This window comes from Nicotiana tomentosiformis, chromosome 7 (assembly GCF_000390325.3).
Source record: "Nicotiana tomentosiformis chromosome 7, ASM39032v3, whole genome shotgun sequence".
NCBI lineage: Eukaryota > Viridiplantae > Streptophyta > Magnoliopsida > Solanales > Solanaceae > Nicotiana > Nicotiana tomentosiformis.
This window is the reverse complement of record NC_090818.1, coordinates 127914737-127986825: the sequence shown is the minus strand read 5'-3', so window position 1 is coordinate 127986825 and position 72089 is coordinate 127914737. Positions and strand designations below refer to the sequence as shown.

Below are 72089 nucleotides of genomic sequence, written 5' to 3'. Positions count from 1 at the left end.
CTACGCGATCGTGAGCCTCCTCACGCGATCGCGAAGCATTAAGCGCATGGCCCAGCTCCTCCCTAGTTTCCCCTACACGATCGCAAACAACCACACGCGATCGCATAGAACGAATGTCCAGCTGCCCAAAATAATCCTACGCGATCGCAACCCCATTCACGCGATCGCGTAGAACAAATCCATCTCTGTCCAAATTACTCTACACGATCGCAGACCAACTTACGCGATCGCGTATAAGGAAATCAGAAGAAAATGCCAGTAGTTATCAGCATTGTTCCAAAGGCCAAAAGTGATCCGTTAGTTGTCCGAAACTCACCCGAGCCCCTCGGGACCTCACCCAATTATACCAGCAAGTCCTAAAATATCATACGAACTTAGTTGAACCCTCAAATCACACCAAACAATGCTAAAATTACGAATCATCCCCCAATTCAAACTTAACGAAACTTAAGATTTCCAACTTCTACATTAGGTACCGAAACCTATCAAATCAAGTCCGATTGACCTCAAATTTTGCACACAAGTCATAAATGACATAACTAAGCTATGAAAATTTTTAGAACTGGATTCCAACACCGATATCAAAAAGTCAACTCCTCGGTCAAACTTTCAAACTTAAATTCCCATTTTAGCCATTTCAAGCCTAATTTAACTACGGACTTCCAAATAAAATTCCGAACACGCTCCTAAGTCCAAAATACCATACGGAGCTATTGGAATCGTCAAAATTCTATTCCGGGGTTGTTTTCTCAAAATGTTGACCGAAGTTAAACTTAGCACTTTAAGGCCATCTTAAGGAACCAAGTGTTCCGATTTCAACCCAAACACTTCCAAATCCCGAACCAACCATCCCCGCAAGTCATAAATCATTAAAAGCACATACAGGAAGTTTTATTTAGGGAAATGGGGTTCTAATAGTCAAAACGACCGGTTGGGTCGTTACATTCTCTCCCACTTAAATATACGTTCGTTCACGAACGTGCTAAGGACTATTCCGGAGTTGTCCAAAATCACAGTTTAACACCTCGTGCACCTACCCGTGCTACCACACCCAGTTGAGCACATTAGCTCGAGCCAATCTGAAGATTCTCCCCTTTATTTAGGCGATTAAGCCTTAGAGCCCAATTCTAACATCCAGAATTCTCCATCATGCCTGTTTCCAACCTACGAACACTGTATCAATCACTACACGATGCACCAATACAGGGTTTCATACCTTGGTTGAATTTAGACCATGCACCGCACCATTCACATGATCATAATATCATCCTCCGATAACAATAGCCGAAATTCCACGAATCTGATGTTCACAACACACCTCATGATACCTATAATTCCTGTTCCAACTCTTGAACTGCTTCCACGATGGAAGAAATGTGTAGAAATTCATAACCAACTGCTAAGTCAACAAATTATTGAGTTTCTCACCATTGCCTCATTATGGACCAAATAATGGTATTTGCTCTTTATTATACTTCATATAATCCGATCGTACTGATCCTGGATCCAATAACCTCATCTCACTTAGTATAAGCTGCTCAGGCAATAAGCCACCTCAGACATGACAAAAAGTCTCCTATGACACCACAATGAGCTAATAAGCTACGGACTCGATTGCGATACATAAGGAAAATAGACTATGGAAAGGATTACTCAACCCACGTGACTAATTAAACAACTGAAAAGGTGTCATGTACCTTCCTCAGAAAATGGGACACAAAAACACACAAAATAGAATATAGGGAACTGTACTCAACATCACACTGTTGCGGCGTGCAACCCGATCCGCAAAATCTATAAGAAAATACTTAGTGAGCTAGAATGCTCATTATTTACAAAATATCCGAACATCGGACACAAGCACGCTAAGTGCATAATACCATCCTTGGAAGGACCGACAGCGCCATATGCTACAAAACACAAGCACAACTAAGGTGCGATATATGATCTGAATCTCGAGAGCCATCCTACTCACATAACACCATCGCTATGCGGAACTTCAATACATAAGAAAGTTTATCAAGCCGTTTCGCAACTCACGCGGCACAATATAGTATTACATGAAATAACCGATGACGAAACGACATCCAACGTCTGAATATTCCTCCATAGGGAGTAGTTATGCTGAAATGAACACATCCGGCCTGATATAGAGCCCATATTCATATTCAAATCCATCCACAGACCTCAAGTCGATTCTGATCGCATCGTACTAGACTAATAACCTTTCAAGTATCCATAATAAACCTTTTTCCCATAACATACAAGAATAGCCATCATATCCGGAATAATACTTCCACAGTCGACAACCAAATGAACCGAGCGCCCTCTAGGCATAAATTCTCGAATTAGTGATATGACCACAATCTTTATACTTGGTTTCAATATTCACTCAATCAAGTGACTATATGTCACTCTTACATAATCTTTCCGTGAGACACGCTCCCACGACCTTCCGCACCAGGTAACAAGTCTGCATATCCATGCTACCGGTTATACTAATGTTGTAAAGCATATCAAGAATCCACAAATCAATACACAAGGCCTCTTACACCTGACATCGACCTTAGATGATGCTAAAAACAATACCATCTTACTTTAAACATCTAAATCCCTTTCCTGCTCACCCGAGCTCATGATATCCTTGTCAACATCGAACCGAAATCTTAAATCCTCGACTTTCGAATCCCATGCTTCTTAGTGTACTTAACCACGCCAATGCGCAGGAGTACACGAATTCCATCATAACTCCCAAACCACTAATATGGTAAACACTTCATCATATAGAAACCTTCTACTTAACATATTTCAAGAGAACCAGTACAACACCTGACTGAATTCCCATATCCGCAGAATATACCGGCCTCAAATAGTGGTCTAAACCACCATAACTCTTCTGGGATCCCTCTACACATAACATGTCATAACACTTGAATTTCTCCAAATAAAATCAATTACGGTGGCCTTCAAGGCTCGCATGTACTGCCACAAATCACACACATAATTCAATGCGCTGAAGGAACTGATCATTTCCACCATCGCGCCGATTCAACCATTGTTAGCCGATCCATTTTTTTTACTTTATTCTCAACTTGCCTTATAAATAATAATAGCACCATTCATTACATCATGAATTCAAATCCGCACTCATCCCAAGGGACTTTATTTCATGAGACCACACTATTTCAAAACCCACTAATTATCTCATATCCCTCCTTGTGCGCACTTTCACATCTTCAATTGGTACGCCCATTCTGATACTTCTTTTATGAATTCGAAGTTATTTTCTTCCGTTTATCTATTGATACACCACAACCTGAAGATAACGTAGAGTACTCCAAGCCTCGTTTCATAATCTGCTGCAAAAGCTCGATACTCAACCATACTATAAACTCGAGATCCTTAGACACCACACTTTAAATTTTTGAATCCACTAGGACCATTATTGAGAGTCACTTGCTCTGACTTGTTCCCAAACATGATCAATTCCAAGGCCCTGCTAGCACATGGACACTTTATCAAGGAAACATCCGACTGTTTCACTTTCATGTGCATTACATCTACACAAAGCATAAACTCTGAGTCTTCCAAAAACCTGAATATGAATTGATAAGGACAAATATGGCACACATTCCCCAAATACTTTGCTCAAATTACCACTGATATTTTCTTTCCTTAGTTGCAATGACCCACCAATACACCAATAATCAGAAACCGCACAAGTTGACACTACGCAATCCAATCATAGACGGTGGGGCTCTCCCACTTAGCTTGAAGCTACAATTACAAAATTTTGGAATCCACTGAGATTCCTTCTTCATTGTTGAGATGATCCTGCACACGCAACTCGCCAAATTTTCTTGAAATCATTCTATTAACCTTTAATAAACACTCCGAACCACTAGCCACATTTACATATTAAATCTCTTACCGGATAGCCAGTAGAATTCTTCGCAGAAGCTTCATCAACACCACGCGACCGCTAACCCGCTTACAGGAGATAACCCACCTATGGAAATTACATGCTACCATATTCCAACGTCGCTGCACTGGGTGCAAATACTACAAAATCAGTAGATCGTCCTGAGTCCGAGCTCATTCACCAACTGGTGCGACAATACCTTCCAATCCAAAGTCATGTTGTATCATTCTTCATATCAAGCAAATCCCTCCTGTTGTATCCAATCTTTCTCAATATAGCAGCTAATATCACAACTTAAGTCCGTAGACCTAGTCATTGTCCATTCTACATCCCAAATCACTCCAAATGTTCCTCAAGACGTGTAATCATCCTACCACGTAACCCATGTGCTACCTTGGCACTCTCCCACTTTGGTCAACTATCTCCTTTAAGCAACTACTCTGCTTCTGTTTTCTTACACTTGGCCTTTTCGGAGCCTAACCACCGCAAGGCACCTACCACATGTCCTTCCTCATCCTTCGTTGCCCAGTTGTTGTTTTAACTCAAAATTCGTCTCTATAGCTCGTTACCAGTTTTAAACCTTTCTAACGATCATCCTTTTTGAGACATCAACACTAGAAACGCTGCTTCGATCCTGAATCACTGCACACCGCGATCTCTAATGATTGTTTCCCCTATACAAATTCCTAACACCCCGTCGTGAAGGCGAGTTGAAGAAAACCATAACACTGGCAAACCTTAACGCATTTTACAAGGCGATGACACCACATCAAAATTGAGAACTCTACCACACTCGAAAATATCAAGCTTCGTTACTCCATCAACCCCAAACCTGAACATTCATAGTCCGATTGCCTTTTCTCCGCTGGAATTAAAACATGGAGCCTCTGAATCATGTACTGAGAAAACCTTCTTTCAAGTCGTTTACTGCCCTAACACATAGATTGGCATTTTACCATTTCATAAACACTGTGCGATAACAATGCACGAATCTCCATAACAATCAATGCCAAATCTCAAAACCTTAGGTAGCACTGATACTTAATTTGAAATGACAGAGCGGCCATTCGCAAAGCGACGACAATAGCCCAATTAATTACACAGGGAGAAGCATCATGTACTACATCTGTAGTACCATTAAAAATTTCCTTGATCCCCAATTTATAACAAGCACTTCACGTCGCATAAGATTGAGTAGGAAGTGAATGAAGGCATAAGCCTCAAAGGAATCAAATCGCATGATGAGAAATCAAAAAGAGAAGTATTCCTAGCACCCCTATAGCCTCTCGAAGATAAGTACAGATGTCTCCGTACCGATCCGCAAGACTCTACTAGACTTGCTCATGACTCGTGAGACCTAAGTGAACTTAGTGCTCTGCTACCATGTGGTCACGACCCAAAATCCAATTAAAGGTTGTGATGGTGCCGGACACCACTGTTAGGCAAGCCAACCATAATCAATTAACTTAATTACCCATTTTAGTATATTTTTGAAATAAAAATTTCTTCAATGAAATTGTAAAGATAAAACTCATAGAGTAAATTATAAATATTTTTAGCAACTAAATTTCTAAACAATTCATAACTATTCCCAAAACCCGGTGTCACAAGTGCATGCGCATTTACTAGGGAATTAAAAATAAAATACAACATCTGTCCAGAATACAAATTAGACAGAAAAATATAATAACTCTGAAGGAGACTCTGTTGATGCGGATCGTAATATAGAATGCAGCTCACAAATGTCCCCACAATTATTAATCACACCTCTACGCCCACAAGGCCGCTCTACATATATGTACCTGCACAATAAAATGTGCAGCAAGTGCAGTATGAGTACGAAAATAACGTGTACCCAGTAAGTATCAAGCCTAATCTCGAAGTGGTAGAGACGAGATAGCTGACTTTGACACTCACTATGGGTCAATAATAATAATTAGAATAAATTGTAATTATTCAAATCAACATGGTTCAGAGAGTTAACAATAATTTTATTCAATTAGCAGAAATAATAAAAATCTTTCAAATGCAACAATTTTCTAATTTATTTATTTAAATCATGCAATTTCAATAAAAACTTCCAATTTATCAAATAGCTTTACAAGCTGCAATTCAATTTCAATAAATTTTTAATTTACCAATTAAATCTCATTTACAGGAATAACAATTAATTCCTTAACAAGCAAGAATAATAATTCATTAAATTTCAAGGATTTTTCAATTTATCAATTAGCTTCGCAAGCTAAAATAAATTATTAAAGTATCGTGTAATTATTATTATTAAGCACGATTTCTGCCGAGGACGTACGACCCGATCCAGAGTGTCGCGTACACTGCCGAGGGACATGCGGCGCAATCCATAGATGCATCTATCCTGCCGAGGCGTTCGGCCCGCTCCACAAGAAAGGGGGACATTTTCTTATATACCTCCGGAAGGAGAGTATATTTATTATGAGATAAATTCGGGAAGAGAACAATTTCTTTTAACAATTAATTGATTTAAACGGAAAATCAAGCATATCAGATTTCCATCCTTTAATATCTTTATCTAACAATTCACAATATATTCATATATATCAATGAATATTAATTAATCAAGGAATACAATTTACACAAGTAATTCATGCTTTGAGTCTTAAACTACTCGGACTTTGGCATTAATAGTAGCTACGCACGGACTCTCGTCACCTCGTGCGTACGTAGCCCCTCACAATTAGCAATAATTATTTAATTTTAATCACCTATGAGGTAATTTCTACCTCACAAGATTAGACAAGAGACTTACCTCGTCTTGCTCCAATTTAATCCACTAGAAGGCCTTTTCCACGATTATCTAACTTTGTCTGGCTCGAATCTAGCCAAAACTAATTCGATACAATCACTAAAAATTATAGGAATCAATTCTATAAGAAAATACTACATTTTCAATAAAAATTTCAAAATTAATTAAAAGATTTGTCTGTGGGACCCACATTTCGGAATCCGGCGAAAGTTACTAAATATGAACACCTACTCAACTACGAGTCTACCCATACCAAAATCACTAAATTCCGATAACATAACAATTTGGCCCTCAAATCATCAAGTCTATCCAAGAGGGTTTTCAAACTTTTCCAACTCAATTCACCAATTAAATGATAAAAATAGTGATGGATTCGGGTAATTTAACCAATATTGAGTTAAGAACACTTACCCCGTTGTTTTCTCTGAAAATTTCCCAAATATTGCCTAAATCCGAGCTCCAAATTGTTAAAAAATGAAAAATGGGACGAAATCCCATTTTCAGAACTTAAACTCTCTGCCGAGTGATTTTTTCTACGCGATCGTGAACTTCCTCACGCGATCGCGTAGCACAAATTCTACTGCCCAAACATTAACCCTACGTGATCGCGGAAAGTCACACGTGATCGCGAAGCACAGTCTCCACAAGCCTACGCGATCGTGAGCCTCCTCACGCGATCGCGAAGCACTAAGCGCGTGGCCCAGCTCCTCCCCAGTTTCCCCTACGCGATCGCAAACAACCACACGCGATCGCATAGAATGAATTTCCAGCTGCTCAAAATAATCCTACGCGATCGCAACCCCATTCACACGATCGCGTAGAACAAATCCATCTCTGTCCAAATTACTCTACGTGATCGCAGACCAACTTACGTGATCGCGTATAAGGAAATCAGCAGAAAATACCAGTAGTTATCAACAGTGTTCCAAAGGCCAAAAGTGATCCGTTAGTCGTCCGAAACTCACCCGAGCCCCTCAGGACCTCACCCAATTATACCAACAAGTCCTAAAACATCATACAAACTTAGTTGAACCCTCAAATCACACCAAACAACGCTAAAACCATGAATCATCCCCCAATTCAAACTTAACGAAACTTAAGATTTCCAACTTCTACATTAGGTATCGAAACCTATCAAATCAAGTCCGATTGACCTCAAATTTTGCACAAGTCATAAATGACCTAACGGAGCTATAAAATATTTTAGAAATGGCTTCTGACTCCGATATCAAAAAGTCAACTCCCCGGTCAAACTTCCAAACTTAAATTTCTATTTTAGCCATTCGAAGCCTAATTTAACTACGGACTTCCAAATAAAATTCTGAGCACGCTCCTAAGTCCAAAATCACCATACGGAGCTGTTGGAATCGTCAAAATTCTATTCTGGGGTCGTTTTCTCAAAATGTTGACCGAAGTCAAACTTAGCACTTTAAGGCCAACTTAAAAAACCAAGTGTTCCGGTTTCAACCCAAACACTTTCAAATCCCGAACCAACCATCCCCGCAAGTCATAAATCATTAAAAGCACATACGAGAAGTTTTATTTAGAGGAACGGGGTTCTAACAGTCAAAACGATCGGTTGTGTCGTTACAGTCATAGGTCACAACGTCCGATGATCCATAATAATAACCTTCACAGCTCGTATAAATCAACTAGACGCCAATGTCCGTTGAACCCCGCACATGATTCACTAGGTGATCTCTCAATACGCCCGTATGTTTAGTCGGAACCACACATTAAGGCAATGTTTGAGCATCTCTGGCTCCCTCGTAGTCCATCTGCAGCATCACGAACCGTCGACGCACAACTGAACCGAGTGCATAATGTCATACACGAGTGGATACAAAGGAATATGAGATATATGTTTCAAGCTAAATCAATGTCGCACGATAAGGAATCAAAGAAGTGAATATATTCCTAACAGTTCCATAGCCTCCCGAAGATAAGTACAGACATCTCCGTACCAATCCACAAGACTCTACTAAACCTGCTTGTGACTCATAACACCTATGAAGCTAGAGCTCTGATACCAACTTGTCACGACCCCAAATTCCCTTCGTAGGATGTCGTGATGGCACCTAATCTCTAAGACTAGGTAAGCCTATCAATGCGGAATAATATTAAATATCTGAAATAAATAAACTACAATTCAAACAATTTTAACTCCCAAAACCCGGTAGAAATAAGTCACAAGCTTCTAAGAATTTATTCTCTATGTCTCTATACTTCAGAGTCTAAAGCAAATAAGGAAGACAACATAGTAAGATAGAAGGGGACTCCGGAGTCTGTGGACGCTGACAGATATACCTCAAAGTCTCCTTGTACAGCTAGTTTACTGATGCCTGGTCTGATAAGATGTACCTGGATCTGCACAAAAAGATGTGCAGAAGTGTAGTATAAGTACACCACAGCGGTACCCAGTAAGTGCCAAGCCTAACCTCGGTAGAGTAGTGACGAGGTCAGGTCAGGCCTTACTGGAGAATAAATAATGGCATGGAAAAATATTTAAACAATATTATAAGATCAAAATGATAATGGAAATGAATCAAGTAGTATGTCACATTTAATTACACCAAATAATGGCAAATAAATACCTCGTGGAAACAAAACAGAATTCTGTTCAACTTTAAGAAAATCACAACAATAATCAAAGGCAACTGCGGTCATAAATCAATATCAACAAGGGCACTCCCGAGGTACCGCCTCGTAGTCCCAAATCATAAACAAATTCACAATATCTCTTTTCCTTATCTCACCGCGGGAGCCTCCACAATTTATTTTAAAGAAAATATTTTTTCCGAAATAGCATCCCGCGTTTTAGCCATCCTTATCACACTGCATGACTTCTAGTAGTTCCCCCTACTAGCCACGCGTATCAAGCCACCCTTATCTCACCGCATGCGTTTCAATACCCAGACCTTATACCACCGCATGCGTATCAATATCACAATATATCACAATTTGCACCTCAGGTGCTCAAATAATTTAACTTGCCAAAATAATTCAACAACAATATTTTTTCACAATAAAGAGCTCACGGCTCATGTCAAAATAATTCAACAATAATATTTTTTCACAATAAAGAGCTCACGCAACAGTGATCTACACAATTTAAAAATATAATCTTTCATATTTAGCCCGTGTACATACTCGTCACCTCGTGCACACGACTTTCAACATATTTCAATAATCACATCAATACCAATCTTAGGGGAAATTCCCCCCACACAAGGTTAGACAAGTCACTTACCTCGACTTGCTCCAATTTAACCAAGTATTATGCTTTTTCCTTAATTTTTTCGACTCCGATCGACTCATATCTAGTCATAATTAATTCGATACAGTCAACAAAAATTATAGAAATCAATTTCATAAGAAAATACTATATTTTTCAATAAAATTCGAAATTAGCTCAAAATCGCCCGTGGGGCCCACGTCTCGGAATCCGGCGAAACTCACAAAATCAGACAACTCATTTAATTACGAGTCCAACCATACCAGTTTCACTCAAATTCGATTCCGTATCGACACCGAAATATCAAAAATTCATTTCTATGAGATTTCTAAAATTTTTCCAAATTTCTATCTCAAAACACTAATTAAATGGTGAAAATAATGATATATTCGTGTATATTGACCAATTTAGAATCACTTACCCCAAATGTTTTTCCTTGAAAATATATCAAAATCGCCTCTTCTCAAGCTCCAATTCGTCAAAAATGGAAAATGGGACGAAGTCCCCTATTTTTATAACTTACAGATCTGTCAGGGAGCCTGATTTGCCAAGGAGTCCGATTTGTCAGGGAGCTCGATTTGTCAGGGAGCTCGATTTTGTCTGGGAGCTCGATTTTGTCAGGGAGCTCAATTTGTCAGGGAGCCCGATTTGTCAGGGAGCTCGATTTTGTCAGGGAGCCCGATTTTTCTGGGAGCCCGATTTTGACAGGCAACCCGATTTTGACACCATTTCCAGCAGAAAAATTGCAGCAGCTAAGTCCCACTTTTGATCCGTTAACTATCCGAAACTCACCCGAGGCCCTCGGGACCTCAACCCAATATACCAACAAGTCCTAAAACATCATACAAACTTATTTGAAACCTCAAATCAAGTCAAACAATGCTAAAATCACAAATCACACCCCAATTCAAGCTTAATGAAACTCAAGAATTTCAAACTTTTACATTCGATGTCGAAACCTATCAAATCAAATCCGATTGACCTCAAATTTTGCACACAAGTCATAAATGACATAACAGAGCTGTAAAAATTTTCAGAACTGGATTGCGACCCCGATATCAAAAAGTCAACTCCCCGGTCAAACTTCCAAACTTAAATTCCTATTTTAGGCATTTCAAGCCTAATTTCACTACGGATTTCCAAATAAAATTCCGATCACGCTCCTAAGTCCGAAATCACCATACAGAGCTATTGGAATCATCAAAATTCTATTCCGGGGTCGTTTGCACATAATTCGATATCCGATCACTATTTGAACTTAAACTTGCAAAATTCTATATCTCGGGCTAGGGACCTCGGAATTAAATTCCGGGAATATGTCCCAAGTCTCAAATCACGATACGGACCTACCGGAACTGTCAGAACACTGATCCGAGTCCGTTTGCTCAAAATATTGACCAAAGTCAACTCAGTTGAGTTTTAAAGCTCTAATTCATATTTTAATCTATATTTCACATAAAAACTTTCCGAAAAATTTTACGGACTGCGCACGCAAGTTGAGGAATAATAAATAGTGCTTTTCGAGGTCTTAGAATATATAATTAATTATTAAATTTAAAAATGACATTTTAGGTCATCACAGAAAGGTTACAAACCATTTCTAGATTAGAGGTGCACCATCTTAGAAAATAATGGTGGATTTCTAACGGTTATATATGAGAAAGTAAGCTCCCGTTTGGCCATAGATTTTGACTATTTATTTCCAAAAAAACTTTAAAAATATTATTTGTTCATGGGATATGATCAATTTTCTGAAAAATTTTGATTTTTTTTTCAAGTTCATTTTTTGGGTGAATTCTTTTTTCCACTCATAAAATTTCAACTTTTTTTCAAATAAAATGTATGTCCAAAAACAATTTCAACTTTAAAAATTATTTTTCAACATAACTTCAAAAACTCTTTTTTCAAGTTTCAACCAAATCTATATTCAAACACTAGCTAAATCTTTTAGCAGTATTTTCCTCGTGATATCTTAGAAAATATTTCTTTAAATAAATTTATTTTACTCATAGTACCAACATTTGTTTAGGTGGTGTGCCTAAAGTGCGTGCATGTTTCCGAGAGCCAAAGTACATTGCCACTATGACTTTAATTGTTGTATAGTTAAATTTCTCTATAATAGATATTCTCTTAAAATAACACTTCAACTATAACAATTATATTTTTTTTAGAACTTATTATTCATGTTATGTTATAAGATTTGGAAACAATTTCGTAAATTGCAAAAACATATGTTATTTTATTTTTATAAGTAATGAACATCCATTTTTGTTTGTATTTAAATATAATTTTTTTTAATTTAAAATTACTCCTAAGTACCTGTATCGCACCCTTATGATTAGTAGGGTATCAGTAAAGGAACCCTTATCACGTACCTTTAAATCCCCGTAACAAAAGTACCCTTAAGGAACCCTCCCTTTACCCATACCTCCTCGTACCCTTATGTTACGATCCAAAATTTAATTATTCGTGATGACACCTAACCTCATCCGCTAGGTAAGCCAAATAACAACAATCCTATTCAATTAATATTTAACTGACTCTAATGCACTCCCTAATGACTGGTAGTACAACTCTTGAGCTTCAAAGATTTAGAATTTGCAAAGCTGATATGAAATAAAATACATCATTTGTTTGAAATATACATGAATTGATTAATGATTCTAAATCTACCAAGAACAAGAGACAGATATGACCGTATTGCGGAAACATCTTCAATGTCAGCTCCCGCCATACACCGCAACATCAGCATCCAAAATCTGCACACAACGTGTAGAAGTGTAGTATGAGTACAACCGACCCCAATTACTCAGTAAGTATTTTGTCTAACCTCGTTGAAGTAGTAAAGAGGATTTTTTTATTAAAAACATACTCATTGTTATAACCTGTGTAGCATACTAACAATAGAAACAATTATAGAACATAACAGATAAGGGTATAATAAAACAACCATGTGAGGCAGAAAAAAAAGATTACTAGGAGAAATCACAATTGCAAATTCATAACTTTCCTGGTGTGAGAAATGTATTCAAGATATCACATCAAATGGCACGGTAACACCTTCGTGCACTTGTCTTATTCTCACCCATTATATATATGTAGATCAAATCAATTGGTATGGCAACACCCTTCGTACATTTATCTCTTTCTCACCGAGCATACTTATAACTGTACCAACTAGGTGGGAGAAATGCCAATAATAATAAAAAGAAATAAAGTGGGAGGCACACATCAACACTTGGGGTAGAGGACACAGAAAGAACAACGACTACAAATCACATAAAAAATATAGGTGCAAAATAACAGTTCAAGATAAAGGCATGAATGTATACACAACGAAAAGATATCACAATATAATGTATGTCTCTTGTCCTTGCCTGCACGGAAATACCCATTGTGCCATGGACATATGATAATATAAAAAATAATGGCACGACATCACCCTTCGTGCTTTTACTCTCATTCTCGCATGATAATGTAAATAAAATGGTACGGTATTATCTTCGTGCATAATAATGTGCATGACTGGCATGGCATCACCCTTCGTACTTTACACTCTCCCTCACATGATAATGTATATGAAATGGCTCGGCATCACCCTTCGTGCTTTACACTCTCCCTCACATGATAATGTATATGAGATGGCACGATATCACCCTTCGTGCTTTACACTCTTCCTTACCAAGCATATGTATATCATTAACAAGCAAGGTAGAAAACATAAATAAAAACAAGGAGAGTGTTTAAACGAATGTTCCAATTGAACAACAATCACGAATTTTAGGTCAATAACAATTCAATAAACTTCAAGTACTTTATTATCCTAGTATTTCAACAAGTCTCAAAAAGGATCTTCAACTCATGTATAGAATTCAAAATCTCAAGAATAACGGTCGTATAGTCGTATTTGTGATTAAGTATAATAGCGACCGGATTTAGCACATCAATAATTTTCACAAAAGTCCATCAAAATTTTAATCAAATTATAATAAGCCAAATCAGAGTTTCTAGCATTTAATGTCATATTCATAGAAATCTAGAAGTCAAAGAAGACATGAAACAAGAGTGTCACATAATTCTACAAAGCACAATAGATCGTATAATTTACCCTCGAGCATGATTAACCCTAGCACGTGCATATATGATCGTCACCTCATATATGTATCACTCCCGTATGTAACAAACAATGGAAATTAGTAGAAAAAATTTCCTCAATAAAATTAGGCAAAACACTTACCTCAAACAAGTCAATCCAATGTCGAGCAAGATAAACAATGCCTAGAAATTTCAAGTTCGTGCGTATCAACCTCCAAACGCCTTCTTATCTCCTCAATTCAAGTCAAATGATATGTATCTATTCAAACCACGTGCAAATTAATCACAATATACTCCAATGCTTATAATTTAACGATTTATAAAAACTCTCAACTCCGCTCGAAAAGTCGACAGTGGGGCCTACATCTCAAAATCTAACGAAACTCACAAAATCCAACAACCCATTCAATTACGAGTCCAACCATACTAATTTTACTCAAATACGACTCCGAATCGATGTTCAAAACTCGAAAATTCCTCCGATTTCTCTTGGAAAAATCAATAATCTAACGCCGAAAACGAAGATTAATTCATGAAATATATTCACAAGTGAGTCACGAACACTTACCCTAAGTTGTGTGGTGAAATTCCTCTCAGAGGTCGCCCAAACCGAGTTCCAAATCCGAAAAATGGGCAAAAATGTTGAACCCTCGAATATAAGGCATTCTTCCTAGCGTTTCCGCATTTGCGAACAGTAGGTCGCATGACGTTTCTGCATTGTCCAGCAGTGATCGCTTCTGTGACCAAGCTTCCGCAGAAGCGGTTACACCAGCAACTCAAAAATTCCAGCAGCTTCAACAAGGCTTCAATCGATCTGAACCCCGTCCGAAACTCACCCGAGCCACTCGGGACCTTGTCCGAACATACATATAAGTATCCTAACATAACACAGACTTACTCGAGGTCTCAAACTACATCAAGCAACGTCGAAATTACCAATTGCACCCCTAATCGAACTTACAAATTTTTAAATTCTATATCTTGTGCCGAGACCTATGAAATCAAGTCCGATTGACCTAAACAAATAATTCAACAACAATATTTTTTTTACAATAAAGAGCTCACGGCTCATGCCAAAATAAATCATCAATAATAGTTTGCCACAATAAAGAGCTCACGGCTCATGTCCAAATAATTCAACAATAATATTTTTTCACAATAAAGAGCTCACGGCTCATGTCAAAATAATTCAACAATAATATTCTTCCACAATAAAGAGCTCACGGCTCCCTCACAATAAGTATAAAAATATTCAGGATTAAATAAATTAGGAAAATAATATTTCAAAATCTTTACTACGTTGCTTCAATATCAAGTTTTAAAATGTCAAATACTTCATATTAATAATATTTAATTTAAAGAAAATCAACCTTCAAATAATGCACAGAATAAAAGAAACCAAGTTTCAACTAAACAGGTAAAACAATTAGTAAGAAAAGATCAAACAAATTTGAAGTATATATCTCAGATCAATGATGAAGAATATAACAAGATAAAATAATTTAATAAATGCGCAATAGTAATCTACACAATTTAAAAAAATAATCTTTCACAATTTAGCCCGTGTACACACTCGTGCACACGACTTTCAACACATTTCAATAATCACATCAATACCAATCCTAGAGAAAATTTCCTCCACATAAGGTTAGACAAGTCACTTTCAACACATTTCAATAACCAAGTATAATGCTTTTTCCTCAATTTTTCGACTCCGATCGACTCGTATATAATCATAATTAATTCGATACAGTCAACAAAAATTATAGCAATCAATTTCATAAGAAAATATTACATTTTCATTAAAATCCGAAATTAGCTCAAAATTTGCCCGTGGGGCCCACATTTCGGAATCCGGCGAAACTTATAAAATCCGATAACCCATTCAATTACGAGTCCACCCATATCAATTTTACCAAAATCCGATAACAACTCGACCTCCAAATCTTAAATTTTTGTTTTTGGAAGATTTTGCAAAAATCTTGATTTTTCTTCCATAAATTCACGGATTCATGATGTAAATGAGTATGGAATCATGAAATATAATCAATATAGGATAAGGAACACTTACCCCAATATTTTTCCTTGAAAATCGCCCAAGAACCGTGCTCTAAAAATCCAAAACGAAATGAATGAAATGACCATTTTTGGTACTTAAGTTTTTGCCAATCCGTCACTAAAAGTCCATTTTTCGTCACTAAAAGTCCACCAGAAACTGCTCTACCAGCCTTCCTTCAATTGATCATAACTTCATATATAAATATCCAAATGATAAATGGTTTAACTTTCTGGAAACCATAATCCAATGCCTACAACCTTCATGTTTTGAAAATGTTCTGATTCCTTATGAATTGCTAGATATAAGCTTCCAAAATCGGCTCCACGCATCAGAAATTTCTGGCAAAATTTCTGGCGAAACTACTCTATCAGCCTTCATTCAATCCGTCATAACTTTCGGTACAAATGTCCAAATAATGAATTCTCTAACTTTATGAAAACTATAATCCAACGACTACAACGTTTATGTTTTGAAATTGTTCTGATTCCATATGAATTGGGAGATATAAGCTTCCAAAGTCGGCTCCACGTATCAGAAATTTCTGGCGAAACTGCTCTACCAGCCTTCATTCAATCCGTCATAACTTTCTGTACAAATGTCCAAATAATGAATGGTTTAACTTTCTGGAAACTATAATCAAACTACTACAACTTTAATGTTTTGAAAATATTCTGATTCCTTATGAATTGCGAGATATAAGTTTCCAAAATTGGCTCCACGCATGAAATTTCTGCAACAGAAATTTCCAGCACTCTTTGTCCGAAATCCATTCCGTTTACCTTCCGAAATCCACCCGAGACCCTCGGGACCTTAACCAATTATTCCAACATGTCCCAAAATACCATATGAACTTAGTCGAGGCTTCAAACTACATCAAACAACATCAAAACGATGAATCACACCTCAAATAAAAATCAATGAACTTTGAACTTTCAAATTCTATATCTTGTGTCGAAAAACATCAAATCAATTCGGAATGACTTTAAATTTTGTACACAAGTCATAAATGATATAACTGAGCTATAAAAATATTCAGAATTAGATTTTGACCCCGATATCAAAAAGTCAACCCCTCGGTCAAACTTCCCAAAAATTCAACTTTCGGCATTTCAAGCCTAATTCCACTACGGACTTCCAAATAAAATTCCGATCACACTCCTAAGTACAAAATCACCATACGGAGCTGTTGGAATCATCAAAATTCTATTCTGGGGTCGTTTGCACATAATTTGACATCCGATCACTATTTGAACTTAAACTTTTAATTTTTTTATCAAAATTCCATATCTCGGGCTAGGGCCTTGGAATTTGATTTCGGGCATACGCCCAAGTCCCAATTCACGATACGGACCTACCGGAACTGTCAAAATACTGATCTGAGTCCATTTGCTCAAAATGTTGACCAAAGTCAACTCAGTTATGTTTTAAACATCTAATTCACATTTTAATCCATTTTTCAACTGAAAACTTTCCGAAAAATTTTTACGGACTGCACACGCAAGTCGAGTAATGGTAAATAGTGCTTATATCACATAATTAATCATTAAATTTAAAGATAATATTTTGGGTCATCACACTATGCCACGGGAACCGTACCCATAGTCACGGTGATTTATTATTAATCGCGCCTAAAGCAAGCTACGATGTTCGAATATTATTCAATTACTAATTTTGAGATTATTGTAAGGTCATGAGGTATGGATATTGTTGTGGAGGAAATAAAGTAAATTAACTATGGAAAAAGTTGGCTAGCTTGTGAATGTTTATTTGTTTTTGGTCCTGACAACAATTAGCTCATAAATACGCCAGGAAAGTCCAATTAAAGTCTTACACCAATCATGACCCAACTTAATCTCTTATAATTTTACTGCTAACCAATATTTGAAACTAAACTAAATTTATGGTAGGAATAGATAGATACAGGCAAAACCAATTTAGTCACTAAGATAGGAGATACAAATGAAACTAAAGCATGCTAAAATGGAAAGCCATTACTTCATTGAATAAACAAGAAAAGTTACAAATTAATACATATTCATCAATAATATTAACCATATGAACTACCAAAAAGAGCAATAAATTAATCTTAACAAATACTCAACATGAGAACAAATTAATCTTAGCACACTCAGATGCAAACTCGACCATATCATACTCAAAGTTAAATTAAAACAGAGTGACCCAGAACATTAATGGAAAAAAATAGAAAGAGAAGTGAACCTTTGTATTGATGACTGTGAATTACAACCACTCAATGATCGGATAGTTCTCAACTAGACCCTTCGGACCGTGGAAAACTCGAGCGGAAAATCTCAACTTGCAACCTCAATCGACCTTGCAAAATCGACGATTTAGTGGCTATTTTTGGAGTTTTTCTTTTCTTTTTTTGAGTTAATGATGGCTCAAAAGTGGTCAAGGGTTGGTTGCTTTGGAGTGGTGAAGCTTCTGGGGTTTTTTTCGAAAGAAAAACAAAGAAAGAATGACACAAATAAAATTTTCCTTAGTGTAGAAGAAGCAAAAACATTTCTCTCCAAATCCCTCTCCTCTTTTGTTTTTCTTCTTTTCTCTTTTTCCTCACATTTCTCTTCTATTTATAGAAATATTTTCGTAATTCTCAGATTTGTTTTTAATTTTTTTATTTTTTAATTAAAAAAAATTCTCATTTCCCATTTTTCTTCTTTTTTTAAAAAAAAAATCGTTAGTTTCCTTTACTTTTATTTTTTAATTTCTCACTTTTTTACTTTTATTATATTTACATTCCCACTTTTTTTTACTTTTCTTTTTTTTCCACTTATTTTACTTTCTTTTTTTAATTTTCACTTACTTTTACTTTCTTTTTTAAAATTTTCAGCTACCTTTACTTTTATTTTTTAATTCCAACTTTCTTTTACTTTTTATTTTTTAAAATTTTCACATTCTTTTAGATTTATTTTTTTTAATTTTCCACTTTCTTTTACTTTTTTATTAAACAATTTTCACCTTTTTTTACTTTTACTTTTTAATTCTATATTTCTACTTTTCCTTTTTTTTTTCCCATCTGAAAATTTTTAAAAAATATATATTTTTTCTTTTTCGGTTTTTTAATTTATTGTATTTTAAAATAAAGATAAAAATAAAAATAATACTAATAGTAATAATTGACCTTTTAAATTATTATTAATTTTTATCCTAATTTTTAAATTATATATATATATATATATATATATATATATTGACCTTTTAAATTATATATATATATATATATATATATATATATATATATATATATATAGTAAAAAATATTAGGTGCTCACAATCTAACATCGAAAATGAAGATTAATTTATGAAATATAATCACAAGGAAGTCAAGAACACTTACCCCAAGTTGTGTTGTGAAATTTCTCAACAAGGGCGCCCAAACCGAGCTCCAAAATTCGAAAAATGGGCAAAGATGTTGAACCCTCGAATATAAGGCATTCTGCCTAGCGTTTATGCATTTGCGGACAGTAGTCACATCTGTGACTATCGCTTTTGCGGAATAAGCTCACATCTGCGAGACAGCCTTGGCCAGCAGTGATCGCTTCTACGATACCTAGGACCGCATCTGCGGTCGCGCTTCTGCGCAGGTTCCTCTGCATCTGTGGCACCTTTCCAATCCGCTTCTGCGACCTAACTTCCGCATAAGCGGTTGCAGCATCAACTCACAAATTCCAACAACTTCAACAAGTCTTCAATCGATCCGAACTCCGTCCGAAACTCACCCGAATCACTCGGGACCTTATTCGAATATACCAATAAGTCCTGTAACATAACACGGACTTACTCGAGGTCACAAACTACATCAAGCAACGCCAAAATTACCAATTTCACCCGAATCGAACTTACAAATTTCCAAATTCTATATCTTGTGCCGAGAACTATCAAGTCAAGTCAAATTGACCTGAAATTTTGCACACAAGTCATAAATGACATAACAGACCTAACAAAATTTCCAGATCTGGATTCCGAGCCTGTTATCGATAAAGTCAACTCCTGGTCAAACTTTTAAACCTTCCATTTCCTATTTTCGTCATTTCAAGCCAAATTTAACTACACACTTCAAAATAATTATCCGGACACACTTCTAAGTCTGAAATCACCATACAGAGCTATTGGGACCATCAAAACTCTATTTCGGAGTCGTTTGCACAAAAGTCAAACTCCGGTCAACCCTTTTCATTTAAACTTCTAACATGAAATTCATTCTTCCGAACTAATTCTGAAACACCTGAAAATCAAAATTGACGATTCACACACGTCATAATACATCATATGAAGTTGCTTGAGAGCTTAAGCCACCGAACGGGACGCTAATTCTCAAAATGACAAGTCGGGTCGTTATACCTTAGCCTTTAAAAACCAGTACCCTCCCCTTAGACAACCGTAGTTGGCACCTATGCTCCCAAAAAATTGATGCACTTGATTGAATGTTAGGGTATTTACCTTAAGAAATAGGGATCGATTCCGCTTAATACTACTTTGTTTTTAATTTTTTTAATGGTGCACCTAGGGGTGTGCATAGTTTGGAAAAATCCGAAATCCAAACCGAAATCCGATTTTTTTGGCTTTTTGGTTTGAATTTTCGGATTATGGATTGGATTTTGGATTTATCTTTTAAATTTTTTGACTTCGGATTGGATTTTGGATTTGGTACTTCGGATTTTTGTATATCCGAAAATTCAAAATATTTATACTTTATATTTAGTGCATTATCCATATGTCAATAGTAATAAGTTCAATATCCTACCCATTAGATATTATCTCATATATTCAATATTAATGACTAAGTGTGAAAATACTTTCTATTTGGATATGATTTTACTATTGCTACTTCTTATCGGCCGTATTAATATCTCTGTTATATTTTTTAATAATAATTTTATTATTTGAATACTTTATTTGGATAATTGCGGCAAGAATGATGAACTTTTTAGGCACTTTAACATGAGTAATTCATTTGGATATTCATTTTTTGTAAAAAGTAAAAATATCTCAACTTATATGTTCAAAACCAAAAATTCATAATATCCAAACCGATTGATCCGAAACCGAACTTAAAAAATTCGATCTAATTCGAACTTAGTTAGATTGGATTTGAATTGTCATTTCTTTGATCCGAAAGGCGAAAATCCAAATTGAAATTCTCATATCCAATCCGAACTGTCCGAACGCCCAACCCTAGCTGCACCCATGTTCCACATTTGTTTAGGTGGTGTGCCTAAAGTGCGTGCTTGTTTCTGAGAGCCAAAGTACATAGCCACTACGACTTTAATTGTTGTACAGTTAAAGTTTTCCATAACAGTCATCCGTCTTTACTATAACAGTTATAACAGGTATCTGCACAAGAAGTGCAGAGTGTAGTATGAGTACAACCGACCCCATGTACTTTGTAAGTGCCGAGCCTAACCTAGACGAGGTAGTGACAAGGCTAAGGCAGGTTGCTTACATTAACATTAACATGTACGGAATAATAATAATAATAATAATAATAATAATAATAATAATAATAATAATAATAATAATAATAATAATAATAATAATAATAATAATAATAATAATAAAAATAATAGAAATAGAAGTAAGACCGCTAAATCATATCAATAATTGAAGTCCATTCAGCAGTCATAAACCTTCAATTAATTTCTGTTGCGGCGTGCAACCCGCTCCAACAATATAAACTTAGAATAAAATCCGTTCCGGCGTGCAACCCGATCCAACAATATAATCTTTCAATTAAATTTCGTTGCGGCGTGCAACCCGCTCCAACAATATAAACTTTCAATAATTCCATTGCGGCGTGCAACCCGCTCCCATAAACTTTAAAATAAATCTGTTGTGGCGTGCAACCCGTTCCAACAATATAACTAACAATTCTTAAATGTAAAAATAATATTCCAATAAATATCACATTAAATAAGAAATTATTAGGCAACAAGGCTTACAATGATTATGATTTATTTGGAAAATAAGTAATGACAAGTAGCAATTAATTGTGGAAATCAGGAAGAAAATAGACAATTTAATATTTAATGTGCTAAATGTCAAGTAGCAATTAAAACACATAATTCAAATAAGCATGTAGTAATTATAGCAAGAATTCAAGACATAATATTAGACAAGGAATATGAGAGAAATAATTAATATAACAATCAATTTGATGACGTATAGGCACTCGGCACCTCGCCTATACGTCATTACACATGAATTTACTTAACAAATAATTCAAGAGTTTTATTCCCTCAAGTCAAGGTTAACCACGAAACTTACCTTGTTTTGCAATTTCAAGTGATCACTCGACCACAACTTTTCCTTTCGAATTAGTCTCCACACCAATCAAACCTATCAAATTATTGGTCAACAATTCAATTGAAGCTTTAGAAATTATTCAAAATTCAAAAGAGACTTAATTTAAGCCATTTTCGAAAAAGTTAACCAAAGGTCAACATGGGTCCCACTTTGCTGAACCCGACGAAAAATCACGGAATCCGGACACCCGTTCCGATACGAGTTCAACCATACGAAAATTATCGAATTCCAAAATCGGATTGTCTTTCAAATCCTAAATTTTTGTTTTTGAAAAGTTTCACAAAAACTCCAATTTCTTCCATCTAAATCCAAAATAAATGATGAATATAGACATGAATTTATGAAATATAATCACTTTCGGATATACAACACTTATCCAAGTCGAAGTCGTAAAAATCCCTTTGAAATAGCCCAAATCCGAGACTTAAAACTAAAAAATGAGTAAAAATGGCGACTTCCGAATTTATGGACTCTGCGGATACAAGTTCCGCATTTGTGGACTCGCACTTGCGAGACAAAGCTCGCATTTGCGATGCCAGGCTGCCAGGTGAAGTTCCGCATCTGCGGACATTCCTGTCGCATTTGCGACTGCGCAGAAGTGCTGATGGAGCCGCAGAAGCGAGAGGTTCCGCATTGCGGTCCTCCGTTCGCAGAAGCGGTCATGCACCTGCGCGATTCATCTCCGCAGAAGCGAAGCCCAAGGCCAAAGTCACAGAAGCGTCCAGCTTCCCACAGAACCGGCTGCGCCACTGCGGTCACCATTTCTCATGTGCGATTAAACCAGGTTCTGCCAAAAACCACTTACTTTCAACATACTCTAAACGATCCGAATTTTGTCCGAAACTCACCCGAGCCTCTCGGGACCTCGTCCGAATATTTCAACAAGTCTCATAACATAATACAGACCTACTAGAGGTCTCAAATCATGTCAAATAACGTCAAAATTACAATTGACACCTTGATTCAGACTTATGTGTTTCAAACTTTTCACTTTACAAAACTTGTGCCGAAACGTATTAAATTTTTCTGGAATGATTTCAAATTTGGTGTATAAGTCATAAATGAAGTAACGGAGCTATTCCAACTCTCGAAATCTCAATCCGAGTCCGATATCGATAAAGTCAAATTCGCGGTCAAACTTTGGAATCATTAAGCTTTCAAACTTTAGATTTTCAATAAATGGCGATAACTCAAGCTAGGGACCTCCAAATTAAATTTCGGGCATACACCCAAGACCCAAATCACGATACAGACCTATCGGAACTGTCAAAATACTGATCCGGGTCCGTTTGCTCAAAACGTTGACCGAAGTCAACTCAAATGAGTTTTGAAGCTCTATTTCACATTTTAATCAATATTTCACATAAAAACGTTTCCGAAAAAATTTACGGATTGTGCACGTAAGTCGAGGAATGCTGAAAGGTATTGTTTGAGGTCTCAGAATACATAAATGAATGTTTAAAATTAAAAATGACATATTAGGTCATGATATTTTCCACCTCTAAAATAAACGTTCGTCCTCGAACGGAATTAGAAAATTACCCGAGCTGGTTAAAAGGTGTGGATATCTATTCCACATGTATGACTCGGACTCCCAGGTAGATGCCTCAATCTACTGACCTCTCTATTGCACCCAAATTGAAGGATAACTTTTTGATCTCAAATGCCGGACCTGTCGGGCTAGAATAGATATCTGCTCCTCTTCATAAGTCAAATCTTTGTCCAATTGGACTGAGCTGAAATCTAAAACATGGGACGGATCACCATGGTATTTCCGGAGCATAGACACATAGAATACCGGATGAACTGCTGATAAACTAGGTGGTAGTGCAAGCATGTAGGCTACTTCACCTACCCTTTCAAGAATTTCAAAGGGTCTGATATACCTAGGGCTCAACTTGCCCTTCTTTCTGAATCTCATTACACCTTTCATAAGTGAAACCTGGAGCAACACTATTTCTCATGCCATGAATGCAACGTCATGAACTTTATGGTCGACATAACTCTTTTGCCTAGACTGAGCTGTACGAAGTTGTCACGACCCAAAATTTTACCACAGGTATTGTGATAGCACCTAGTCTCTAAGACTAGGTAAGCCGATTACAATTACCTTTTGAAGCCATTTTGTTTTTGAATTGAATAAGTAATCAAAACTAACAGCGGAACAAATATGATATACAACCTCCCAAGACTGGTAGTACTGAGTCACGAACTCTAACTGAATACATGGAATGATCACGAAGACCGAATATACAATACTGTTTGATTACAAATTAACAGTACAATGAAATGAAAAGACTCCAAGGGACTGCGACGACCAAGCAGCTCTACCTTGAATCTTTACGATCGCGTTTTAACTCTGCTCAAGTCCGATATCTCCAATACCTAGCTCTGCACAAAAATATGTAGAAGTGTAGAGTGAGCACACCACAGCAGTGCCCAGTAAGTATCAAGACTAACCTCAATGGAGTAGAGACGAGGTACAGTCAAGACACTCACTAGTCTAATACCCTGTGTAATATAGCAGTATACAATAGTACTGGAAAATAACTAGCAATTATAACAACAACTCAACCAGTGATATAACAACAAGGCAACAAGAGCATCAGAATTATTGCTCAGGCGAATAAGGAACACAAGTACAATCAATAAGTCAAGTCCTTCAAATATTAATCCTTCACATATTATTCTTTAAGATAAATATCTTTCGAATATACTTCTTTCAAATAAATATATTTTCAAGTAAAAGTCACCATGTGACAATTCATTTCAAATCATAAAAATTACGGGTCTCAACCCACTTTCATATTTTCCATGGCACCTCGTGCCCATATCTCTATCACCATCACACGGACAACTCACGTGTCAATAATAAAATTATCATATTTTTTTCCGGCACCTCATGCCGAGAGTCCTTCAGTAGGCACTCCCAAAATACTCCCTAGAACAGCCTCGTCCATCACAAAATCTACTCCATTGACCGCCAAGCAAATGTTATCATCTTCCGCTGTAAATATATCTGCGTAGAAACTACAAAACTCCCCGTCATAAACCTTGGGACTATTGGTAAACAAATGAGCCCTCTTCTGAAATTCGCAGATGTCAAACATCTGTCTCATGCCTGACATTTCAAGAATGTCAGCGTCAAATGTTATTTTCATAATTGTACGGACAACTCACATACCAAAATATCAATATATATAAGATTGGCAAGATCAATTTATTTTCAATAAATTAAGGTTAAAATATTTAAATCAAGTAAGAAATCAACAAAAGGATAAGTTTATTTTAGAATTAGTTTGAGAGAGGAAAAATGACATTTCCTTTAAAATAAAGCATCAGATAAACTACTGATTTGGATATAAAATTTATTAAATTAAACATACTGAAATTTTCTTTTATTTAAAACAACTCAATCATCAAAGAGAAGTACAACCCAAAAATACAAATCCTCAAAGTCTCGTACGAAAATGTCAAGGTCAACATAATACATCAAGAAATACAAAACACTTAATATTAAGTCAAATAATACATCACGAAAAATACAAGAATTTACAAATTACGGAAAAATAAAATAACCAAAGGCAAGTGCAAACATAGTCCCGAAGTAAAGGCTCAACAGGGGATCTCCCGAGGTACCGCATCGTACTCCCAAAATAAATATGCAACAGCAATAATGTCCTCAGGACATCACAAATCAATCCCCGACATAGTCCCCCTTGTCTCGTCACATGTGCAATAGTAAAGTAAATGCCCACCTTGTCTCGCCACACGTGCATAATAATGTTCCCACCTTGTCTCGTCACATGTACAAACTCTCCCCCCCCCCCACACACACACACACACACACACACATATATATATATATATATATATATATATATATATATATATTAAAATAAATAGCCCGCCTTGTCACGCCACATGTGCATAAATCAATAGTAATAATAGCACGACAGAAACATCATGCAAACACCCGAACATAACTCCCACAATATAATATGCCAATATCACATCTCATAAACTGCACCTCAAGTGTTCAGATATTACAACATAGCATAGATTGCACATCAAATGCTCAATTATTATAACTTATCACAGATTGCACATCAAGTGCTCAAATATTACAAATTATCATAGATTGCACATCAAGTGCTCAAATATTATAACTTATCACAGATTGCACATCAAGTTCTCAAATATTACAACTTATCACAGATTGCACATCAAGTGCTCAAATATTACAACTTGCCACAAAAATCAACAATACCTTATTTTTCACAATAAGGAGCCCATGGCTCGACCATAATGTGCATAAAGAATCTTAACAAAATATCCGGAAGTGAACAACTCAACAAAATAATATATCACATAAAAATCAAGGTGGCAATCACACCAAATCATCATGTAAAAACAATTTCAACAAACAAGGATCTAGGCATGACAAATAGAGGATTTAATGAGTGCCAAAATTTTCTAATTTAATACATAAGGACGTCTAAGGATTTTTAATCAATGAAATTTGCACATATAAACCAAGTACGTACTCGTCACCTCGCGTACATGGTTTTCAATTACATAAATTGCACATATGACTCAATGCCTAAGGGGTAATTCTCCCACTCGAGGTTAAGCAAGACATTTACCTCTTTGAAGTTATGCCGATATTCTAAAATCGCCTTCTTGCTTGAATTGACCTCCGGACCACACAAATCTATCCAAATTAATTGTATAACTCCATTAAAATTCGTCGAAAATAATTCCGGATAATAATATGTCGACTTAAAAATTTATTCCAAAAAGTCAACAAAAGTCAACGCGGGACCCGCCCCTCGGAACCCAACATAATTTTCATGAAATCCGAACACTCATTCCGATACGAGTTCAACCATACCAATTCTATCAAATTCCGATAACAACTCGACCTCCAAATCTTAAATTTTTGTTTTTGGAAGATTTTGCAAAAATCTTGATTTCTTCCATTTAAATCCGAAATAAATGATGAATATAACCATATAATCATGCAGTATAATTACTTTAGGATATAGAACACTTACCCCCAATCCATATGGTGAAAATCGCCTCAAAAATCGCTTCAATCCGAGCTCCATAGCTCCAAATATGTCAAAAATGGCTGAAACCTCGAAATATAGCTACTGTCCAGGTATTTACTTTTCGCGATCGCGAAGCACAAAAACTTTCAGCCCCAAAATTGCTCTTCGCGATCGCGAAGAACAAACTCCCCCAACTCTTCCAAACAGCCTCTAGTATAATGGTCATAACCTTTTGTACAAAGCTCTAAATTGCAAATGGTTTAACTTTAAGAAAACTAGACACCAAGGTCTATAACTTTCATTTGTTGCTCATCTCCCAATTCCTTATATATTTCTAGATATAAGCTTCCAAAGTTAGCCATGTGCAACAGAGATTTCCAAACTATTCCCAGATAGCCTATAGTTTATCCACCATAACTTTTTGTACACAACTCGAAATGACAAATAGTTTACTTTTCTGAAAACTAGACATCAAGGGCTACAACTTTCGTTTTTGGATTATCTCCAAATTCCGTATAGATTGCGAGATATAAGCTTCCAAAATCGGGTTAGTGCAACAGAAAATTTCCTCTACGCGATCGCGAAAGGCCTTCCGCGATCGCGATTCATTAGCCATTTCCCTCCATTTTGTGCTTCGCGATCGCAGCCAATTCCACGCGATCGCATAGCACACTGCTGTAGCCAAAAACCAAGAGCTATAAATGGACTAGAAATGTTCCGAAACCACCCCGAAACTCACCCGAGCCCCTCGGGACCCCGTCCAATCACATCATCCAGTCCCATAACATAACACGGACCTGCTCGAGGTCTCAAATCACATCAAACAACATCAAAACGACGAATCACACCTCAAATCAAAATCTATGAACTTTGAACTTTCAAATGTTATATCTTGTGCCGAAACACATCAAATCAATCCGGAATGACTTCAAATTTTGCACACAAGTCATAATTGACATAACGAAGCTATTCAAATTTCCAGAATCGGATTCCGACCCTGATATCAAAAAGTCAACCCCCCGGTCAAACTTTCCAAAAATTTGACTTTTGCCATTTCAAGCTTAATTCCACTTCGGACCTCCAACTAATTTTTCGGACACCCTCCTAAGTCCAAAATCACCCAACAGAGCTAATGGAACCGACAGAACTCCATTTCGGAGTCGTCTTCACACATTTCCGACTATGGTCAAAATCCTAAGACTTAAGCTTATATTTTTGGGACCGAGTATACCAAATCACTCCGAATCATCTGGTAACTGAATTCAACCACGCACGCAAAGTCAATACACATAATACGAAGCTGCTCAAGACCTTAAGTCGTTGAACGGTGCGTTAATTCTTAAAACGACAAGTCGGGTCGTTACATTCTCCACCTCTTAAACAAATGTTCATCCTCGAACGTGCTAAGAATCTTTCTGAGGACTTTAAATTACTGAGTGTATTCTTACACACATACTTGTGGGTGATTCTACGTTCCCGCAATTTAACACGGGTCCGACAACACCATCTCAATTGAGATTATTACTTTTCTCCATTCTTATAAGCTTTAAAGCAAAAATCCCTAACTCTCTAATCATTTCCAAAATGCATGATTTTTACTTCGACGCACGATATTAATCTCAACTGGCTATAGCAACTCATGCCTACGCACACATCAACTTTCTTGATAGTGTTGAAGTACTCCGGGGTGTTACATTCTCCCTCGCTTAAGATCATTCGCCCTTGAATGAGAAATAGAGCCCGCCCTCAAACACATAACATAACTTTTCTCTTCTTTCGCACATAACAATCTCCCAAATTTCTTTTTTTCTAACTCCCTAATTTGTTTTTATTTTATTTTTCTCCAGAAATTTTGGCAGAGTCTCCCATGTAAATGGGCCTATCCACCTGCCAGAGTAACATCAAACAACTCCTAGCAACACATCCACAACCCAACAAAACACCACAAGGTATATATCAATAACACTAATCTTAGCATTACAAGCATTGCATTATTATAATGATATCAGGACAAGAAGTACATCATACGTATGCCCATCATCACATCTCTGGTCTTAATAATTGTTCATAATCGATTACAACATCGCCAATTAACCTCATATTAACCAAAACCTCGTTTTGAAGTTTCACAACACTGCCAACAGAATGTGAGGCATGAGTACTTCATAATTATTTACTCGAATTAACGAGTCACATTTAATGCCACCTGGGCACTCACCTCGTAGGCTAAAACCTAATAATTACGGCACAATTATGACACAGAAACACATAAAAGAATTATCACATAAGCCTATCTGGCATGACTCCCTATTAATACTATAGTACAATTTAAACTTCACAAAAGGGAGAATTTGAACTCATAAATATTTTACCACAAGGACCTCGTCCTTATATACTCCTACCGTGGCTTGTAGCCCGGTTTAAATATTTTACATCATATAAAAATGCGAGGATCTCGTCCTCAAATCCGTATCACAAGTATTTTGCACATTGTGCCAACTGAAATTTTCAATTTCCTTTCTTTATTCTTTTCAATAAATTTCTTAAACAGTTTTCACAACACATAATGAACCCTCCTACCGGTAGGGCATATAATTTATAAAAATAAATTGGAATTAATTATTCCGAAACTCATTAAACCCATTGTGATGAATAATAAAAATTACTTTTGGACTTATAGCCCTCAATGGTGCACAAAAATAAAAATGACGGACACGGGCTCACATCCTCAGTTCTCCCAATAGGGATAAACATATAAGTGGGTCACAAAATTACAAAACTCACCCATAAGCGGAGCATAATAGGAGGACTCGCCTCAATATTCATAATTGAATCAAAACAAGAATAGTGCTCCTTTTATTATAAATTAAATCATGCATGTACGACACCATCTGATGTATTGGCCTCAACCAAGTCAAAACAATTATATCAACGGGTCGGGCCTTCCCCTCTTGGGCGCCCTCTACCTGCCTGTCCTCCACCCCTAACTGGATGTACACGTAGAGTATTAATTGGAATAAAGCTTGTAACCTAAATATTCTGATGAAATCCATCTCTCCCAAGTTTGGGACATTCTCTCATGAATTGCCTAGTACAATCACACTGATAACAACCCCTCTGCGGGTTCGGCTGCTCATACTGAGTCTTTGACAGATAACTGGAATAACCATTATAGGAACCCAGTGCCGGTGGTGTATTGTAAGAACTTACTGTAGCACCCCGAATATTATGAAATTGTTTTTTTTTACACCGCTGGTACTAATATGTAGAATTATTAAGGACGCGGGAATACCGCAAGCCCCAGTATCATCCCATACAAATCTTACCTCTTAATCATATACAAGTTTCGGAGTACCTTTCAATACCACATAAATACATCTCAGGTCCAAACAGATATAGCACATGACCCCGCAATCTGATCGTTGATAGTGGACATCCCCTCACTTGGCGAAGCCATAGGACACATTCTGATGATCCATAATACTAACCTTCATCGCTCATACGACACCGGTCATAAGACACCTCAAGCCATTTATTTGGCGCATGTCATCCTCGTGACAGTTAAACTCGCTTCCTCCAGTGTCTTGGCTACTAGTATGTACCCTTCGCTAAATAGAAATCTCATACGAATCACATAGTGTCTAATACAACCAACTATCTTCAGATCTACATCCATGTCGTGACCCTACCACGATTGTGATGGTTAGGCATCTAATTAAACCTTCTTAAGATCGTACTTATCAACCAGGTATCAGAACCTGTTGCACCTCAATGTACACAACCGAATGATCGCTCAATACTTCCGCATCCTCGATCTGGATGACACGTTGTAATAATGGTTGAGCAACCCTGGCTCCCTTATAACCCCTCTATTGTATCACGAACTGTTGGCGTATAGTTGATACCGAGTGCGTAATTTCATATACGAGTGGATGCAAAAGGACATAAGATATATGCTTCAAGATGAATAAATGTTGCACGATAAAAAATGAAAGAAATGAAATTTTCTAATAGTTCTGTAGCCTCTTGAAGATAAGTACAGACGTCTCCGTACCGATCCGCAAGACTCTACTAGACTCATTCGTGACTTGTAGAACCTATGAACCTGGCTCTGATACCAACTTGTCACGACCCAAAATCCCACCACAGGCGTCGTGATGGCACCTAGTCTCTAAGACTAGGTAAGCCGATTACAATTACCTTTTGAAGCCATTTGTTTTTTTTTAATTGAATAAGTAATCAAAACTAACAGCGAAAAAAATATGATATACAACCTCAAAAGTCTGGTAGTACTGAGTCATGAACTCTAACTGAATACATGGAATGATTACGAAGACCGAATATACAATACTGTTTGATTACAAATTAACAGTACAATGAAATGAAATGACTCCAAGGGACTGCGACGGCCAAGCAGCTCTACCTTGAATCTTTACGATCGCGCTTTAAATCTGCTCAAGTCTGATATCTCCAATACCTGGCTCTACACAAAAATATGCAGAAGTGTAGAGTGAGCACACCACAGCGGTGCCAAGTAAGTATAAAGACTAACCTCAATGGAGTAGAGACGAGGTACAATCAAGACACTCATTAGTCTAATATCCTGTGCAATACAGCAGTATACAATAGTATTGGAAAATAACTAGCAATGATAACAACAACTCAACCTGTGATATAACAACAAGGCAACAAGAGCATCAGAATTATTGCTCAGGCGAATAAGGAACACAAGTACAATCAATAAGTCAAGTCCTTCAAATATAAATCCTTCACATATTATTCTTTAAGATAAATATCTTTCGAATATACTTCTTTCAAATAAATATATTTTCAAGTAAAAGTCACCATGTGACAACTCATTTCAAATCAAAAAAATTAGGGGTCTCAGCCCACTTTCATATTTTCCACGGTACCTCGTGCCCATATATCTATTACTATCACACGGACAACTCACGTGTCAATACAAAAATCATCATATTTTTTTCCAGCACCTCATGCCCATATTATTTTTATAATTGTACGGACAACTCACGTTCCAAAATATCAATGTATATAAGATCGGCAAGATCAATTTATTTTCAATAAAGTAAGGTTAAATTATTTAATTCAAGTAAGAAATCAACAAAAGGATAAGTTTATTTTAGAATAAGTTTGAGAGAGGAAAAATGACATTTTCTTTAAAATAAAGCATTAGATAAACTACTGATTTGGATATAAAATTTATTAAATTAAACATACTGGAAATTTTCTTTTATTTAAAATAACTCAATCATCAAAGACAAGTACAACCCAAAAATATAAATCATCAAAGTCTCGTACAAAAATGTCAAAGTCAACACAATACATCAAGAAATACAAAACACTTAATATTAAGTCAAATAATACATCACGAAAAATACAAGAATTTACAAATTACGAAAAAACAAAATAACCAAAGGCAAGTGCAAACATAGTCCTGAAGTAAAGGCTCAACAGGGGATATCCCTAGGTACCGCCTCGTAGTCCCAAAATAAATATGCAACAACAATAATGCCCCCAGGTCATCACAAATCAATCCCCGACATAGCCCTCCTTGTCTCACCACGTGTGCAATAGTAAAGTAAATGCCTGCCTTGTCTTGCCACACATGCATAATAATGTTCCCACCTTGTCTCGACACATGCGCTAACCCCCCCCCCCCCCCCCCACACACACACACATATATATATATATATATATCCCGCCTTGTCACGCCACATGTGCATAAATCAATAGTAATAATAGCATGGCAGAAACCTCGTGCAAACACCCGAACATAACTCCCACAATATAATGTGCCAATATCACATCTCATAAACTACACCTCAAGTGTTCAAATATTACAACATAACATAGATTGCACATCAAATGCTCAATTATTACAACTTATCACATATTGCACATCAAGTGCTCAAATATTACAAATTATCACAGATTGCACATCAAGTGCTCAAATATTATAACTTATCACAGATTGCACATCAAGTGCTCAAATATTATAACTTGCCACAAAAGTTAACAATACATTATTTTTTACAATAAGGAGCCCATGGCTCAACCATAATGTGCACAAAGAATCTTAACTAAATATCCGGAAGTGAACAACTCAACAAAATAATATTTCACATAAAAATCAAGGTGGCAATCACACCAAATCATCATGTAAAAATAATTTCAACAAACAAGGATCTAAGCATGACAAATAGAGGATTTAATGAGTGCAAAAAATTTCCAATTTAATACATAAGGGCGTCTAAGGATTTTTAATCAATGAAATTTGCACATATAAACCAAGTACGTACTCGTCACCTCGCGTACATGGTTTTCAATTACACAAATTGCACATATGACTCAATGCCTAAGGGGTAATTCTCCCACTCGAGGTTAAGCAAGACACTTACCTCTTTGAGGTTATGCCGATATTCTAAAATCACCTACTTGCTTGAATTGACCTCCGGACCGCAAGAATCTATCCAAATTAATTGTATAACTCCATTAAAATTTGTCGGAAACAATTCCGGATAATAATATGTCGATTTAAAAATTTATTTCAAAAAGTCAACAAAAGTCAACACGGGACCCGCTCCTCGGAACCCGAAATAGTTTTCATGAAATCCGAATACCCATTCCGATACGAGTTCATCCATACTAATTTTTATCAAATTCCGATAACAACTCGACCTCCAAATCTTAAATTTTTGTTTTTGGAAGATTTTACAAAAATCTTGATTTCTTCCATTTAAATCAGAAATAAATGATAAATATAGCCATATAATCATGAAGTATAATCACTTTAGGATATAGAACACTTACCCCAATCCATATGGTGAAAATCATCTCAAAAATCGCTTCAATCCGAGCTCCATAGCTCCAAATATGTCAAAAATGGCTGAAATCTCGAAATATAGCTACTGCCCAGGTATTTACTCTTCGCGATCACAGAAATGCTTCACGATCACGAAGCACAAAAATTTTCAGCTCCAAAATTGCTCTTCGCGATCGCGGAAAACCAATCGCTATTGCGAAGAACAAACTCCCCCAACTCTTCCAGACAACCTCTAGTATAATGGTCATAACCTTTTGTACAAAATTCTAAATTGAAAATGGTTTAACTTTATGAAAACTAGACACCAAGGGATATAACTTACATTTGTTGCTCATCTCCCAATTAGTTATATATTTCTAGATATAAGCTTCCAAAGTCAGCCCTATGCAACAGAGATTTCAAAACTCTTCCCAGATAGCCTATAGTGTATCTACCATAACTTTTTGCACACAACTATAAATGACAAATGGTTTACTTTTATGAAAACTAGACATCAAGGGCTACAACTTTAATTTTTGGATCATCTCCAAATTCCTTATAGATTGCGAGATATAAGCCTCCAAAGTCGGGTCAGTGCAGCAGAAAATTTCCTCTACGCGATCGCGAAAGGCCTTCCGCGATCGCGATTCACTGGCCATTTTCCCCCATTTTGTGCTTCGCGATCGCAGCCAATTCCATGCGATCGCATAGCACACTGCTATAGCCAAAAACCAACAGCTATAAATAGCCTAGAAATGGTCCAAAACCACCCCAAAACTCACCCAAACCCCTCGGGACCCCGTCCAATCACATCATCCAGTCCCATAACATAATACGGACCTGCTCGAGGCCTCAAATCACATCGAATAACATCAAAACGACGAATCACACCTCAAATCAATATCTATGAACTTTGAACTTTCAAATGCTAGATCTTGTGCTGAAATACATCAAATCAATCCGGAATGACTTCAAATTTTGCACACAAGTCATAATGACATAACGAAGCTATTCAAATTTTCAGAATCGGATTCCGACCCCGATATCAAAAAGTCAACCCCCAGTCAAACTTTTCAAAAATTTGACTTTTGCCATTTCAAGCTTAATTCCACTACGGACATCCAAATAATTTTCCGGACATGCTCCTAAGTCCAAAATCACCCAACAGAGCTAACGGAACTGACAGAACTCCATTTCGGAGTCGTCTTCACACATTTCCGACTATGGGCAAAATCCTAAGACTTAAGCTTCCGTTTTTGGGACCGAGTATCCCAAATCAACCCGAATCATCTGGTAACTGAATTCAACCACGCACACAAGTCAATACACATAATACGAAGCTGCTCAAGACCTTAAATCGTTGAACGGTGCGTTAATTCTTAAATGACAAGTCGGGTCGTTACAGAAGTTGATCCTGAATAATTTTGACCTTATCCAAGGCATCCTGTACCAAATCGGTACCCAACAACCGAGTCTCTCCCGGTTCAGACCAGCCAACTGGCGAACGACATCGCCTCTTGTATAATGCTTCATACAGAGCTAACTGGTAGCTGTTATTATAGGCAAACTCTGCTAGTGGCAAGAACTGATCCCAAGAACCTCCAAAGTCTACAACACAAGCGTGAAGCATATCCTCCAATATTTGAATAGTGCGCTCTGATTATTCGTCTGTCTGTGGATAAAATGTTGTACTCAACTCAACTTGCGTGCCTAACTCACACTGTATAACCCTCCAAAAGTGCGAGGTGAACTGCGTACCTCGATCTGAAATAATAGACACGGGCACACCGTAAAGGCGGACAATCTCGCCGATGTAAATCTCCGCTAAACGCTCTGAAGAATAGGTAACTGCTACTAAAATGAAATGTGCTGAGTTGGTAAACCTTTCCACAATGACCCACACTGCGTCGAACTTTCTCTGAGTCCGTGGAAGCCCAACAACAAAATCCATAGTGATACACTCCCATTTCCACTCAGGAATTTCTATCTTATGAAGCAAACCACCAGGTCTCTGATGCTCGTACTTGACTTACTGACAATTTAAACATCGAGCTACATATGCAACTATATCCTTCTTCATTCTCCTCCACCAATAATGTTGCCGCAAATTTTGATACATTTTGGCGGCGCCCGGATGAATAGAGTACCGGGAACTGTGGGCCTCTTCAAGAATTAATTCACGAAGCCCATCCACATTAGGCACACAAATACGACCCTGCATCCGCAGAACTCCATCTTCCCACACGGTAACCTGCTCGGCACCACCGTGCCGCACTATGTCCTTAAGGACAAGCAAATGAAGATCATGCCAAATGACATCACTAGGAATTCGTAATGCCCATACCGAGTCCAAAAAGCTGTTTTAGGGACATCAGATGCCCTAATCCTCAACTGATAGTAACCAGACCTCAAATCGATCTTTGAAAATACATTGGCACCCTGAAGCTAATCGAATAAGTCATCACTTCTTGGCAACAAATACTTGTTCTTGATAGTAACCTTGTTCAACTGTCGATAATCTCTACACATCCGCATTGAATCATTTTCTTCTTTACAAATAACACTGGTGCACCCCAGGGCGAGATGCTAGGTCTAATGAATCCCTGGTCAAGCAAATCTTGTAACTGCTCCTTCAATTCCTTTAGCTCCGGCGGGGCCATATGGTATGATGGAATAGAAATGGGCTGGGTTCCCGGAGCCAAATCAATACAAAAGTCAATATCTCTATCGGGTGGCATCCCCGACAAATCCGCAGGAAATACATCTGGAAACTCACGGACAACTGAGACTGAATCCATAGAAAGAACTTTCGCACTGGGATCGCGAATAAAATTCAAATAAGCTAAACATCCCTTCTCGACCATACACCAAGCTTTCACATAAGAGATAACCTTGGTGGTAGAATTGCCAGGAGTCCCTTTCCACTCTATTAGAGGTAATCCCGGCATGGCTAAGGTCACCGTTTTGGCGTGGCAATCTAATATAGCATGATAGGGTGAAAGCCAATCCATACCCAAGATGACATCAAAATCTATCATATCAAGAAGTAGAAGATCTATGCTAGTCTCAAGACTCCCAATAGTAACCACACACGAATGATAGACATGATCTACCATAACAGAATCTTCAACCGGTGTGGACACACACACAGAAGCACTCAGAGAATCACGAGGCACAACCAAATATGAAGCAAAGTAGGAGGACATATAGGAATAAGTAGATCCTGGATCAAATAGGGCTGAAACATCTCTATGGAAAACTGGAACAATACCTATGATCATGACATTGGATGACTCGGCCTCAGTCCTAGCTGGAAAAGCATAAAATCGGGGTTGGTCCCCATTACTCAGAGTTGTATCTCTTTGATGGCCCCTAACTGGATGGCCTCCACCTCTAACAACCTGACCTTCACCTCTAAATATCTGACCCCTGCCCCTAGTTGGCCGGGCGGGCGGTGGAGCAATCGGTGCCGGTATGATGGCACGAGAATCCTGTTGAGATCTGTTGCTCGACAACCTAGGGAAATAATTCATGATGTGACCAATGTTCCCACACTCATAACATCCATCATACTGTTGTGGCTACTAAAGATGAAGCAAACCCGAACGGTCCAGATAACACTGTAGTGACTCTGGAGAGGTGGTGCACTGATAGAAGCTGGATGCGCACTAAATGCTGGCTGCCCAGAGTAAGGCATAATAGGACCATGACTCCCTGAAGCACCGTGAGATGCCTAAAGTGCTGAATAAAATGGCTTGGGAGGATGAACCCTACCATAAGTACCCCTGCTTCCAGATGAAGTGCCTCTGAAATTACCGGAATGAAGGGGGCTCTTATTTGACACTGGCCCTCTTTCCTGAGCACGAACTAACTTGATCCGCCTAGCAATATTCACAGTTGTATGGAAGGAAATATCACTCCCTATCTCCTTGGCCATCTGAAGCCTGATAGTATAAGTGAGTCCATCAATGAATCTCCTCACTCTCTTTTTAGTAGGAAGCAAGACGATGGCATGACGTGCTAAGTCCACAAATCGAGTCTCATACTGGGTAACAGTCATACTACCCTGCCGGAGACACTCAAACTGCTTTCGGTATTCCTCTCTCAGTGTAATAGGAACAAACTTCTCCAAAAATAGTTGTGAGAACTGCTCCCAGGTAAGTACAGGCGAATCAACTAGTCTAGTAAATACATAATCTCTCCACCACCTCTTGGCGGAACCAGTCATCTGAAACACGGTAAAATCAACCCCGTTGCTTTCAACTATTCCCATGTTCCGCAGCACCTCATGGCAGTGGTCAAGATAATCCTGTGGGTCCTCAGTAGGTGTACCACTGAAGTGAACTGGAAAGAGCTTAGTAAACTTGTCTAATCTCATTAGGGACCCAAAAGGCATGGCGGGCCTATCAGCGGCCTATGACGTAACAACTGGCTGAACTATTCCAACTGGCAGGACTGCTGGAGCATGGTACTGGGGAGCCATCTGCTCTGGAGCGGGAGTAGTGGGAGTTTGTGCTCCTCCCCTAGCCTGTGAGACGGCTAGAGCCACTGGAAATGTACCATTCTAGGCCACACCCTCCATTAGGCTCACCAAACGGACTAGAGCATCATGAAGTACTGGAGTAGCTATGAATTCTTCCGGGACCTGGACTGGTCCAACAGGTACTGTCTGAGTTGGAACCTCTACTTCCAAATCCACCTGAGGCTACACAACAGGTGTTGCTGCTCGAGCTCGAGGCTGGGCTCTGCTTCTACCTCGGCCTCTACCCTTGTACATAGTTGCCATCGGGGGCTTTGGTCCCTGTCCTTCGGTAGATGTATTACGTGTTCTCGCCATCTGCGAGAGAATAAGAATAGAATAGTTCAATCATCGATGATAGAATAAAATCGCACGATAGAATAAGAAAGAAGTGATATTGCTCCTAAACTCCATAGCCTCTGCAAGATAAGTACAGACGTCTCTGTACCGATCCTTCAGACTCTACTAAGTTTGCCCGTGACTCGTGAGACCTAAGTAACCTAGTGCTTTGATACCAACTTGTCACGACCCGAAATTCCCACCTTCGGGACCGTGATGGCACCTAACATTTCATTTGCTAGGCAAGCCAACGTTAGAATAATTTAAACCATTTTTAACAATTCATTTTAATTAAATAATAAAGAAACTAACAACCGAAATAATATCTGAATTTAAATGTGCAAACCAAAAATAATACGATGTCTAAATACCATCCCAGAACAGAAGTCACAAGTACATGAGCTTCTAGAATAATACACATAAGGGTCTAAATAAAATAAAGTTGTCTGAAAGAAAGCACACAGCTAAGATAAAGTAGAAGGGGACTTCAGAGCCGCGAACGTTGTACAGCTATAACTCAAGTCTCCTATAATAGCTGAATCCGAGCAAATCTACAGCACGATGTTGGGACCAACTCCGGTATCTGCACAAGAAGTGGAGAGTGTAGTATGAGTACAACCGACCCCATGTACTTTGCAAGTGTCGAGCCTACGACGAAGTAGTGACGAGGCTAAGGCATGTTGCTTACAATAACAATAATAATAATAATAATAATAATAATAATAATAATAATAATAATAATAATAATAATAATAATAATAATAATAATAATAATAATAATAATAATAATAATAATAATAATAATAATAATAATAATAATAATAATAATAATAATAATAATAATAATAATAATAATAATAATAATAATAATAATAATAATAATAATAATAATAATAATAATAATAATAATAATAATAATAATAATAATAATAATAATAATAATAATAATAATAATAATAATAATAATAATAATAATAATAATAATAATAATAATAATAATAATAATAATAATAATAATAATAATAATAATAATAATAATAATAATAACAGGAATAGAAGTGAGACCGGTAAATCATATCAATAATTGAAGTCAATTCAACAGTCATAAACCTTCAATTAATTTCCGTTGCGGCGTGCAATCCGATCCAACAATATAATCTTTCAATTAAATTCTGTTGCAGCGTGAAACCCGCTCCAACAATATAAACTTTCAATAATTTTGTTGCGGCGTGCAACCCGTTCCAACAATATAGACTTTAAAATAAATCTGTTGCGACTTGCAACCCGTTCCAACAATATAATTTAACAATTCTTAAATGTAAAAAAAATATTCCAATAAATATCATATTAAATAAAAACTTATTAGGCAACAAGGCATACAATGATTATGATTTATTTGGGAAATAAGTAATGACAAGTAGCAATTAATATTTAATGTGCTAAATGTCAAGTAGCAATTAAGACACATAATTCAAATAAGCATGTAGCAATTATAGCATGAATTCAAGACATAATATTGGACAAGGAATATGAGAGAAATAATTAATATAATAATTAATTCATGATTTAAAATAATTTATGATTTTTAGATAAATATGCAAACAATCAATTTTACGACATATAGGCACTCGTCGCCTCGCCTATACGTCATTACACATGAAATTCACTTAACAAATAATTCAAGGGTTTTATTCCCTCAAGTCAAGGTTAACCACGACACTTACCTTATTTTGCAATTTCAAGTGATCCCTCGACCACAGATTTTCCTTTCGAATTAGTCTCCAAACCAATCAAACCTATCAAATTATTGGCCAACCATTCAATTGAAGATTTAGAAATTATTCAAAATTCGAAAAAGACTTAATTTAAGTCATTTTTGGAAAAGTCAACGAAAATTCAACGTGGTGCCCACTTTTCGTAACCCGATGAAAAATTACGGGATCCGGACACCCGTTCCGATACGAGTTCAACCATATCAAAATTATCGAATTCCGACATCGGATTGTCTTTCAAATCCTAAATTTTTGTTTTTGGAAAATTTTACAAAAACTCTAATTTCTTCCATCTAAATCCGAAATAAACGATGAATATAGACATGGGTTTATGAAATATAATCACTTTTGGATATAGAATACTTACCCAAGTCGAAGTGGTGAAAATCCCCTTTGAATTCGCCCAAATCCGAGACTTAAAACACAAAAATGAGTAAAAATGACGAGTTCAGAATTTATGGACTCTATCTAGTCTTTTTCGCATATGTGGATACAAGTTCCGCATTTGCGGACTCGCATTTGCGAGACAAAGCTTGCATTTGCGATGTCAGGCTGCCAGGTGAAGTTCCGCATCTGAGGACATTCCTGTCGCATTTGCGACTGTGCAGAAGCGCTGATGGAGCCGCAAAAGCGAGAGGTTCCACATTTGCAGTCCTCCGTTCGTAGAAGCGGTCGCGCACCTGCACGATTCATCTCCGCAGAAGCAAAGCCACAACCCAAGGCCAAAGTCGCAGAAGCGACCAGCTTCCCGCAGAAGCGGCTGCGCACCTGTGGTCACCATTTTGCAGGTGCGATTACACCAGGTTCTGCCAAAAACCAGCTACTTTCAACATGCTCTAAACGATCCGAATTTCGTCTGAAACTCACCCGAGCTAAACTCAAATGAGTTTTGAAGCTCCATTTCACATTTTAATCAATGTTTCACATAAAAACTTTTCCGAAAAACTTTACGGATTGCGTACGCAAGTCGAGAAATGCTGAAAGGTGTTGTTCGGGTCTCATAACACAAAAATAAATTTTTAAAATTAAAGATGACATATTGGGTCATCACACCTAATATTTTACACTTTTAAATCAACTAAAGTATTGCTTATTAATGTTTTCCTTATTTAAACTACTACATAGGAAATCCTAATATCTAGGACATCAAAATAAATCAAATTGAACAAATTGTTTATAGATTTTTCTATATTAGGAAAAACATTAGCAATAATTTTTGTAAGATATTCTTATTGTTCTTTGAAGACTTTCATTTACAGGATTTCATCCTTTATTGAGCCGACTAAATGGGATCAACATTCCTAATTTTAAAAAGTTATCTAATTTATTTTTATTTTATAATTTTATTATATTATTTAATACTATTTAATTTATGTAATTTTTTAAAAAATATTTATTTATTAATATAAAAAATACGCGCAAAACGCGTGCCCTAAGACTAGTTAATTAAATAACTCAATAACAAGTTTCGAAATTAGAATTTACCTCTTGATGGAAAAGAACTAAAAAAGACTTTGTTTTTTGTAGTTGTCTTCTTCCTAAGGTTGAAAGTTTGAAACTATGAAGACAAATATGAACTCTGTATCAAACTCTAGGTTTTCTTTCCTTTTATTTATTTCTTTATTTCGTTTATTCCTTCTTCTTTGATGCCCCCTCTATAACTTCGAAGAGGTGAATTGATGGCAGCCTTCGTTGGGATTGTTACACAATTAGCGGATTAAATTTATTATTTATTTTTTCTAATCGATATATATATATATATATATATATATATATATATATATATATATATATATATATATATATATATATATACCAGCTATTTTTGGTTTAAAAGATTAGGGAGCGGTTATTTGGATTAGGAATTTTTACCTACCTATACTACATATGAAACTTATTTACCCTCCCTAATCAAGTTTTAACTTAATCACATGGTCATATACAATTTACCAATTATATACAAATTAATTTTAAATGAGTATCCCTTGATTGTAGCCTTTTAATTTAGTAAATCCCGAAAAATCCTCACAATTCATTACTTACTAAGACAAACCCAATCTTTCTAAAGGATTTTCCTTTTTCTCTCTTTGAAATCATTCCTCTTTCTACATCGATTATACAAGATTTTTTCTTCTGAAGATCATAATTTTCTAACAATGGCGAAGAAAGGGATTAATTTTTTATCGATTTGAATTTTGCAATGGCTGGAGTTTGGAGCTTTTCCGTACTTCCCCCTATCTTATTGGTGTTCCGATGGCGGGCTAGCAGTAGATGTATATTAATTATTTGGCTGGATTGTTCGAATTAATATTGTCAGTCAATAAATTTTGAAGGTGTTTGACTCTCCACCATTGACAGCCATTAAAAAGTTTCACAGCTTTGAATTCGAATTCGTATTTTCAAAAAAAAAAAATTGATTGGAATAGGTGTTATTGCAAACGATTGAAAATATTCTATGGAGTTTATATCTCGATTTTGAGAGTATTTGGTGAAGATTAGATTTGATTTGGTTAGATTTTCAGATTGAATTTCGAAGATGAAGTAGAAGAACATACCACATACAAAACATATATAAATTATATACAAAATACTTATAAAAAACATATTGTATGAAAATAGTATTTAAGTTGTATGATATTGTAGTTGTATTTAACTGGGTAAGAATGATGTATGAAAGTTGTAGATAAATTATAAATAAGTTGTATACTGTATAATTAGTTGTTGAAATATATTTTTTTAGTATGTATGTTATTGTAGATATATTAGATTTTATATTGAATTTGTATGAAATTTGTTTTAATTTGTGCGTTGTTGTACCATACATTATTCTTTTCTTAAAATAGGTAATTATGGAAAAGAGAGAGAGATGAGTTCCGCTAACTACGACTTAAAATAGGTAACACACAAACTGGAAGGAGTCTTATTTGGATGGAATGACATTTTGAACTTCGTTCCCTTCAATTATGCCCTTTTTCAAGCAAAGAATCCCCTAATTTAAGGCACTAATAATAGATTGTATGTAAATTATAAGAAAAACTTATTTAGGGAGGGTAATATACAAAACTTGGACAATTTTAGTAAATAAGTTTTAAATATTGTATACGAAGAAATCCATTTGGATTAATTCTTTTTCTCCTTTTTGTTTTGCTTGGGAGATAAGTGGGCCGAAAGGCCTTTTCAATCTGCGATCTGTTGGGCCGAAAACCCTTTGGATTTGGGTTATGAATTAGCGGATGAATCATGGCTGTAATTAGAGGAGGAAAAAATATTTATAAAAATACAAAATTGACCTGTGGTTGAAATTAATTATATTTGTTAGTATAACAATATATAACATATACTCCCTCCGTTTCAATTTATGTGAACCTATTTGACTGGACACGGAGTTTAAGAAAAAAAGATAAGACTTTTGAACTTGTGGTGTAAAATGAGGCACATATATTTTGTGTGGCTATAAATCATTGTATAAAGGTAAATTGTTTCCAAATAAGAAAAGATGTCATTCTTTTTAACACGAACTAAAAAGAAAATATATTCACATAAATTGAAAAGGTTGGAGTATATTTTTTTGTATATATACACGTGAATGGTAAAAAAAACATGAGTACAAATTGAGGGTTTTTAACAATTGTTAGCATTTTGAATGTGATAGTTGATATATATTATTTAGCGAATATAAATATTTTTTATCTAGCGTCCAAATGTGTAACTTTTATATTAGCAACCTCTAACAGAATCCCACCACTTAAGAGAGAACACCCAACTTGCTTGCTTGTTATAGTACTTCTTCAGTTTCATTTTATGTGTCTTTATTTGACTAGACACAAAATTTTATAGTCTTAAATTAAATATTAGCATAACGTACCAAAAATATCGTGTGCAGTTAAAAATGTCAAAGTCATTTAGGGAGTGTTATTAAAGGTCAAATAAGAATGAAAAAGTTTTTAAATAGCAAATATAATATTTTTTTTAAAAAAAATAAACGACAACAACAACAACAACCCAGTAAAATCTCATAGGTGAGAGGTCTGGGGAGGGTAGTATGTACGCAGACCTTACCCCTACCCCGATGGAATAGAGGTTGTTTCCGATAGATTCTCGTCTCAAGAAAACGATTTTTTAAAAATAGACTAATAAGAGAAATAAGATACATAAATTGAAAAGAACGGCATAATGCGAAAGTTTTCTGATAATATTTGAAATACAGGAGAACACCCACTGATATTAAATTCAAAGTGAGCATTAGAGGAAAAAAATAAGGCTAGACAAATACATATTTGGAATTGATTTTCTGATCTCTTTGCCTTAACACTTATTCTTTTCTTATTAATGGCTCAATTCGAGGGCGAAGTCAGATAATTGTGAAGTAAAATAACTAAAACATCAATCTTTAGCGTCTTCGCGCGGCGGTTTCTCGCTGTGCATTGAAGAAAACAGCAGCAACAGGTTGGCTAAGATCATTTTCTTCGGCAAAATTTCTAGTGTTGAAGTTATCCCTTGAAGTAGGAGGGCTAACTGATTGTCTTCGTCTTTGCTTGAAAAGTACAAATACAAACCTATGGATTCCAATATTTGGCCTTGGAATCTCATAGCTAACCAATTCTCTTCCTATTTTTAGTATAAAGATTAAGCATATTATAAGTTAATCATCAACCTAAGAATGAGTAATAACAAAGGGGTATAACTCTAGCAGGAAATATTAATTAATAAATAATATTAAAAGGGGCGCGGTGCATAAGGCATCATACGTTCATGCAGGGTCCGGTGAGGGCAACACACAATAAGTGTGATATAGACAACATATCCTAATGCAAACATTAGTAGCTGTTTCTACAGCTCGAAGACAATATATATGAAGAATTATCAATTATATTGTTCTAGCAAGTTCTCTAAATTTTTGGTAAGTAAATTTCTAATAAGATTAAAAAACTCCAAGAAAATATTAGATTAAAGTAAATATACTGGCATAACTAAAACGTAATCCCAACTAACTTGTATCACCATTATAAACCTTTGATCATATTTCATTGTGCCCTACTTTTCGATTCGTCTACATGGATTTCAAAAATTTGAAGACTTTTCAAGACAATTTCGTTTCACGTAATTTAGGTCCATTATGTCTCTTTTTAATACCTTTACTTACCAATCACGTATACGGAATGGTACCTCTGAAGATCGACGTAGGACATGATCAAAACATCTCAAGGGACTTCTCATTTTATCATTTACATATGCTACTTACATCTTTTACAAATGTGATAAATTCTTAATTTTGAATAATCTTATATGACTAGACACATTTATCTTGGGACCCGTTTCTCCATAGATTTATTTTTATTTTCGATGTTTTTATCAAAATAATGTTTGGTTATACGATTGGACTGAAGTTTTGGAAAAATTCTTGAAGATGAGTTTCCAAAAACCACTTTTTCATCTAAAAGTTCATTTTTCTCATAAAACTCTAATAATTTTCAAGTGAAATGCATGTCTAAATACAATTTCAAATTTTATATATTCTTTTTTGACTTAACTCAAAAGAACTACTTTTTTCAAAAATGACATATTTTTTTTATGTCCAAATGCTTAGTTAGAGGGTGTTTGGATTTACTTTTAAGCTGGTCAAATCAGCTTTTAAGTTTCTTTTAGCTTTTTTCGGTGTTTGGCTAAGTCAAAAATTGCTTAAAATAAATTTTAAAATGCTTAAATTAAGCCAAAAGCAAAAAGGTGGACAACCCTAACTTATTGTTTTTTGGCTTAAAAGTTATTTTTGCTGAAAAACCACATTTTTTAAGTCAATCCAAACGAGCTCGTATCTGCATTTTTGTGACGCTCATCATGTGGACATGTTCGACTTTAGAAGTCCAACATTCACTATTATATAACGCTGTTGATCTTACAATTGTTCTATATAATTATTAGCAAGACAAAATAAGTGAGTAATGGAAAAACATCTTGTATCTTCTTCACATGTGCTTGTAATCTTGCAGAAGAAACTAATAAAACTTACCAAAAGTAGCATCAGTGGTACCTGGAATGTCAGTTACTATCCTGTCAAACAATCAGTAAAACACTGTCAATTTTATTTGCCAGCTAAATATTCAGTAGTATATAAGGATAGTTTCAACTAAAAATGATCTTCTCATATTTGTAGATTTTACATATTTTTTCTCATTTTCTATTTTTTTTTCATTGAGTTTAGGGCATATAGACAGACCTCTCTATAACAATATCAATATATAACAATTATTCACTATAAAAATTAAGTTTTTATGGAACTAATTTTCATGCTATGTTATAATATATTTTCTATATAACAGCCAAGAAAATTCAGAACAAATGAAACTATTATAGAGAATGTACCAGTGGAGATGCTCTCGTAGATAAGGATCACTAGGGCCGGGAACATCAGGGTCTGTCATGACCTACATATTAAAAAATAATAGTATAAATTTTATGCACTGATAATGTGAAAAAATAACAATCAAGTCACTTCAAAGAAAATTACATAATATACTATTGACCGGAAAACTAATAATTGTAACAAGTAACATATGTTATAACAGGTTGAAAACTCTTTTGGTTTGTCATCTAGTATTTGGCACGAGTTTTGAGGTTTACTAATCCGGGATTTTGGGGGTTAAAGCGCTTCCTACGAAAAACGATTGTAATCCCAGGGCTAGCTCGAATCCGAAACATCTGATTAACGATGGAAGGTTACTTAGCAACCCACGCCAGCCTTTGGTGATTATAAAGGGTTAAATTAATATAACTTGTAAAGAAATAAATGGAACTTGATGATCTTGGAATTAAGGAAAAAATCAAGAAAAATTACCAGTGTGAAGAAAGTTCTCAAATCTCCTCCTTGAACTTCAACCTTAGGTCTAGAAGTGACAATAGAAGGAAAGAATTCATGACCATTGCACACTAATTTGTTGTTATAAGTAATTGTCATTTTCACTATAGGACTAAATGAATCAAGAACATCTCCTACTACTCTCCCAACTATTAGAGGCTCCAAACTTCTTGCCATAATAGAGAGAATTAGACAGAGATAGAGATAAAGAAAAAAAGAGAGAAATTTCAAAAGATCTTAAGAATGGTTTGCATTTTACATTGGATTAGAGGGCCACCATATATATATGTACTAAGTTATAGCTATAATGGTGAAGGAGAATAAAAGAAAGTATAAAACATGGGACCTTAGGAAACTCCAAAGTATTAAAATTCTTTGCTGTTTCAGGTCCTACCCCCCCCCCCCCCCCCACACACACACACACACACAACCCATCCCCCAAATCAGCCCACCCCACCTAGAAAAAATTACAACAAATATTTCTTCAGCACTAAAACACTATTAAAAACACGCTTATTTCTGATAGAATTTTCGACCTTATTTGTCGAAATTATACCCGTCGGAAATCATTGCGGTAGCCTATTTAGGGTTTCAGACGAGTATCCGACAGAGTTGTAATTCGCTTGTTATTAGGAGTGTTTTTTATTTTTAGTATTGATGATGTAAATTGAGAAGTCGATCATTGTTAGCTACTTAATGTCTTACTCATAAAATATACTTCTACTAGGAATATGAGATATTCGTACTGTTTTATATTATGTGACAATATTTGATAGGATACAAATTTAGGTATTAATTTGACTTAATGAATGTATTAGTGATGATGAAAGAAAATGTTAAAGTTGTGATTAGAAAGAGAACAAGCATAACCTCAAAATTGAAGGGAGAATAAGCTAATGTATTCAAATTCTTGAAGTTTATGAATTGTATCAAAATAAAATGGTGTCAACATAGGATCAATAAATGCTTTTGGTTAATGTTGGTTACGAATGCATCCACTATCCTTAGATTAAATTAATATGGCACTCTTTTTTTGTATGTTGTAAAAATTAAATTATTTTTATATATTTAAAAATAATTTAATTTAAAATTCTTTCATTCTACCCTTAGGGGTCGTTTGGTTGGAAAACAAGTTATCCCATAATTAATTATCCTGAGATTAGTTATCCTAGGATTAGTTATCCCACCCACCCATAGGGATAAAAAAAAATATTACAATTTCGGGATAACTAATCCCAGAATTAGTTATACCACAATTTTATCCCAACTAAATATGAAATAAACTCATCTCAAATTTAATCTCGGGATTAATTATCATTTATCCCTAGTATCAAACGAGACTAAAACGAAACTAGGAAATCACAGTAGAGGATTTGTTTTCTTGAACCTCATCATTGGGTTTTTCTTTCTTTCTTTTTATGTCAAATTGGGTGCTTTCCCATCCCTTCTAGCTCATCCTCTTGAGGGGCACATGTACCAAATGACTTGTAAATTTGACAATTGTATGTACCTAAAAACCCAACTTTTATTAGTTCCTTAAAAAGTTTTGGGAGCTTATGTTGTGTCACAAAAGTAGTAAATCCTTGAATTCTCTGAGTACCATAAAAATCCAAAAAAAGCAAATAGTGATGTGTATTTTATTATATCATGTTAGTATTCTTTGACACCTGAATGGATCTAGGAATTGATTCTTGATTGCTTGTAGAGCTTAAAATAATAATACTAGGCAATAGTTTTTCTTCTCTCCCATATATAAATGTCAAATAAAATCCCTTAAATTAGCTTTTGGCATGTTGTCCCAACCATTAAATACCTTATGGGAAGCAGTAGGTATGAATAATACACCCAGCCGTCTCAAATCTCACTTGTAAAATCACACTATATATATATATATATATATATATATATATTATTATTGTTATTGTTTCTTTTAAATATCCTCGGCTCAATGGTGGAGTTGTATAGAAGATGTTTCAACTAACCAAGAATCACTAATTTATGAAAAGAAAAAAGAGATGGCCGATTAATTCAGAGCAAAACTTAAGGACAGAAATTCTAGATTATCTAATTCTGTAGTTAGAGAGATTTTCAAATGAGACTTCAAGTTGATCTGACCAATTCACATCCGCATGATCCAGTAATGAAGATGCTACTAGAAGGATTTCTGCGTGAAATGCCCTCTTCCTTCTCTCCGACACGGTTGTTAAGACACACTAAATAGTCATGGGAAAAATAAATGTCATATGTGAACTACAACGACAAGAAGAATAGTCTTGTCCATACTGCATTTATCTGCTAATCTTATTCAATCTTAGATGGGAATCAGGGCGAAACTTAGGGCAATCTCTACCTTCTTGATATGTGGTATACCAACTTGAAGTCTGATTTGAAAATCTCTCTCTATCTTCACATATTTAACTGATGTAATCATATTTCAATCTGTTCCCAGAACGATGCTTCATTTCTATATATGAAAACAATTTAACTTCAAATTATCATCTTATCCTTAATAATAAATTTTTATAGCCACATGAATATTAGTACGTGTTTATGACCACAATCACAAAAGTATTCTTTTCTTTCTTAAATTTGATAAGAACACTTCAAGATAGGGTTTCTACTTAAGGACATTAGGAATCCGTTGCCTTTTCATTTAGCGTAATGAGGCTTGTCTTATTAGTGTAGAATCTTTCCCAAATTACTTGTAAAATTAACATAAAAATTGTCACTAATTTGGAAACGATTGATTTTTTAAGATTCTGATTATTAAAGTATGGGCACACTGCTCAGAGTATAAAGGGAACTCCACCATATATATAAATGAGATGACAAGTCATTTCGAAATGTAAAGATGATTTGCCCATAATTCTTGTTTTGGAAATTGCTTAGGTAGTGGTATTACCATAATTAGAAATCAAAGTACACTGTTAATTATCCTAGTCAGTCGTGCAGATCATGTCAATGCACTTCAAAAGCCTTTCTTCACCTTTTATTCCCCCTTTAAACAACATATAATTTAAAACCATCTGTATTAAGAAAGGCCTCTAATTTATTATATTCTAGCACCTAGAACAGTTTTCATTATCAAGCTTTCTTAAATTAATGTAATGTCATTTCAATAAGAATCTGCTTAAAGGTTTTAAGAGAAAAAGAAGGCGCTAAGAGGCGGATCTGAGATTTCTAATACATGACACACAATAGTAAAGGAGCGAAAATTAGTATTTAGTGGGAATCGATTTGTATTTCTTCGCATAAATAACTCTGTATTCAACCAAGTGCATCATTCAATATTTTTGAAGCACAGGAGCCAACAGATATTATTAGACTAATTCTAAAAAATACATACACAAAATATCTAGTTTGGCAGAGAGACCACGGGTTCACGTACCTCAGACTATAAATCCATTATTTATACACTCCTTTTTCTTCTTCATTCTAGAAAGACAAGACGTTATGCTCATGCCAAATGGAGAACCAAAATTTTAATTTCTAATCTCCCAAAATGAAGCATACTAAGCAGTGGCGGAGCCAGGATTTTCATTGGAAGTCAAAACATAAAGAAATAAACTCATCCAGAAGTCAAGGGGTGTCATTATATAGTATATATACATATTTTAAAAAATATTACTTAATTATATAATGTAATTTTCCGACGAAGGGTGTCAGTTGACACCCCTTTGGTGTATGTGGCTCCGCCACTAAATTTCTAAGGTCATAATATGTTGGAGTAAACATTACTTGAAGAGGTTTGCAACAATGGAGTGCTTAGTTATTGGGGGTGAAGGGATTAGAGTTAATCTTTTAGGTTACAAATTTGTCATTTGTATTTTGCTCTCTTTGTTATAGTTGAGTTGGATTAAATCTTACAGAGGTAAGTCGTGATTTTTTTACACCTTCTATGTAGGTTATTTTCCAATTAAATCTCATGTGTTTTTTTTACTTAATTCCGTTATTTCATTTGCTTGATTTTTTTTATTACAGTTACATGGAATCACAACTTGGATCATAGTCAAAATGATATATCAGACTGATTGATTCTCCGGTGAGCTTGAACTTTTTTAGATTATTTTTTACTTCATTTAGTAAAGAGTTTATCGATTGCTTGACAGATTCAAAATTTAAAAATAAGACTTTTTTTTTTTTTGTTTCAATCGCTTCGATATTATCGTTAATATTTATTTGAAATTAACACTCATACCGTTAACATATGAGTGCAAGTCTATGCCAACTTCAGACTCGTATGTTTCAGACAAGTGATTTTCAACTTCAGTCTCACAAGTTTGAATTTGATTCTGGATGAGTAAATTTTAAATACTTTTTGAACTTCGGCTACTCTTTAAACAGTAGTCATCTAAGTGGCTATTTATGCACTTACCCCAAGAGAGTTAACACCCAAATTCTTCAAACAAACATTTTTGGACTTCACTCACTTGGGCCAACCCAACATAACTTACATGAAGAGAACCGAAAAATCCCTTTAACTTAAATAGTTGCCTATCCAAGCACTTAAACTTAAAATAGTCAGCGGATATATTATATATGTATAATTGATATATAATATATGCATAATCGTGTATAATCATTGTATAATCTATATATACTGACTAGAAAAAGTAAATAGTAAAATCGATCGATTATTTGTGTAATGCTCCGAAGAAAATAATAAGTAAGAAAAGATAATTATTTGATTGGACCACTAAAAGACTAGCAGACCTTAGAACAGAATTTATGCCCTTTTTATTTTTTTTTATAGAGAGCTTTTTTCACTTTTAGCTCGCGCTAGAAACTATTTACATTTGGTAGTCGAAAAAGTGTATAATATTTGTATGTAACATACATAATGTATATATGTACAAAACATATATATTTTTTCGACTATTATTTTGAGAGTGGCTATACAGTGTCATTCCCCCTTTTTTATAACCATATGATATTTATAACCCAATGATCCAACTAATATAGATTCACGCCACAAAGGAATGTGTGTAACCAATCTTATTCCTAGAGAAGTACAGAGGATTAGATTATTCGATCAACGCCCCAAGGATAATGGAGAATAAAGTTCTTAAGCCATTTACTCTTTGTTACAACATTGTAGTTATATTTCAAGAGTATCGACGTTCTATTAAGATAAATGTACTTGTACTATTATAAAAGTGATGAATAAATTCAAACACGCATTTCGAACGATTAATGCATTTTCACTAGTCAAATAATAGAATAAAACTTTCTGATGGAAGTGTCACGATCTCAATTTCCCTCCGTAGGATATCGCGATGGTACCTAATCTTTACGACTAGGTAAGCCTAATATTTGCTGATTAAGTAATAGATTTTTAACTAAATAACTATTAAGCATGAAACAGAAGTTTCCATAATAAGCCAACAATCTCAATATGATACAATATCCCAAAACCGGTAGTACAAGTCATAAGCTTTTCCAAGAGTCACTAGAAATAACAATACATCACTTTCCCATAATAATAGGAAACATTGAAAATAAAATACAATAGAAGGTGACTTCGAAGCCAGCGGACGTCCAGCAGGTGTACCTTGAAGTCTCCGGCCGCACAGGCATAAGTCTCAAACCCAACTCAATCCGAAGTACCTGAATCTGCACAAAAATATGCAGAAGCGTAGCATGAGTACGCCACAGTGGTACATGGTAAGTATCAAGCCTAATCTCAGTAGAGTAGTAACGAGGCCAGATCAAGACACCTACCGGACATGTAAACCTGTGCAGAATATGACATAAAGCTAATAAGGAAGGAATATCAATGTGAGGCCAATAGCAGAAAGAATTCAAATTACAATCAATAGTGAAGATAAGGGGAACACGAATGGCAACGAGAAATAACCAAGCAATTAAGCAACAATATAGTCGGAGTACGGATGAAGTATGAATGTGTTCAAGTGGGGAAAACGATGACAACTCAACCAATCAAATCATTCCTAATACACGAATTTCAACAATCCCACTTCTCGTAATCTCATATCATAAATCACAACTTCCAAACGTTACACATATAGCACCTTGTGCCCACATTTTTCATATCACTTTCGCACGATAAAATCCACGTGCTACCAGGTACTTAGTATCTGTGTTAAATACTAATAAATAATATTCGAGAGATCTATTCATATATAATAAAGTAAAATTGCAGTTTCTAAACAAAACAGAAAATCAATGAGAAAATGAGTTTATTTTGGAAAATATTTGGGTAAAGAGAATAACATTTTCAAATAAAATATGGCATCGGATAAGCTACTGATTTGAATATAGAATTTAATAAATTAAAATATATAGCAATTCCTTTTTAAGTAAAGTAGAAATATCAGATAGGGTAAAGAGATTAAGTTGAGAAATCGATTAAAGTGAAATATGATGACTATTAAAATAGTAAGGTATCGAATGAAACTGCGAGTTTTAACTTAAGAGTCACATAAGGTAAGCATGTTATTAATTTTTTTATTTAAAATCGTTATGTTACTAACAACTCAACAGGGTATGAGATAATGACTCGGCATAGTAAATTCATCTTGATCAATTTGCCAAAATAATAGTAATAGGAAAGAAAAACAGGAAATGACGGCAAAGCAGTAAACTAATGAAAATAACTCAATCCTCGAAAATCAGTAAAAGCCAAAAATACCAATCCTTAATGTCTCGTACTAAAGAACTGAAGCCAACACAATACAACAAGGAATACAAAATACATAAACTGTTGCAGCACACAACCCGATCCCACTATAGAAACACGATCCTCCCTTATTCCACCATGTAAATATCAATAATAATAAGTAAATATATGTTGCGGTGCGCAACCCGATCCCATCATATAATCAGAGTCAATATCATAATCCTCCCTTATTTCACGATATCAATCCTCTCTTATTTCACCTATTGCTGCGCGCAACCCGTTCCCACCATATCAATATAAATCCTCCCTTATTCCTCCCGTTGTGGCATGCAACCCGATCCACAAGCAATTCAAATTAACATCAACAATCCAATACTCAATTTACAAGAATTTATACAATCATAGGGTATGAGTACACGGCAATGAAGGAATCACGTAAAAATCAAGGAACGCAACAAATATTACAAAAGCAACAAGACGAGTGAAACACGTGATAACTAAGGTATGCTATTACAACCATTAAGGCAAGTAGCAAATAAGTACGGAGTCATGGAAGGAACTCAATAATTAAGAGGTCACAAGATAATAAGGAAGGCAACAACTTCAACTAAAGCATATAAGTACAAAATATCAAGTAAGAAGTACAATGAGTGCTAACAATGTCAACTAAAGTATATAAGAGTATATTAGCGATGAGAGACATAACACGTCATGACAATTCACTTAAAGGTATGGAAAGAGTCTAGATAACCTAAACTGCTCAAATACCATATATAGCCCGTGTACCCACTCCTCACCTTGTGTACACGGCTACTCATGACCTCAAACTGCTGAACTGGACACAATTGCTCAAAACGACCGGTCGGGTCGTTACATCCTCCCCCACTTAAACATGCGTTCGTCCTCGAACGTGCCAGGAGTCGTTCCAAAGCTATCAAATCACTGCATGAGCTCACCATACATACACCCGGGGATGATTCCATATCACCCAAATCCATGTAGGCCTGACAACACAACTTAACTGAAGATCCCACTTCATCCTTAGTCAATAACCTTAGGACAAAACCCCAATCCTCAATATCTCAAACTCATCATAGGGTCCGAATCTCGCATCAATACACTGTATAAGACTGAACAAGATGATTCCAGTAACAATCCCAACCCATGGTACAATCACATGATGTTCCACACAACTCAAATGCCCACAGCAATAACTTTCGACCACCATAGTTGTCCAATAACAATTTTGGTACCGGTAATACACTTCATATCTAATAAAATTTGTTTTGGACCTCCGCAACACTGCCCGTGATAAAAGAACATGCAGAAACCCATAATCGCCCATGAAATCAACAAGCCAAATAAGCTATCTCGTCCGTCAAGGGCCATTGCCCAATTCTTAGCGGAAATAGCATCATCCTTCCAAACACTCCTCATCCTGATACGATAGTGTAACTCTTAGGTCTGGAAACCTCATCTCAGCTAATACAAGCAGCCCAACTGACAACTCACCCCAAGACCACACAGATTCTCACACAACAGGTCCGTACACCAAACCAACAATAACTCAGATATGCAACAAAAATAGAAGGAACATATAACAGGAAAAGTACAACATATATAACAAGTACAACATATATAACAGGAAAAGTACAGTTTCATTAACTCATCCCACAGGGAAAACAAAACACCAAATAAACACAAGGAATGGGTATCCCACATAACATCCGCAGCGGCGTGCAGCCCAATACCAAATATATCAATCCACATAGGGATACCCATCGAGCCAAAGTGCTCGGGTTCACTGATCACATGAATGCTGATATCAAGCACGATAGAGTGCATAAGTATAACTGTGGGAAAATGATTAGAAATACTACAACATGGAGGAAAGCAAGCACAACTAAGGTGCAATGAGCAAATCAACATCATGAGGGCCATCTTGCCCACATCGTCATAAGGCCTGAACAGGGATTACAACATGCATGAGAATAATCATACAACCTCACAGCCCATTATAGCATAACAGAGGAGCACATAACATAGACCGGGGCACAAATAATATCCATTATGTCTGGTAACATAACTGTGATATCAACTTCACAAGAGTACCCAAACCTGATCCGATATAAAATACACATTCTCGTTGGGATTTCAAATAGCACCCAAACCAATTACGATCATTCCCAAGCAGGTAAATAACCTTCCAAAAGTCTATAACAATCTATCCATAACATATGCCATTAGTTATCCCATTCTCAATATTTCTTCACAATCCGCAACCAAGGAATAGTCCGCCTACAAGAGATCCAGTCCTGAAAACTGACGAATACCAGAACTTTCATACCCGATCTAAACTACGCTACTCAAATGGCTAATACATCACTCACACTCCACCATCCTACGAAAATACCACACCGCGTAGCAAATCCCGAACCTCAAAAGCCCCAAAACCCGGCAATCACTGTACCACTAGTCAAGCATCTGAAAGTCAAAGTACAAGGTGCCTTCCTAAAATGCACATTCTTCACATGCGATATCCAATAATGTCAGCATTCTATTAACTTTTGATATCCATCTAGGAGGAAACCATAATGCACAACATTTTTCTTATTCTTGTAGCAGACAGTCGACTCAAGCCATGGCCGACACCATCGAGAACTCTCTGAGACCCGCATGCATGTAACTAAGCCATCAGGGCCGCATCTTCCCAACTCAACCGAGTCACACAAACCGTCTAACCCAAGAGTACTGCCACAAACGCCGGTAGAGAATTACCACCCAAAAAGGACCAATTACTTCCATTGCTATGCTGACCCAATACTACCGAACTAACCCATTCTTCGAATACTCCTCGACTTTCTTCTGGGGTAACACTTCTTCCTGTCGAAACACAACGATCCCAACCAAAGCTCAATACAGAAAATCCTATCACGAACCACATAGCCCAGAAGCTCATAAACCATCGTATTTCCTCTGAAGCACCCCATAATGTCACAGCTGAGATGCCCACGCTAAAGAGACCTTCTGTGAATCTTAAATTGCTTCTCTGACTTCTCTGATACTGAAATGTAGATCCATTAATGACACAGAAATACCGCAAGTCCCAGCATTATCCCATGAATATCTCAGATCTTAAACATATACAAATTTTGGGGAACCCTTTAATACCATATATATACATCTCAGGCCAAAACTGATATAACAGAAGACCCTGCAATCTATCGTCGATAGTGGACTCCCCCACTTGGCGCGAAGCCATAGGACATAACATCCGATGATCCACAAAACTAACCTTCACGGCTCGTACAACACCACTCAGAAGATACCCCAAGTCATCTACTAAGCGCATGTCCATCCTCGTGACAGTCAAACTCGCTTTCTCCAGTGCCGTGAATGATAATATGTACCTTCCACTGAGTAAAAATCCCATACGAACCACATAGTCTCTAATACCACCAACTATCCTCAAATCAACATCCACCTCGTGACCCTAGCATGATCGCGGCGATGTCACGACCCAAAATCCCACCACAGGCGTCGTGATGGCACTTAGTCTCTAAGACTAGGTAAGCCGATTGCAATTATAATTCAAGCCTTTTTTTTTATAAAGATATAATTTAATACACGTGTCGAAACCAACAACGGAAATAATTTTAAAAACCTCCCAAGACTGGTAATACTGAGTCACGAACTCTAACTGAATTTATGAAATGATCTCAAGGATCGAATATACAATACTGTTTGAATAATAATTAACGGTACAATAAAATGGAAAGACTCCAAGGGACTGCGACAACCAAGCAGCTCTACCTTGAATCCTTGCGATCAACACACTAACTCTGCGCGAGTCTGATATCTCTAATATCTGGCTCTGCACAAAAATATGTAGAAGTGTAGTATGAGTACACCACGGTCGGTACCCAGTAAGTATCAAGACTAACTTCGGTGGAGTAGTGACGAGATATAGTCAAGACACTCACTAATCAATTAACCTATGCAGTGTAGCAGTAATAGAAACAAATGGCAATGATAACAACAAGAATAAATAAATGATGTAAACAACAAGGCAACAAGAACACCATAAATATTTCTCAAACGAATAAGGAACACAAATACAACTAATCAATCAAGTCCCTCAAATATACGTCTTTCCAATGTAAGTACTTCAAGTATAAATCTTTCAAATATAAGTTTTTCAATAAAAATCCTTAGAATATAACCTTGTCAAATAAATATATATTTAGAATATACTCCCTTCAAATAAATTTCTTTCAACTATGATTCATTCAAATAATATTTTTGGAATATAATTCATTCAAATAAAAGTCACCTTGTGATACCTCATTTCATAATCATTAAAAAATCGGGTCTCAACCCACTTCCATATTTCCACGGCACCTCGTGCCCATATTTCTATCACAACTGCACGGACAACTCACGTGCCAATAATATCAATGTTTATAAGATCCACATGATCAATTTATTTCCACTAAAGTGAGTTTATAATTTTTAAATCAAGTAAGAAATCAACAAAGAAATAAATTTATTTAAGAAATCATTTAGGTGAAGAAAATAACATTGCACTTAAATTAAAGTATCAGATAAACTACTGATTTGGATATAAAACTATTTAATTTAAAATATTATAATAATTTCTTTTATTTAAATAAACTCAATCATCGAAAATCAGTAAGGAAAAACCAGAAATGTACTTCTTCAGAGTCTCGTGCTAAAAAGCCAAAGCCAACACAATACAACTAGGAGCACAAAATACATAATAATAAAGTCAACTAGTACATGACAGAAGAAGACAAGAATTTACATATTAAATGAAATAAAATCACCCAAGACAAGAACATAAATAAAGAAATATCAACAGGGCACTCCCGAGGTACCGCCTCGTAGTTCCAAATCATAAATAAATTAATAATATCTCATTTTCTTATATCACCGCGAGAGCCTTCACATTTAATTTTAAAGAAATTATTTTTCCTGAAATAGCAACCCGCGTTTTAACCACCCTTATCACACCGCATGACTTCTAGCAGTTTCCCTACTAGCCACGCATTTCAAGCCACCCTTATCTCACTGCATGCGTTTTAACACCCTGACCTTATATCACCGCATGTGTATCAATATCACAATATTTCACAAATCGCACCTCAAGTGTCCAAATATCACAGCATAATACAACTTGCACCTCACGTGCTCACATATCACAAATTGCACATCAAGTGCTCAAATATTATAATATATCACAAATTGCACATCAAGTGTTCAAATATTACAACATATCACAAATTGCACATCAAGTGCAAATATTACAACATATCACAGATTGCACATAAAGTGCTCAAATATTATAACTTTTCACAGAAATCAACAATACATTATTTTTCCACAATAAGGAGCACATGGCTCGACCATTATGTGCACAAAATCTTAAAAAATACATCCGGGAGTGAATAACTCAACAAAATAATATTTCATATAAAAATCAAGGTGGCAATCACACCAAATCATCATATAAAAACAAATCCAACAAAACAAGGATTTAGATAAGACAATTAAAGGATTTAATAAGTGCCAATAATTTTTAATTTGATACATTTGGGCGTCTAAGGATTTTAACCAATATAATTTGTACATATAAACCAAGTACGTACTCATCATCTCGTGTACATGATTTTCAATTACACAAATTGCACATAAGACTCAATGCCTTAGGGGAATTTCCCCATTCAATTACGAGTCCACACATACCAATTTTATCAAATTCCGATAACAACTCGACCTCCAAATCTAAAATTTTCGTTCTTGAAAAGTTTTGCAAAAAATCTTGATTTCTTCCATTTAAATCTGAATTAAATGATGAATATAACTATGGATTTATGAAATATAATCACTTTTGGATATAGGACACTTACCCAAGTCGAAGTCGTGAAGAAATCCTCAAAATTGCCCAAGAACCGTGCTCCAAAAATCCAAAAACGAAATGAAGAAAATGACCATTTTTTGTCCTTAAGTTTCTACCGATCCGTTACTAAAAGTCTATTTTCCGTCACTAAAAGTCCATTTTCCGTCACTAAAAGTCCATTTTTCATCACTAAAAGTCCACACCAGAACTTGCTTGCACCATCAGTTATTGTTTTCACTAAAAAGGCTCTAACTCCATTATACGAACTCGGAATTCGACGCTTCATGTTCCTATGAGTCACAAATAATAATACGAACCTAGTCGTTCAATTGAAACTCAATTCAGAGCTCATTTGCTCAATGCGATACCAATTTCGCTCGTTAAATAATTAACTCATGTTTTGCGCTAAAAACTCAATCGCGACTTGATGAAATTAGATCAAACTTTTCAGATCACTCCTATAATTCATTATCAAAATCCCGAAAATCTCGAAATCAAATTTCGATTTCTAAAACTAAAAATGGACCTTTGGATCATTACATGCTTATGCTAAAAATATCAAACTCTTCCAAAACTCTTCCTCGACAGCCTGTAGTATATCAATTATAACTTTTTGTACTCAACTCCAACTGCCAAACGGTTTCAATTTCTGCAAACTAGATACAAAGGGCTACAACTTTCATGTTTTGCTGATTGCCCAAATCCTTATAGATTGCGAGATATAAGCTCCCAAAGCCAGTCCTGTGCAGCAAAAATTTCTGGTGATGCACACTGTTGTAGCCAAAAACTGCAGTACCAGCTTCAGTCAATCAATCATAACTTTTGTACAAATGTCTGAATGATAAATGGTTTATCATTCTGGAAACTAGAATCAAAGAGCTAAACTTTCATGTTTTGATAATTTCCAAATTCCTTATAGATTTAGAGATATAAGCTTCCAAAGCCAGCTCTGCGCATCAGAATTTTCGCACACTGCTGTCAAAAACCAGCAGTTAAAAATGACCTAAAAATGGCGAAACTGCTTTACCAGCCTTCATTCAGTCGACCATAACTTTCTGTACAAATGTCCAAATGATAAATGGTTAAACTTTCTGGAAACTAGAATCAAAGGGCTACCACTTTTATGTTTTGAAGATTTTCAGATTCCTTATAAATGTCGAGATATAAGCTTCCAAAATCGGCTCTGCGATTGTACCAGTTGCTATCCAAAAACAGCTTCTGCAGCAGAAAAATTCCAACAGCTCCTTTAGTCCGAAATCCATTCCGTCAACCTTCCGAAATCCACCTGAGGCCCTCGTGACCTTAACCAAATCTTCCAACTTCTATATTTTGCACTGAAACGTATCAAATCAATTCTGATTGACCTCAAATTTTGTACACAAGTCATAAATGATATAACAGATCTATAAAAAATTTCAGAACTGGATTCCGACTCCGATATGAAAAAGTCAACTCCCCGGTCAAACTTCCCAAAAATTCAACTTTCGCCATTTCAAGCAAAATTTCACTATGGACTTCCAAAAAAATTTCTGAAACACGCTCCTAAATCCAAAATTACCATACGGAGCTATTTTATTTCATATTTATTCATTTTTCTCAGTCTTGCGAGGAGAAAAACACGTGATTCGAGAAAATTTAAAATCATCAAAACTCCATTCCGGGGTCGTTTACACATAATTCACCATCCGGTCAATTATTTCAACTTAAGCTTTCAAAACAAGAATTGTTCTTTCAATTAAATCCTGAATTATCTGAAAACCAAACTTGATCACCCTCGCAAGTCATAATACACATTTTAAAACTGCTCAAGACCTTAAGCCACCGAACGGAACATAAATTCATAAAATGACAAGTCGGGTCGTTACATGCGACTAGTCAACCAATTAAACCTTCCCAAGCTCGTATTTATACACCAGATACCAGAACCTGCTGCACCCCACGTGAACACTGAATGGTTTCTCAATACCTCCGCATCCTAAGTCTGGATGACATGTTGAGACAATGTTTGAGCATCCCTTGCTCCCTCGTAGCCCATCTGCAGCATCACGAACTGTTGGCGCATAGCTGGTACCGAGTGTGCAATGTCATACACGAGTGAATACAAAGGAACATAAGATATATGCTTCAAGATGAATCAATGTCGCAAGATAAGGAACAAAAGAAGTGGAATTTCCTAATAGTTTTCGTAGCCTCACGAAGATAAGTATGGACGTTTCCGTACTGATCTGTAAGACTCTACTAAACCTGCTTATGACTCGTAGCACCTATGAACCTAGAGCTCTGATACCAACTTGTCACGACCCCAATTTCCCTCAGTAGGATGTCGTGATGGCACCTAGTCTCTAAGACTAGGTAAGCCTAACAATTGTTGATTAAGTAATATATTTTTAACCAAATAACTATTAAGCATGAAACAAAAGTTTTTATAATAAGCCGACAATCTCAACATGATACAATATCCCAAAATCGGCAGTACAAGTCATAAACTTTTATAAGAGTCACTAGAAATACAATACATCACTTTCCCGTAATAATAGGAAATATCGGAAATAAAATACAACAGAAAGTGACTTCGAAGCCTGCGAACGTCCAGCAGGTGTACCTTGAAGTCTCCGGCCGCATAGGCATAAGTCTCAAAACCAACTCAATCCGAAGTACCTGGTTCTGCACAAAAATATGCAGAAGCGTAGCATGAGTATACCATAGTGGTACCCAGTAAGTATCAAGCCTAACCTCGGTAGAATAGTGACGAGGTCAGGTCAAGACACTTACCAGACATATAAACCTGTGCAGGATATGACATAAAGTTAACAAGGAAGGAATATCAATGTAAGGCCAATAGTAGAAAGAATTCAAATTACAATCAACAGTGAAGATAAGGAGAACACGAATGGCAACGAGAAATAACCAAGTAATTAAGCAACAACATAGTTGGGGTACAGATGAAGTATGAATGTGTTCAAGTAGGGAAAACGATGACAACCCAACCAATCAAATCATTTCTAATATACGAATTTCAACAATCCCACTTCTGGTAATCTCAGATCATAAATCATAACTTCCAAACGCTACACACATGGCAACTTGTGCCCAAATTTTCCATATCACTTTTGAACAGCAAAATTCACATGCTACCAGGTATATAGTATCCGTGTCAAATGCTAATAAATAATATTTGAGGCATCTATTCATATATAATAAAGTAAAATTGCGGTTTCTAAACCAAACAGTAATTCAATGAGAAAATGAGTTTTATTTTGGAAAATATTATGGTGAAGAGAATAAAATTTTCAAATAAAATAAGGCATCGGATAAGCTACTGAACTGAATATAGAATTTAATAAATTAAACATAATAGCAATTCATTTTAAAGTAAAGTAGAAACCTCAGATAGGTTAAAGAGATTAAGTTGAGAAATCGTTAAAGTGAAATATAACGACTATTAAAATAGTAAGGTACCGAATGAAGCGACGAGTTTTAACTTAAGTGTCACATAAGGTAAGCATGTTATTAATTCTTTTATTTGAAATCCGTTATGTTACTAACAACTCAACAGGGTATGAGATAATGACTCAGCGTAGTAAATTTATGTGATGACCCAAAAAGTCATCTTATGTTTTAGAACTCGAATCTATGCTCTTAAGTCTTAAAAATCTCATTTTTATCCTCCTCGATTTGCGTGCACAGTCCGGGAATGTTTCCGGAAAACTATTATGTTGAAAATTGATGAAAATAAGAATTTTTGCCTTAAAAGTTAATTTTAGTTGACTTCGGTCAACATATTTGGTAAACGGGCCCGGATCCATATTTTGACGGTCCCGGTGGGTCTATATCGAATTGTGGAACCTGGGCGTATGCCCGTAATTGAATTCGGAGGTCCCTAGCTCGAGTTATGAATTTTTGATAAAAATTAAAAGTCTTAAAATTTAATTATTTTTAAGAATTGGTTGATGTTTGGCCTTGTTGATACCGGGTTCGTATTTTAGTTTCGGAGCCCAGTATAGGTCCAATATAATATATATGACTTATTTGTAAAATTTGGTGAGAAACAGAGTTGATTTGACGTGATTCAGACGTCTAGTTGAGAAAATAAAAATTTTAAAGTGTTCTTGAGAATCTCATTTGACTTGGTGCTAAATTCGTAGTTCTATGTGTTATTTTGGCGATTTGATCGCGCGAGCAAGTTCGTATGATATTTTTAGACTTGTGTGCATGTTTGGTTTGGAGCCCCGAGGGCTCGAGTGAGTTTCGGATAGTCCACAAGATATTTTGGACTTTGAAAAATCTGGTATTTTGCTGCAGCAGGTGTTCTGGCATGTCTTTCTTCGCGTTCGCAAAGGTACTCTCGCGAACGCGAAGAGTAAGCTGGTCAGGTTGGAATTTTCTTCTTCGCGAACGCGAAGGTTTGGTCGTGAATGCGAAGCGATGGGGGCGTTACCCTTCGCGAACGCGACCAGCTCCTCGCGAACACGTAGTGTTAGGCACACCTGGGGGAGAGTCAGTGATCCTTCTTCGCGAACACGAGCATGGTCTCGCGAACGCGAAGGCCAGGAAGGAGTAACCATAGCGAACGTGAGTAAGGTCTCGTGAACGCGAAGGCTTGGCAGCCTATACTCTTCTGAACGCGACAGTGTTCTCGCGAATACAATGAACATTGTCGCCCAGCACTTAAAACAGAATAAAAACGGGACTTAAGCTATAAAATTATTTTCTCAAAAACCAAACGGGCTAGAGGCAATTTTCAAGAGGTATTTTCTTCCCCAAATTATTGGTAAGTGATTCTAAACCATTTTCTTTCAATTACCTATTTCATTTCATAACTTTTCAACCTAAAATCTAGAGTTTTCATGGTAGAATTAGTGGTTTGGGTAGAAACTAGGGATTTCGAAAATTTGGGAATTTCGACCTCAAATTGAGGTCGGATTCCAAAACCAATTATATATTCGGGCTGGGGGGTGAATGGGTAAATAGATTTTGGTCCGAACCTCGGGTTTTGACCAAGAGGGCACGGGGTTGATTTTTTAACTTTTTGGAGGAAAATTTGGGAATTCTAAATTTATGCAATGTAATTGATTCCCTTAGCAATATTTGATATTATTGAGTCATTTTTGAATAGATACGAATGGTTTGGAGGTAAATTCTAGAGAAAAAGCTATGATTGAGTATTGAGTGGCCTTCGGAACGAGGTAAGTGTCGTGGTTAACCCTGACTTGAGGGAATTAGGAACCTCAGATTATTTGCTATATGAAATTCATGTGAGCAGCGTATATGTGAGGTGACGAGTACTTTTGCGCCGCCAATTTACCTATTTTCCCTGTTTCTCCCATTTTTCTTATATTGTCTCTTTCCCATGCCTAATTGCTACAGGTTTAGTCTAATGTCATTAAATTAAACGTTCTTATCATGCTTACGGATCTTCTGGTGATAATTGAGTATTTATTTCGAAGTTGAGATTGATATTGTAAAATCAAATGTTGAAGTAAAGCTTGTACTTGTTATTCTATCTCCATGTTGTTAATTGTTTATTGCATTATAGTAAGGAAGAGTGTTAATGCACGAAGGGTGATGCCGTGCCTTATTGTGAGTGTTAATGCACGAAGGGTGATGCCATGCCATATTGTGAGTGTTAATGCACGAAGGGTGATGTCGTTCCATATTGTGAGTGTTAATGCACGAAGGGTGATGTCGTGCCATATTGTGAGTGTCAAATGCACGAAGGGTGATGTCGTGCCGTTTCTATTGATTTTAAGGTGAGGTTGAGAGTAAAAGCACGAAAGATGATGCCATGCAATTTGTTTTCCTTTACTGTATTCGTTGTTCCTATTGATTCATAGTACATTAGTTGTTTCAGTCATTATTCTGCTGTAGTTCTTTATCTTGTATTTCCCTCAGCATGTTCCCCCTCCTCATATTACATGTTTAGCTTTTCATTGTTGTTACTTATATATACACTGTTAAATTGTACAGGTTGATTTGTAGGTGCCTTGCCTTAGCCTCGTCACTACTTCGTCAAGGTTAGGCTCGACACTTATCAGTATATGAGGTCGGTTGTACTGATACTGCACTCTACACTTTCTGTGCAGATTTTGGTACCGGCTCGGGTTGATCGAGATTTTGCTATTGGACCGCTATTCGGAGACTCAAGGTAGATTTGTCAGCGTCCACAAACCTTGAAGTCCCTGTCTATCTTTTTTGTTCTACTGTTTCTTTCATTCAGACAATTGTATTTCTTTCAGACTATTACTTGTAGTAAATTCTAGAATGCTCGTGAATTGTGACTCCAGATCCGGGTGGTAGTAGTTAATAAAATTTTTATATTATTCCACACTCACTATATTTCATCTTAGCTAACTTGCCGTAAATCGCTAAATGGAATAAGGATTGGTTTAATGATTCTCTAACATTGGCTTGCCTAGCAAGTGAAATGTTATGCGCCATCACGGTCCCGACGGTGAGAATTCTGGGTCGTGACAACTCATCTTATAAATCAATTCACCAAAATAATAATAATAATAGGAAAGAAAAATAGAAAATGACGGCAAAACAATAAACTAATGAATATAACTCAATCATCGAAAACCAGTAAAAACCAAAAATAACAATTCTCAGAATCTCGTACGAAAGAACCAAAGCTAATATATTACAACAAGGAATACAAAACACATAAACTGTTGCACCGCGCAACCCGATCCCACCATACAAATACGATCCTCCCTGATTCCACCATGTAAATATCAATAATAATAAGTAAATATATGTTGCGGCACGTAACCCGATCCCACCATATAATCGGAGTCAATATCATAATCCTACCTTATTTCACTATATCAATCATCCCTTATTTCACCTATTGTGGTGCACAACCCGATCCCACCGTATCAATATAAATCCTCCCTTATTCCTCTTGTTGCGGTGTGCAACCCGATCCACAAGTAATTCAAATTAACATCAATAATCCAATACTCAATTTATAAGAATTTCTACAATCATAGGGTATGAGTACACGGCAATGAAGGAATCACGTAAAAATTAAGAAACGCAACAAATATTACAAAAGCAACAGGACAAGTGAAGCACGTGACACCTAAGGTGTGCAATTATAACAATTAAGGCAAGTGGAAAATAAGCACGGAGTCATGAAAGGAACTCAACAATTAAGGGGACACAAGATAATAAGGAAGGCAACAATTTCAACTAAAGCATATAAGTGCAAAATATGAAGTAAGAAGTACATCGAGTGATAACAACGTCAAATAAAGTATGTAAGAGTAGATTAACGATGAGAGACATAACACGTTATGACAATTTACTTAAAGGCATGGAAATAGTCTAGATAACCTAAACCGGTCAAATACCACATATAGCCCGTGTACTCACTCGTCACCTTGCATACACGACTTTTACGTAACACAATTAGCATAATCAACTCGAATCTTAAGGGGGCAAGACACTTACCTTAATTCAGCCAAATCAATACTCAAATTAGCTTTTCTTTTATAAATTCACCTCCGCTCGGCTCAATCTAGCAAAAGATAACTTAAATACATCAAACAATACACGATAAAATAATTTTAATTAACAAAGCTATGATCTTTATACAATTTCTAATATATATAATCACGAAATATAATTAAAAATTGACTAAAATTACTTACATAGTAGTTTGGTATGAAAATCTCTTCACAGAATTGCCTCCTACCGAGTCTAGGCTTCAAAATATATTAAAATAAGGCTAAATCCCAAAAGGCTCAGCTATAAACCAGTTGTAGATGCCACATTTGTGACATGGGGTTCGCAAATGCGGATAAAGCATCGCAAAAGCGAACACTGCCATCGCAAAAGCGGACAGTCCAGAGTCGCAAATGCGACTCCAATATCGCATTTGTGATTGAAGCCCAATCCTCCCCTGGTTCACAAATGCGAGAAAATATTCGCAAATGCGGTAGTCGCATTTGCGACCTGCTCATCGCAATTGCGATAGCACGAGTACCACGACACACAATTCTTAATAAAATACTACAAAACTAATCTGAAACTCACCCGAGTCCCCGAGGCTCCAAACCAAACATCCACGCAAGTCTAAAATCATAACACGAATTTTCTCGCGTGATCAGAACATCAAAATAACCTCTAGAAGCATGAATCGAATGCCAAAACGCTTGAAAATCACAATGAACTTCAAGAACTTCTAGAATCGCAACCAAGCGTCCGAACCACCTCAAATCAACTCCAAATGATACCAAATTTTGCAGGTAAGCTCCAAATGCTGAAACGGACTTATTCCAAGTCCCGAAACCTAAATCCGAACCCGGTAGCCTTAAAGCCAAACCATGGTCAAACTAAAAAAAAATCCAAACCTTTGAATTGCCAACTTCCGCCAAATGGTGCCGAAACCTTCTAGAAACATCCAAATACAAATTCAGGCATACGCCGAAGTTCAAAATTACCATACGGGCCAACAGAAACCATCAAAACTTCAGCCCAAGGTCAAATACTCAAAAAATCAAACTTGATCAATTCTTTCGACTTCGAGCTTCTTAAATGAGAGTCACCCCTTAAAATCATTTTTTGAACCACTCAAAAACGAGAGCCGATGGTGAATGCAAGTCATAATACACTATGTGAAGCAACTCATGACCTCAAACTGTCGAACTGGACACAATTGCTCAAAACGACCGATTGGGTCGTTACAGGAAGGCATTTGATTTGTAAAGAGCAAGGTGTTCCCAAAGACCAAGCAAAATACAGGATAGTGTTTATCCATGGATTCGACTGTTGTAATCTATATTTTTAACTAAGTTATAAATAAGTAAAAAAAACTTAAAGTATTAAAATAAATATAATAATTGGATTACTTTTTATATGAATATAATCGCCAATGTTATATCTGAAAACGCCAATTATATATAAGAAATCGTGTGCTCAGATTATTTTGCCTTGTTAATCATTGAAGTTTTTTTTATTTTCATACTGTGAAGTTACATCACCTAAGATGTGTTTCACAAAATCGAACAAGAATGGATATTATAGCATATGTTATACGAAAGACGAACTTAAAATCGAGATAAAGTTTTGTAAAATATTTTTGAGATTGTGATCTTAACATGCTCAAATATATTCTTTGCCAAAAAGCATTAAGTTTGACAAACAATTGGAAGGTTATGAAATAGAAATAATACAGTTAGTCATGTGCTTGTAATGTCTCTAATTTTTATAATAAAATATTATTCATGCATTCTTCTTAGGCCTCGTATATAATACATGGACGATTTTTAGGTAATACATATGCGATTTATGATTTCACCAATATCTCCCACTATATAAAAAAAAATGATCCTGGTTATAATTAATATGCATTCAATAGTAGATCATTTAGGCAATCATAAATAATACATGGATGATTTCTGAGTAACACATAGACTAGCTATGATTTTACCAAGATCTCTCACTTTGTAAAAAAAATAATTCTGGTTATAACTAAAAGCGATCAATTGGAGATCACGTAGGCAATCATAAATAATACATGAGCAACTTCTAAATAACACATAGACTATCTATGATTTTACGAGGATCTCTCATTTTATAAAAAAATAATAATCCTTGTAATAACTAATAAGCGATCGATTGGAGATCACTTAGGAGATCATATATAAAACATTGGCGATTTCTTGATAAGACAGGCAATCTAGGACTTCTCTAGGATCTCTCACTTTATAAAAAACGATCATGATAATAACTAGTAAGCAATCAATCGGAGACCACTTATGCAATTATAAATATTACACGAGCGATTTCTAGATAGCATATAGGCAATTTATGATTTAACCAGGATCTCTTACTTTATAAAAAATGATTCTTGTAATAACTAATAAGCGATCAACCGTAGATCACTTAAGCGGTCATAAATAGTATACGATAATTTTTAGATAACACATAGGCAATCTATGATTTTACAAGGATCTCTCACTTTATAAAAATAATCTTTGTAATAACTAATAAGCAATCGACTGGATATCACTTAGGCGATCATATATAAAATATGGGCAATTTTTAGATAACACATAGGCGATATCGAACTTCTCTAGGATCTCTCACTGTATAAAAAAAGATCAATCCTGGTAAAAACTAATAAGCGATCAACCAAAGATCATTTAGGCGATCATAAATAATACATGGGTAATTTCTAGATATTACGTAGGTAATCCATGATTTCAACAGGTTCTCACACATTATGAAAATGGTAATAACTAATAAGCGATCAATCGGCGGCCACTTAAGAGATCATAAATAATACATGCGTGATTTCTAGATAAGACATAAGCGGTCTATAATTTTACTAGAATCTCCCGCTTTATAATAAAATGATCTTGAAATAAGTAATAAGCAATCAACCGGAGATCACTTAGTCGATCATTCACCTTTAAAATTGAGTAAAAGAGAACTGATAGGTTATATGTACCTTGTAATGTTTTGATGATCTAATAAATTTAATGACAAAAACCAGATAAGGAACCTGATACACACCCTCAAGTACGTGGGAATAACAAGTCTCAAGCTGGAGATGTAAATCAACTCTTCAGATGACAAAGATACAACAAGGGGAACAGACGGACATCAGTTCCCCTGGTGACCGTACTGAGTCAACTCTCCAACAGCTGTAAAGTTGTTGCCTGTACACGCAACAGTGCAGCAGTCAACTTCAATGGGAATGCTCCTGTACCAAACATGCTTGCATCATTCAAGTGATGTCACAAATGTTATATTAACATTAAACCAAAGGCAAAATATCACTTGAACTCTCTGAAGAATCCATCAAGCCCTCTATCAAGTGACCAACCAATTTGGCAAGTGATTCTAAAGAGCATCAAGAACAAAGAGCAACATAACAATGGATCAGTTCCCTGTATTGAGTTGTGTTGCACCTTTGTTAAAGTTCTTTACTTGTAATTCCTACTTAGCTTAGTTAGAAGCATTGTATAGGAAATATTTGTAAATCATAAACCCTTGTGTTTGTGTCTTGGATAGAGTTAGTCGAGTTGTAAGTCTTTGTAATAGAGTTATTACAAAGTGGCTTGTAATAGAGTTGTTACAAGTTAGTGAGGAATTAAGAGGTTAATTACTATGTTACAATAGGTTGTAATCTAAAAGTCTGCTCAGTAGTGAAGTTGAAATCTTACAAGGGTATGTCGTGGTTTTTAATCCCGTGTGCTGAGAGTTTTTCACGTAAAACTTCTTTGTATCATTTACCTACTGCAGTGTGCGTGTGTTCTGTGGGAACTAATAGAGAACCTGGTTCTCTATATAGTTTGGTGTACCCTTAAATTCTATCAATTGGTATCAGGATAACACCTAGAAAGGATCCTCATGGCTGCTCCACCAAATTTTGAAGAAGGTCAATCTACCTACACGCCACCAAGATTCAATAGCCAATACTATGGATGGTGGAAGACAAGGATGCACGACTTCATCATGGCTGAAGACTCAGAGCTCTAGGACGTCATCTGCGATGGACCCTCCGCCGCCACAAAAATCAGTGGTGACCCAGCAGTAACAGTTCTCAAAACAAGAAAAGAATTCAATGATGTTGATCGCAAGGCCATAGAGAAGAATTTCCGAGCAAAGAAATTTCTTGTCTGTGGCATTGGTCCTGATGAATACAACAGGATTTCAGCATGCCAATCTGCTAAAAAGATATGGGAAGCTCTCCAAACATCTCATGAAGGGACAACCCAAGTTAAGCAATCAAAGATTG

The 72089-nt window shown here is 36.0% G+C and overlaps 1 protein-coding gene across 2 annotated transcripts; it reads right to left on the bottom strand.

Moving 5' to 3' along the window:
• Nucleotides 1-45080: 45080 nt before the first annotated feature.
• Nucleotides 45081-48042, bottom strand: LOC104089166 (protein SELF-PRUNING-like). 2 transcript variants are annotated; one of them, XM_009594016.4, is made up of 4 exons: nucleotides 47757-48042; nucleotides 47285-47346; nucleotides 46932-46972; nucleotides 45081-45532 (listed from the first exon to the last, which is right to left on the bottom strand). In XM_009594016.4, the coding sequence occupies exons 1-4, from the start codon at nucleotides 47952-47954 to the stop codon at nucleotides 45315-45317; spliced, it is 519 nt and encodes a 172-aa protein (XP_009592311.1). In that variant the 5' UTR covers nucleotides 47955-48042; the 3' UTR covers nucleotides 45081-45314. The 2 variants fall into 2 exon arrangements, with proteins under 2 accessions (XP_009592311.1, XP_033510180.1); XM_033654289.2 differs by having other exon boundaries at nucleotides 46953-46972.
• Between the last annotated feature and the right edge of the window lie 24047 nt (nucleotides 48043-72089).

Coding starts and splice junctions, on each gene's coding strand:
- LOC104089166 (XM_009594016.4), bottom strand. CDS start 47,954: ATGGCAAGAAGTTTGGAGCCTCTAATAGTTGGGAGAGTAGTAGGAGAT. Junction 47,347..47,756: donor TGAGAACTTTCTTCACACTG/GTAATTTTTCTT, acceptor TTTAATATGTAG/GTCATGACAGACCCTGATGT. Junction 45,533..46,931: donor TACCACTGATGCTACTTTTG/GTAAGTTTTATT, acceptor TACTAAAAATAG/GAAGAGAATTGGTTAGCTAT.